Raw genomic sequence first — 70,581 nt, forward strand, 5'->3', positions numbered from 1 at the left:
GTTGGAATCAATTGTTAGAAACAACAAGTAATTGATTTTCCTATGTTTGCATTTGATCAGACAAGACTCATTCAAATAGTCATATATCTTATGCCTTGTTTACTTTGATGTATAAACCTATAAAAAAAATTAATATAAGTTAAAACAGTTTTACTTTATTGTATGGTGATCCGGTCTAAAACCAAAGCCACGTATTAATTACTGTTACACTTGAATAACTAATATCACCACCTTGGGAGGTGGTATAAAATTAGTCCCAAGGTTGCACAAAATGTGAATGACCATTGTATCCTTGAAATTTGATTTATTACTATTATTCTATTGTCTATTAAAATTTTTAAACAAGGCTCAAAGGTAACTTTTCTACCAAAAGCATGTAGGTACATCAAAGTAAATATTTGATAAAATTTATCCTATTTCGATAATATATTTAAGTAAACACCTGACTCATCAAACAGAATTTTTTTTGTCATTCATTTAGTAAAAGCTAATCTTATCATTTTTTAACACTTCATTTACTCAAGTTTTCCTACTTTATTTCTTTTAAATCTTTTACTAATTTAAGTATCAGAGTGTTAACTCTAAAAATCTCGGACCCTTATGGTGCTACTGGACCCCAGTACACATCAGTATCAATAATTTAGATTAACAAATATATTTGAACTACACAAAGAAACAACAAATTACTATAGACTTTGACGTACACCCACATCAGTGTAACTCGAACTTACAACCTTACACATGGCTTTATTACGTTAAGTGAATGTTTATTTAAAAAGTTATTCTAAAAATACAAATTTAATACATAATCTAAATGTAGACAGAAGTTATAAATTTATTCAAGTAGGAATATAATCTATTCTCACTTATTATTAATTTTTGATGGTATGTTACTCGGACTATAAAACAAGTCGATTTGTATGCATCCCTATCTGAGCTTGAAAAATTATGTTTGAGTTTAAGTTTGATTAATAATTAAATTAAACTTGAATGAGTTTTAATTAAATTAGATGTAAGTTGAGCTTGAATAGTTTTGGTGGTTTTAATTTTTTTATATATATTTTAATAATTGAACCAAACTCGAGCTAAGTTTAAAAACTTATCAAATAAAAAATTAAATTCAAGTTTTGTTTGTTATATTAACGAATCAAACTCAAATAAGTTTTACCCATCAACCTTAAATTGATCCACCAATCAAATATTAGTAAATTAAATATTTTTACTATAATGACATTCCAAAAAGAGGCTGTATTTTTAATTCAGAAATCTATATATAATAAAACATAAATATACAAGTTATTCAAGTAAGCGTCATGGTTGTGCAAATTTGGATAGCCTCTTCGAACTTTATTTTGCCATATAAGACACTGTAAGAAAACATGGTATTAGAGATGGATATAGAGACGATTATAACATATTTTAGCGGAATTATTTTCCGTCTCTAAATTTTCATCTCTAATACCCTATTTTCGTGTAGTGAGAAAATGTTTTTTTTAAATCTTTATATAACTTTAGATAATTTAATATTAGATTATTTATCTTTATCCAAAATATTACCAAATCTTTTTGGATAAGTTAGTTAATAATATAATATTTAATTTTGGTATTAGATAATATTTTTATATTTCTTGGTTGTTTTAATTTTTAATTTTTTTAATTATTTATTACTTATTCATTTCATTTTAAAGACTATTCAAGTAAGCGCAATGTACGTGCATAATTAGATAGTCTTTTTGAATTTTATATTTCCATGTAAGAAAATAGTTCTTATTTTTATTTATTTCTAGATAAGTGTAAGATTGCTTATCTTTATCCCAAAAATTCACCAATATTTTTTTAGATAAATTTGTCAGTAATATAATTTAAAATATATTTGATATAAAATACTACTTATATATTTTAATATTAAAATTTGAATTATCCATGACTTACTTTACTTTAAATTTTGAATTATTGATGATATTTATTTATTTATTTTAACACGTAATCCTGCTTATTCTGGTTGCCATATTTCGGCAATCTATTTGAATTTTACTTTGCCACTTAAAAATTATTATTTACGTTATATTTAAATTTAGATAAGTTCGATATTATTACCTTAATTTTTAAATTATTTATTTTTACTTATATTTAGATTTAAAAGTAAAGTTTTGATAACTTTATTTACTAATTTTTTTCTTTAAAAATAAACAAGAAAACAAAACCTGCCCTTTCTTTGACACGAGATACTAACTAGTATGTATAACAATATTCAAAATAAATAAATATATATTAGGTATGGGGAGAGCCACAACGGAAATGAGAGGTCCAGAAGGGTTGGGCGCAGTGGATAACCACCCATGCCTTATATGGCCCTCATTCCAGTCTTGTCCTTTTGTTCCACCCCACGCTTTGGCAATGTGCCCATCTTCTATCCTGATTTATTGATGCTCCATCTTTTCTTAGAGAAATAAAATATAATTAAATTAAATTGTAACTTGGAAAGTGAGGCTGCACACTGTAAAAGCTGGTGTAAGTTCCTGGAGTGCTGACGAGTCGAGCCGGTCTGCAAAGCTTCGATTTTGAGTTTGACTCGAGCTCGAGTTCAATTATCTCTGTTCATTAGTTTGCGAGTTTCTTAAATTTTTTTATATATATTTTTATTTATAAAATTTTTATATAATTAATCGCATATTCAATATTTTATCAATTTTATACTCAAAATTGACCATATATTATAATTATTATCAATACCATACATTTTATTTTGAATAATAATAAATTATGGTACTTTTATTTATACATATAATCTTTATACAAAAATAAATTTAATCAACAACTTAGTAAATTATAATATTTTTTGTAGTTAAAATTATTATTTAATATGGCACATATAAATTTTATGTTATATTTTGATATATATTTGTATTGTGTTATAGTTTTTTTAAATTGGCAAGTAATTCACTTATGAAATCTTTTATGTATTTCTGAATTTTATATTTATATCAAGATACATACTATGCATTATGCAATCTATTTTATTACTTATACATTTATGTCGAAAATTTAGTAATTCCTATGAATTAATCTAAAAATAATGATAATAATAATAATAATAATAATAATAATAATAATAATGACGGTTGAATAATTTTAATTATTTTTATTATTATTTTATTATATATATAATAACATTAAAAACTTTAATAAACAATTATGATATTTTAAAATTCGAACACCTGATTCACCAAATTTAAATATATACAAGACTGTATTCATTAGTTCATATCAAACGGTATGATTTAAAATCACATGGCCCAATTCAACGATACACCATCTTGAATGATTATTCTTATGTTTCAAGTACGATATCTCGACATCCGTATATCCAATAAGTCTAAAACTTTACCAAATGTATTTTTCTGTAAGTTTGATCATATCAAACGGTTTGATCTAAATTTTAATGACCCGACTTACCCATGTTGTTTAACAATGTAAGATGCTAGTTACATCAATGTAATTTTAACATTTATAAATATATAAATTTATTGCAGATTGTAAATATATATTAATCTCAACTATAAAATATATTTATATATTTCAATACGTTTCTACAATTTTAAATTGTTCAGTATGAAATTTTGTTTTTGGTATATTTTACTGATTATATTACTATTAAACTAATTAGTAGTTTATATTTATAACAATAAATTAAAATTTCATACTATATTTTGGTATATTTATAACATAGTATACATTTTGCAATCTATTTTTTTACTTATAAATTTAAAATTTGGTGATTCTCATGATTTAATCTAATAATAATAATAATAATAATAATAATAATAATAATAATAATAATAATAATAATAATAAAATCAGCTCAAGCTTGAGCTTAACAAAGAAGGTCGAGTTCGATTCGTTTACACCCCTAGGTGTAACGTAAATATGATAGAAGATTTTTCACCATAATCTTATTTGCATATTGTACTGAATAAAGAATTAAAAAATGGGATAACAATATTTATAACCTTTGACTTATGGTCTGTTTATACAAATCACTCATGTCTTTTGGATACATCTATCAGAAAGTCGATATTATCCACATACATATGGCTTCTAAAAACGTTAATATCATACAGAAACTATAGGTGTTTTTGGGTTGTCAAGAATGGTGTTTGTAATAATTTAAAAAGTAAGGGTAGCTTATATAAACAGATCATATGTTAGGAAGTGTAAATATAATTATTCCTTAAAAGGTTGATGTTCATTACTAAGATTCTGAATAAAAACAAGCCTTAAAATCATACAAGAACACCGTGTTAAACGCACTGTTTCGCATATTCGACATGTATAATGACGCGACTAGAATTTTTTTTTTCTTTCTTTACAGTTTTAAAAAGTACGGTAGCTAAGGAAAAAAGAAAAAAAAATTCCAATTTGACTTCTCACTCTTGTGAAAACATATTTTTCTTCTTCCTATCACAAGTCAAAAGTCTGTTGATCTATTGTTGTAATGTAACTTCTCATCTCCCACCAAAATTGTCCTAAACCTGTAATCCCAACTGAGCTGTTTCTTGAAACAAAAACTACCCATTTCTGATATACAATCTATATTGTTCATAATATTATACACACAATGCAAATCTAATTGCATATTCACTCAATTATTCACTATTATGGAGTTGTTGAGTATTTTTTTCACTTACTCACTGTACTCACATGATTAAGTATATTGTGCAACTCGTAGACTTTCGAAACGAAACAACGAGAGACAAAACATAGAGACACGAAACGAATACATGAGCTTATCTTAAAATAATTGCCAAGTGCGCAAGCACGAGCTCATCCCATTATACCTTCATAGCCATCTCCTCTTCTGCTCTTAGCATAGAACATAAAGATGGCCAGTACAACGAGACCGACTCCAAACAGAGTAACTGCCCAACCAAAATCGGAGATCATCCTACCCGTATGTGCCTGCATGGGATAAGCAACAGACTGCATGTTAGTCCTAAAGTGATCACTTGATCCTACAAGGTTAGCGGTGTGTTTTTACATAAATAATCACGGACACATTAATAAGAATTGAGAAAGAGGAAAAGTAATTCTTCAAGTGTTATGCTGTGCCTCGTCTCTCTGTCTACGCCTATAGAGAGGTTAGAGTGCTGTTTGTTTGCATGCCTTCTAATTATACTTCTAGTTCAAAGGTCTTGCATGTGTCCATATGATGACTTTGTCATATACACAAGGAAAATGAGATTTAGAAATGATCATGTAGTCTATCTTACTTCAGTGCAGGAATGCATTTGGTTTTGCTGATGAATCTGAAATCAGGAGGTAAAAGAGCCCCATGACTCCTGTATGATTCTGTGTACTGCTGTAGTTAGATACGAGCGTCAGTGTCTCTCCGGCAGCAATCTTGACAGAGCCAGGTGAAGGGTAACAGGTAGACATTCCCACAATGTAGCCGGCCTCATTTCCAGGTTCATCTCCCATACCATAAGTTGGATTCGACGTGCATATTGCTCGCCCTCCCTGAATTAATTGACCAAAAAATTACCATCCAAGAAGAGGTTAGCAGATATTCATATTTTTTTTGTTGTGAAAAGTTCAATAGAGTGCTGAAATGAAGTCCTGAGATAAAAGTGATTAACTAACTTCAGCGGCTGGAAGGCGCCAAACTAAGAGAAATACATCGATTCTCAAAGGATTTGCAGATACTTTTTATTTACTTATACTGAGAGTGTAACTTCATCCTGGATGAAGCGAATACGAATCATATTCAGATAAGAAACCAGCCACAAAACATATCAAGTAGTGCACAAAAACTAATTGTGATTATGGAGTTTGTTCCATCCTGAAACTTACTGTGAAGAAACGAATTTAACCAATCCCAGCAAAAAAAATTAAACATTGCTCGAATGTGTTTAGTATGTGTTTGGAACAAACAAGAAGAAGAATGGGAAGATTTATGACTAGGTGACTGGAGAAAAATGTACAAAATGTTAAATACCTACCCTAGGTGATGGCAGAAAAATGTGCAAAATGTTAAATACCTCCCCGTAAAGAGTTGAACCAACGCCTCCTGCATGCTGATGTCCGACCCCATATATTACGTCGCCACCCGTTGGCAAACTAACAGTTAAGGTTTTGGTATGAATGCATCCATCATTGGCCACGCCAACTGGACAAGATTCAACATCATACTCGACCTATATAAGAACACTCCAGAAGAGTTAGGGGCACACACATGAAGGAACATAAAGAGGAATGAATGATACCGCAAAAAGATACAGTAACTTGGCACTAAATCAGTGGTATTCTCCTTAATGTTTACTACACTTTCCTTCCAATTAATGTGATCACATTCTGTCCTGAATCATTAGAGCAACCATAAATGTCTTGTCATCTAAAGGACTAAAGTAACTAAAACAGGAAATTTGACTTGCAGTAAAAGCATGCTTGTGAAAGTTTTCCAAATAGATGAATAATAGCAAATAAGACTTTCTATACTCACACGCTTCTTCAAACTCGTTGTCTGGGGTAACATAGTTTAGATAATAATTATACAACAGAATAAGGAATATGCTTTTACCATGCAAATATGTCTAGCTTTGAGCCCCCTGGACTCATCTGCCTTTGTCCATATGTCAGTGACGTCAAGTATATAGATTTTAACAGGCACAATTGAGGCATCCCAATCGACATACGTCACTGTGTACCTCAAGACAAGGCTTCTCTGAACACCATCAAACCCTTCCTTCACCCTGCATCTTGCACCATCATGACAACATCTCAGGCCACCATTATAGTTTGGAGGCAAGGGGCGGCCATGTCCATCCACCGTAAGATTGTATAAGTCACACCTGCACTCAGTGCAACCCAAATTGTCTTCAGCACCCCTAGTATCAATTGCATGCACATTAAGCATCCATCGCTCCTCGTATCCATCAGGGATATCTGCAGGATTACCGACTTCAATTCCATAAGGATCCGGCACATAAGTTGCTGTTCTTCGAGTCTCTGATCCCAGGCCAAAGTACTGTGAAAGGCCACTATCACAAACCCCATTGTTCCTTATGATAATGTGATCGGAGTGGAGGAATCCTAGATCGTCATGGTGCTTAGGAATATCTATACCTTTTCGCTGATAGTATCTTACAACAATCCAATGGTGCAGATAAGTTTCATGAAGGGGAACTGGATTCCCTTCCTCATCAACTACTTCGGCATTAAAACTCTTGATAGCAATATGACCTCTAGGAAAGTCGATGTTGTAGTAAACCTTGTTAGAAACCAATCCTGGTTCCAACACAATTTTAGGTGATACAAACATATCAGTTTTCAACCCATTTTCACTTCTTAGCTGCGCTTGTGAACTTTGAACCACAAATAACAAGAACACGATTGACAAGAAAAGCAAACGGAACTCTGAACCACAAGCCATTTTTCACCCCAACAGGCGTTGCTTACACCTGTTCAAATCCATATTAGCAACACAAAAAGAAGTCATACGAACTCTACGAAGTTCATCACACATATCTACACCGAAGGTGCTTTTATCCACATAAGCTCGTCATCAATCCAATCACCTCTTTCAACCAAATTAACAGAAAAGTAATACTAACAAATTGGATAACATACTCATAGATATTCCGAAAGGCAGGCACATACATATCATATATCCGAATACACCTTTTAACTAAATTCAATTCATAAACTTTATTTTTCCCTTTCTTTGAATACTTTGTCTTCAGATACTTCTTAGCATAAAAAATACTGAATTCAGACAGCAATTGAGAGAAACAAACTGAGATTACATCTATCAGCCCAAAACACAAACAGTTTATCTACCAATCAAACAACACCACCTTGCAGGCTTCATCACTAAACAGCACAAAACCAAAACCTGAGGAGGTTGCTAAAAATCTTGAAAAAAAGAAAAAAGATTCACAAGCATATACCCATTACAAATAGAAACTCTCCTTACACACCGAGTTACACAGAATCCAGAAAGACCCAGGAATCAAATGATTGAAAATCTAAGCAACAGAAAAGAAAAGCTTACCAGACACAGTAGTGTGGTGTCTGGTTCAAGAATTACAACATTGTTGAAGGGCCTATAGCAGACACATGCAGATGCAGGAGCAGACTATATTGTGATTCACACCCAATCACTGAAGTTCTTGTTTGATTTCGCATTCCAAAAGTGGGTGGACCCCTCTTTTTCGAGTACCAAAGAGAATCAAGGAAATCAAACGATATCGTTGACAAGTCAAAGAGTTTACAAAAGGTAAAATTTATTTTAATTTAACTTCAAAATAGTCCTCATGGTTTTAACTCACTTCAAATTAGTCCCTCCAGTGGCTAATTCTTCCATATTACCTTTATAACAGTTCTTTTTCCTTAACAAATAAATCATTTTAATGCTTCCCTTTCTATTTTCAAATTGCAATTTGGTCCCTCCCCCATAAATTTGAAAAAATATAATTGTCTTAATTGGAAAAATTTACCTTTGGGCAATTATTTTAGACTACAAACATAATTATTGTGAATTTAATAAATTTCTTGAAGTTTTTAAATAAAAGATCACTTGAATAGATAAGTTGGAAAATATTAAATAAAAAATATTTGAACGAAAAATCTTCTCAAATTAGAACATAAATAAATAAGTGAATATGTCAGCCAAAATAAGTAAGTGAACATAAAACCCCTTATTTTTATTTCAAACAATATTATAGCTTCTGAATTTTTTGGATTGCCAAAATTATCCTCTCACTCTTTTATATATATATACTTATATAATTTCAACAGCATTTTTATTTAAGAAAATTGCACCAAGTATTTATTTATTTTCTTCTCCAATTTATTTCGAGTATTTTTTTTTTTTAATTTGAAAGTGCAAGAAATTCATTACATTCATTTAGAGATAACTGCACTTCTCTCTCCTAAAATTTAATATAGAACTACACATGGATCCCCATTTGAAAAATTATATTTAACACCCATGAGGTTTACTTTTGTCTAACACATAAGTCATTCTGTCAGTTAAAATTCACCAAATTTGTTGATATTAATAAAAAATTAAAAAAAATCTATATTTACTTACAATTAACTTATTACTTTTTTATTGCAAATTAAATAAATTTAGATAATTAAATATTAGATTATTTATCTTTATCCAAAAGATTTACCAGATCTTTTTGGATAAGTTAGTTAATAATATAATATTTTATTTAGGTATTAGATAATTTTTATATTTCTTGGTTGTTTTTAATTTTTAATTATTTATTACTTATTCATTTCATTTTAAAGACTATTCAAGTAAGCGCAACGTATGTGCATAATTAGATAGTCTTTTTGAATTTTATATTTTCATGTAAGAAAATAGTTCTTATTTTTATTTATTTCTAGATGAGTATAAGATTGCTTATCTTTATCCAAAAAATTCACTAATATTTTTTTAGATAAATTTGTCAGGAATATAATTTAAAATTTATTTGATATAAAATACTACTTATATATTTTAATATTTATTAATTATTTTAATTTTAAAATTTGAATTATCTATGACTTACTTTATTTTAAAGTTTGAAATACTGATGATATTTATTTATTTATTTTAACACATAAATCCTGCTTATTCTGGTTGCCATATTTCGATAGTCTATTTGAATTTTTATTTTGCCACTTAAAAATTATTATTTACATTATATTTAAATTTAGATAAGTTCAATATATTACCCTAATTTTTAAATTATTTATTTTTACTTATATTTATATTTAAAAGTAAAGTTTTAATAACTTTATTTACTTGTTTTTTCTTTTAAAAAATAAACAAGAAACTATAACATCCCCTTTCTTCAAACAAGAAAACAATATTCAAAATAATATATATATATATATATATATATATATTATACTGCATAAAGAATTAAAAAATGAGATAACAATATTTATCTCTCTGACCTATGGCCTGTTTACACAAATCACTCATGTCTTTTTGATACGTCTATCAGAAAAGTGGATATTATCCACACACATACGGCTTCTAAGTCATACATAAACTATCAGTGTTCTTTAGTTGTCAAGTATGGCATCTGTAATTATTCAAAAAGTAAGGAGGACTTATATAAACAGATCATATGTTAGGAAGTGTAAATATTATTATTCCTTAAAAAGTTGATGTTCATTACTAAGATTTGATTAAAAACAAGCCTTGGAATCATACAAAAACACAGTGTTGAACGCACTGTTTAGCATATACGATATGTAAAATGACACGACTAGGGCTTTTTTTTTTTCTTTTCTTTCTTTCTTTACAATTTTAAAAAGTATGGTAGCTAAGAAAAAAAGAGAAAAAAAAATCCAATTTGATTCTTCATCAAGAGAACTCACTAAAATAGAAGTCAGGATGTATATTTCAGGAGGCAGTCACCTCTCAGATTGGACCAACCTTGATTTAGACACCAGCAAAATGTCAACAAAAGTAGCATAGGAAGAAAGTACTAAATTGTCACAAGTCAAAAGTGTGTTGATCTATTGTTGTAATGTAACTTCTCATCTCCCACCAAAATTGTTCTAAACCTGTAATCCCAACTGAGCTGTTTCTTGAATCAAAAACTAGCCATTTATGATATACAAACTGTATTGTTCATGATATTATACACACATTGAAAATCTAATTGCATATTCACTCAATTATTCACCATTATGGAGTTTTTGAGTATTTTTTCACTTGCACATTGTACTCATCATGATTAAGTATATTGTACAACTCGTAGACTTTCGACACAAAATAACGAGAGACGAAACATAGAAACACAAACCGAATACATGAGCTTATCTTAAAATAACTGCCAAGTATGAAAGCACGGGGCTCATCCTATTATAACTTCATAGCCATCTCCTCTTCTGCTCTTAGTGTAGAACATAAAGATGGCTAGTACAATGAGCCCGACTCCAAACAGAGTAACTACCAAACCAAAATCAGAGATCATCCTACTCTTATGTGCCTGCATGGGATAAGCAACAGGTTGCATGTTAGTCCTAATGTGATCACTTGATCCTACAAGGCTAGCAGTGTGTTATAAATAATCACGGACACATTAATAAGAATTGAGAAAGAGGAAAAGTAATTCTTCAAGTGTTATGCTGTGCCTCGTCTCTCTGTCTACGCCTATAGAGAGGTTAGAGTGCTGTTTGTTTGCATGCCTTCTAATTATACTTCTAGTTCAAAGGTCTTGCATGTGTCCATATGATGACTTTGTCATATACACAAGGAAAATGAGATTTAGAAATGATCATGTAGTCTATCTTACTTCAGGCGTGCAGGACTGCGTCTGGTTTAGCTGATGAATCTGAAATCAGGAGGTAAAAGAGCCCCATGACTCCTGTATGATTCTGTGTACTGCTGTAGTTAGATACGAGCGTCAGTGTCTCTCCGGCAGCAATCTTGACAGAGCCAGGTGAAGGGTAACAAGTAGACATTCCCACAATGTAGCCGGCCTCATTTCCAGGTTCATCTCCCATACCATAAGTTGGATTCGACGTGCATATTGCTCGCCCTCCCTGAATAAATTGACCAGAGAATTACCATTCAAGAAGAGGTTAGCAGATATTCATATTTTTTTTGTTGTGAAAAGTTCATTAGAGTGCTGAAAAGAAGTCCTGAGATAAAAGTGATTAGCTAATTTCAAACGGCTGGAAGGCGCCAAAATAAGAGAAATACATCAATTCTCTAAGGATTTGCAGATACTTTTTGTTTACTGAGAGTGTAACTTCATCCTGGATGAAACAAATACGAATCATATTCATATAAGAAATCAACCACAAAACCTTATCAAGTAGTGCACAAAAACTAATTGTGACTATGGAGTTTGTTCCTTCCTGAAACTTACTGTGAAAAAAATGAATTTAACCAATCCCAACAAAAAAAATTAACATTGCTCGAATGTGTTTAGTATGTTTTTGGAACAAACAAGAAGAGGAATGGGATGATTTATGACTAGGTGATGGGAGAAAAATGTACAAAATGTTAAATACCTCGCCTAGGTGATGGGAGAAAAATGTGAAGAATGTTAAATACCTCCCCATAAAGAGTTGAACCAATGCCTCCTGCATGCTGATGTCCAACCCCATATATTACGTCGCCACCCGTTGGCAAACTAACAGTTAAGGTTTTGGTATGAATGCATCCATCATTGGCCATGCCAACTGGACAAGATTCAACGTCATACTCGACCTATATAAGAATATTTCAGAAAGTTATGGGCACACACATGAAGGAACAGAAAGAGGAATGAATGATACCGCAAACAGACACAGCAACTTGGCACTAAATCAGTGGTATTCTCCTTAATGTTTACTACACTTTCCTTCCAATTAATGTTATTACATTCTGTGCTGAATCATTAGAGCAACCATAAATATCTTTGTCATCTAAAGGACTAAAGTTAAACTAAAACAGGAATTTGACTTGCAGTAAAAGCATGCTTGTGAAAGTTTTCCAAATAGATGAATAATAGCAAATAAGACTTTCTATACTCAGACGCTTCTTCAAACTCACTTGTCCGGGGTAACATACTTTAGATAAATAATTATATAAAAGAATAAGGAATACACTTTCTTACCACGCAAATATGTCTGGCTTTGAGCCCCCTGGACTCATCCGCCTTTGTCCATATGTCAGTGACGTCAAGTATATAGATTTTAACAGGCACGATTGAAGCATCCCAATCGACATACGTTACTTTGTACCTCAAGACAAGGCTTCTCTTAACACCATCAATGCCTTCCTTCACCCTGCATCTTGCACCATCATGACAACATCTCAAGCCACCATTATAGTTTTGAGGCAAGGGACGGCCATGTCCATCCATAGTAAGATTGTATAAGTCACATCTGCACTCAGTGCAACCCAACTTGTCTTCAGCACCCCTAGTATCAATTGCATGCACATTAAGCATCCATCGCTCCTCGTATCCATCAGGGATATCTGCAGGATTACCGACTTCAATTCCATAAGGATTCGGCACATAAGTGGCTGTTTTTCGAGTCTCTGATCCCAGCCCAAAGTACTGTGAAAGTCCACTATCACAAACCCCACTGTTCCTTATGATAATGTGATCGGAGTGGAGGAATCCTAGATTATCATGGTGCTTAGGAATATCTGTACCTTTTTGTTGATAGTATCTTATAACAACCCAATGGTGCAGATAAGTTTCATGAAGGGGGACTGGATTCCCTTCCTCATCAATTACTTCGCCATTAAAACTCTTGATCGCAATATGACCTCTAGGAAAGTCGATGTTATAGTAATACTTGTCAGAAACCAATCCTGGTTTCAACACAATTTTAGGTGATACAAACACATCAGTTTTCAACCCATTTTCACTTCTTAGCTGTGTTTGTGAACTTTGAACCACAAATAACAAGAACACGATTGACAAAAAAAGCAACGGGAACTCTGAACCACCAGCCATTTTTTACCCCAACGGCGTTGCTTACACCTGATCAAATCCATATTAGCAACACAAAAACAAGTCATATGAGCTCTACAAAGTTCATCACACATATCTACACCGAAAGGGCTTTTATCCACATAAAGCTCGTCATCCATCCAATCACCTCTTTCAACCCAATTAACAGAAAAGCATTACTAATAAATTGCATATCATTCTCATAGATGTTCCAAAAGCCAGGCACATCCATATCATATATCCGAATACACCTTTTCAACTAAATTCAATTCATAAACTTTATTTTTCCCTTTGTTTGAATACTTTGTCTTCAAATACTTCTTAGCATAAAAAATACTGAATTCAGACAGCAACCGAAAGAAAGAAACTGAGATTACATCTATCAACAAGTAAGAGGCCAAAACATAAACAGTTTATCTACTAATCAAACACCACCACCATGCAAGCTTCATCACTAAGCAGCACAAAACCAAAACCTGAGGAGATTGCCAAAAATCTTGAAAAAAAGAAAAAGGATTCACAAGCATATACCTATTACAAATAGAAACTCTCCTTACACACCGAGATACACAGAATACAGAAAGACCTAGGAATCAAATGATTGAAAATCTAAGCAACAGAAAAGAAAAGCTTACCAAAAACGGTAGTGTGTGTCTGGTTCAAGAATTACACATAGAAAGAATATTGTTGAAGGGCCTAAAGCAGACACATGCAGATGCAGGAGCAGACTATATTGTGATCACATTGCAAAAATGGGTGGACCCCTCTTTTTTAGCTTGAACGAAACAACGCACATAATTTTTAATAATATTTTTATTTTATTAAAGCTCATAATTATTTTTTTATATTAAACTTTTGATATTGTCCTGCAATTTCACGTACAAAAATTATCTGTTAATTTTTTTAATGCATTAATTATCAATCTATATTTTATTAACATTAAATTAAAAATTGACACTTTGTACGATATATGTTATATAAAACGTGCAAAAACAAATACTAATTTGTTATTTCTATTAACAATAAAATGGGAGTAAATTTAGTTTTTGAGTCCATATAATTGCATGTTCTTCTGAAGGAGCTTGATTAAGTAGTTAGTTTAAGAAGAGTTTGGGAAGTTGAAGGGTATTTTTGACATTATAATAATTTTCATACATTGGTATCAAAACTACCACTTTAACGCGTCGTGCTATGCACGGACTTAATTTAATCATGATTAAAATTTCAAATATGTCAAAGTCAAAACAATTTTAGCACTCATGATGTTTGTTTTTGTCTAATAAATAAGTCCTTCTGTTAGTCAAGATTCATTAAATTTGCTGATATTAACAAAAAATATAAAATAAAATCTATATATACCCCAAATTAACTTATTACTATTTTATTGCGAGTTAAATAAATTTTTAATGATTAAATTACACTGATACTTATCTATGCGTTAATGCATTTGAGGAGGTACTTTATTGTTATAAGAATGATTTAGTTCAAAAAAATTATTTGACCTGCAACAAATCAATAATAAGTCAATCGAGGGTAAATATCAATTTTCGTTCAATTTTTTTATTAATATCAGCAAATTTCTTGAACTTTAACTAACAGATGTATTTATTTGCCAGAAAGAAGGAAACCTCAAGAATGCTAAATGTAATTTCTCAAATTATAAGAGATCTACATGCGATTATACCAAACCTCAGAAGAGGGGAGCGTAATTATCCGGTTGTACTTATATTCATTGATCCAATTATATATAAAGAGAGGGGAAGTAGTGATGGAAAGTGAAAGGATTTGTAGTTTCCCAATTATGACAACACTTGAGCCTCTTACCCAATTCTAAGTGTCTATTGCTTCATGTCCCTTTTATTTCTTGGTTTCACACTTTGGTCCTGACCATGTTGTTTTGTCTTGGTGCATGATGGACATTTTCAATAAAGGCTAGATGGACATTTCTTTTTAACTACGTACTCTCACAACTCAGATTTTCTTCATCATGTGATGTTGCTTGGATTGAAATGCTAACTATGTATAGTATTTGATTCAGGTCGAGATTTTTTGCTCTGATAGATTAATTTTTAAGACCACGTTCATTTTAATTTGATAGTAAGAACTCCTGAAAAAAAAATTATCGTCGAGTTTGCTAGGCGATCCTCAATAATAATCTTTCGGATAGTAAGAATCTGATTCGAAAATCTCAAGTATAATAAATACAATGTGATGTATCCTTTTGATGTTGATTATTGTCGTTATTTATAAAAATCCTGATATTTTATGTTGCTTGTCCCAAAAGAATACTGTAGGGTTCAATGAATTAGTTTAGTAGGTTAAGTTGACGAATTCAAAGATAGTGATATATGATGTTGGCAATGAAGAAAATGTTCGGAGAATTCTTCCAAACAATATTATAAATTATTAGATAATAATGCATAAGCAATGACAAAATCATTACCCCGGCCCTAAACACCGTTTAGCTGAATTTATTTAAATATATCTATAAATTCAATTATTTTCTAATTTTTTTTTGAAAATTTTATAAGAACAGGATCATGATTTTATAAAATAATAATAATAATTTGATAATTAAGTTGATCGATCAAAATTAAAAGAATTTATTAAAAGCTTAAAGTTTAGTACTATGTGCATTAATTTGATGTATTTACGTCCAAGGAAGGATCATCAAGTTTTGTAATTTTTTTTTAAAATTATACATAAATTTTATTTTATTTGTTATTGTCCCATCAAAATTTTGTAACTTTGTTTAAAATCATACGTAACTTTTCTTTTTTTATTTTATATGTTGTCCTATTCAAACTCCTGATATAGGATGCATCGAGAGTGCATTTTCAAAAGGATCTGTCATGCTCTTGAAAATTTCATTATATAAGGTCCGACTAGGTCATGTACTCTGCCTAAACTAAGAGTCGGAATTATACAGAATATGAATCGAAATTTTAATATATTTTTTTTAAAATTTTGATATTTCAATTTTTATTATAGGTATTGATTACCCAAATTGAGCCAAATACCATTTTTTTGAGTATTTTCTATGAGTTTATGAATAGTAATAAGGATTCGTTATACTTAAATTCCTCTGAAAATATAAAATCATATTTTTTTCTATAGAAGTTTCAAAATTATATTTATATTCCTCTTGAGAATTTGTTATTTACACACGATCCGTTTTGATTAGGATTTGTATAAAAACTGCTGACATTAGCAAGAAACTTAAATAAAATTTTAATTTACCCCTCATTTAACATTCTCATGTAATTAGTTTATACTTATAAGAAAAAAATATAAAGATTTAAATCTCACTCCATATATATATATATATTATATTTATCCCTTTATAAGTACAAAAATATACTTGGGAATGTTAAATGAGCGGTAAAATTACAAACTGACATAATTTGTTTTGCTAACGTCAATATTTTTCATCCAAATAATAACAGGAGATGGTTAAGTGTAAAATAGAGATTTTTTTGAGGTGGTGTAGACACAATTTCAATTTTTTGGGGGGAAGATATAACTTTGCATTTTTGGAGCATGAATGGGTTATTTAGTTTACTTGCCTTTTTTATTGTAATAGTTTTCATGGCATGTTGTTCTTGCGTTACATATAATAAATAATTTTTTATATTTAAAAATTTACTATAAATAAAAATAAAATATATAATTCAATAAATTATATTAAAAAAAAAAAGAAAAGAAACTCAAAAAAAAGTAACCATCGTGTCATATTTGGCTTAATTTCTTTCCTCCATCAGATCTATAAGGGTAAATTACAAAAATTTTCCCTGAGCTTTGGCATGATTACATTTTTCGTTGTTTGAAAAATTATAAATGCCGCTAAAAATACTATATGGATACATAGTATGTACATAGTTTTTACATTACTTATGTATTTTAAAACTATTTTATACATATATTGTTCCTGTGCGTAAAAAATACAATTGTAGTAACAATAAAAAATTCTGATTGGCAGTTTCCATTTTAAAATAAGATAATCTTATTTAAATAAAAGAATGTTATCTTGCACACAAACAAATTATTGAGGGGCTAAGTATATTCCCAACGCAGCCAATTTAGGGTTGAAAGCTATAAGGTACGGACATTTAAAAAAACCCAAAAAAAAAAAAAAAATCATCACATGCAGCTTTGGATATATATTAAACACTGACTCATGTCCGACATGATATTTGCGTGTCTGATATTTATAAGAAAAATAAAAACACCATGTCGAACACATTGTTTAGCATGTCCGACATGTATAAGAACACGACTATGTGTTTCTTTAAAATTTTAAGAAGTATGGTAACTAAGAAAAAAGAAGAAAAAAAAAAAATCCTATTTGACTTCTCTCGCTCCTGAAAATTGTGAAAATATATTTTTCCTCCTATCAGTTTTATTGCTCGTTTTTTTTGAAAAATTCTTGTCCAATCAGGTTTGGCCGGATTAAATCAATCACAGAGTAAGTGTATCCTAGATATTATGTGATTGTTTACTTTCCTCGAACTGTACACGAATTACACGACATGTATATTGCATTTACCATATAACTGATTTAAATTTGATCGAGTCAGATTTGAACTCGAACCTCAATCATTCTTGGTCAAGAGAACTCACTAGAATAGAAATTGGGATCTATAGTACAGGAGTTAGTCACATCTCAAATTGGACCAGCCTTGATTTAGACACCAAAAAAATGTGAACAAGAGTGCCGTAGGAAGAAAGTACCAAATTGTCACAAGTCAAAAGTGTTTATCAATTGTTGTAACGTAACTTCTCATCTTCCCACCAAAATTGTCCTAAACCTGTAATCCTAACTGAGTTGTTTCTTGAAACAAAAACTACCCATTTCTGACTCACAAATTATATTGTTCATTACATTATACACACAATGCAAATCTAATTGCATATTCACTCAATTATTCACTATTATGTATTTAAATTTGTTAGTATTTTCACTTACACATTTTATTCATCATGATTAAGTACATTGTAAAACTCGTAGACCGTCAACACCAAATAACAGGACTAGAAACATAGAAACACAAATTGAATACCCCAACTTTATCTTAAAATAACCGTTCACATATTTTGAGATCAGCCAAATGCCAAAGCATGAGTTCATCCCTTTATAGCTTCATAGCCATCTCCCCTCCTGTTCTTACCGTAGAACATAAAGATGGCCACTACAACGAGTCCGACACCAAACAAAGCAACGGCCCAACCAAAATCGAACGTGACCCTACTCTTATTTGCCTGCACGAGATAAGCAACAGATCACATGTTAGTTCTAATATGATCACTTGATCCTACAAGGCTAGGGGATTTTTTACATAAACGATCATTTAACTTCAAATAAAAAATGGTTTGTTCAGTCCATATGACTAATTCTCAGGAATTCATTAATAAGAATTGAGATAGAGAAGAAGTGACTCTTCGAGTTTTGCGTTATGTTATCGTCTATCTGGCTATGCCAACACAGAGATTAGAATGTTGTTTGTATGCAAGACTTCTAATGATATGTCTAGTTCCAAGTTTGCATTTTGCCAATTGATTAATTTGTCACAGGCAAGAGAAAAATTAGGATTCAGAAACAATGATGGGCTGTATCTTACTTCAATTGCTTCGGGTTTTGCTGATGAATCGGAAATCAGGAGGTAAAAGAGTCCCATAACTCCTGTGTGTCTCGGTGTACTGCTGTAATTAGATACGAGAGTCAATGTCTCCCCAGCAGCAATCTTGACGGAGCCAGGTGAAGGGTAACAGGTAGACATTCCCACAATGTAACCGGCCTCATTTCCAGCTTCATCTCCTGTACCATAAGTTGGGTTCGACGAGCATATTACTCGCCCTCCCTGAATTGATTCATCAAACAATTACCATCCAAGAAGATGCTAGAAAATATTAATATTTTTATTAGAGATGCTACAATGAAATTTTACGATAAAAGCAAATTAGCTAATTTTAGAGATTGGGAGGCTTTAAAATAAGAGCGGTACATATGTTTTCACAAGAATTACCAATACTATTTGTTTACTTGTAACTGATAGTGTAGCTTCATCCAGAGTGAAGCTATAAGAATCATTTTCAGATAAGACATCAGACACGAAACGTTTTCAAGAACTCGTGCATGAAACATCATTGTGATTGCAGAGTTTGTTCCTTCCTCAAACTTTTACTGTGAATGAATGAATTTATCCCATAACATAAATTTATGTTGCTTGAATGTGTTTAGTATGTGTTTGGAACAAACAAAAAAAAAAAGAACGGAGGAGTTTTATGACCAGTCGAGGGGAGAAAATGTACAAATGTTAAAATACCTCCGCATAAAGAGTCAAGCCAATGCCTCCGGTGTGCTGGTGCGCGACCCCATATATAACATCGCCACTCGTTGGCCAAGTTAAAGCTAAGGTTTTGGCCTGAATGCAGCCATCACTGGGCATGCCAAGTTGACAAGATTCAACCTCATACTCAACCTGTACAAGAAAGCTTGAAAAGTGTTAGGGGTGCACACATATGAAGGAACAAAAAGAGGAATGAATGATGCAACAAAAAGATACGACAACTTGTCACTAAATCAGTGGTATTCTCCTTAATGTTTACTAGACTTCCTCTCCAGTTAATCATTATCACGTTCTGTCCTTAATCTTTACAGCAACCATTAATGACTTTACCATAAAACAAGAATTTGACTCGCAGTAAAAGCTTGCTTGTGAAAGTTTTGCAAGAGATGAAAAATAGCAAATGAGATATGCGGCTTTCTATACTCAGAAGCTTCTTGAAACTCACTTGTCTGAGACAACGTACTTTTGGATAAATAATTATTCAACAGAATTAAGAATACACTTAATTACCATGCAATAATGTCTAGCTTTGAGCCCTCTGGACTCATCCGCCTTTGTCCATACGTCAGTGACATCAAGTATAAAGATTTTAACCGGCACGATTGAGGCATGCCAATCAACATACTTCACCGTGTACCTCAAGAAGAGGCTTCTCTTCACATTTTAAAACCCTTCCTTCACCCTGCATCTTGTACTATCGTAACAACATTTCAAGCCACTGGTGTAGTTTGGAGGCAAGGCAAGGCCATATTCATCCGTAGTAACATTGTATAAATCACACCTGCACTCAGTGCAACCCAACTTGTCTTCAGCACCCCTAGTGTCAATTGCATGCACATTAAGCAACCATCGCTCCTCATATCCGTTAGGGATATCCACAGGATTACCGACTTTAATTCCATAAGGATCTGGCACATAAGTGGCTGTTCTTCGAGTCTCTGATCCCAGCCCAAAGTATTGTGAAAGGCCACTGTCACAAACTCCACTGTTCTTTATGATAATGTGATCGGAACGGAGGAATCCTAGATCACCATGGTGCTTAGGAATATCTATACTTTTTCGCTGATAGTATCTTAAGACAACCCAATGGTGCAGATAAGCTTCATGAAGGGGGACTGGATTCCCTTTCTCATCAATTACTTCACCATTAAAGCTCTTGATAGCAATATGACCTCTAGGAAAGTCGATGTTATAGTAAAACTTATTAGAAACCAATCCTGGTTCCAACACAAATTCAGGTGATAGAAACACATCAGTTTTCACCCCATTTTCACTTCTTAGCTGTGCTCGTGAACTTTGAACCACAAGTAACAAGAACACAATTGACATGTTGAGCAACAGGCACTCTGAACCGCAAGTCATTTTTTAACCCCCACAGGCGTTGCTTACACCTACTCAAAACCATATCAGGAACATAAAAACAAGTCATACGAGCTCTACAAAGTTCATCACACAAATCTTAACCGAAGGAGCTTTTATCCTCATAAAGCTCATCATCCATCCATCACCCTTTTCAACTAAATTAGCAGGAAAGCAATACTAATGAATTGTATAACATAATCTTAGATGTTCCGAAAGGCCGGCAGATATATATCAAAATACCCTTTTCAACTAAATTCAATTCATAAACTTCCTTTCAACCTTTCTCTAATTAATATGTCTTCTTATGGGGCTAAGCTGGAAATCAATTAACTCTTATCAAAATTCCATAACTCTATGAAACAACAATTGCACGACTCTTCAAATTCCAAAACCACACTTGCAAAAACAGCTTACAAAGTACTGAATTCAGACAGCAATTAAGAAAAGGAAACAGAGGCCAAGACACCATTTTTTTTTCCTTCATCACCATGCAGGCTTCATCATTGAACAGAACAAAACAAAAACTTGAGGAGATTGCAAAAACACATGAAAACCTAAAATCAGTCTATCCATTATTCAAAATCCACCAAATTCACTCATATTAACAAAAAAATTGAATGAAAATTGATATTTACCCTCGATTGATTAATTACTGACTTACTGCAAGTCAAACAATCTTTTCCCGACTAAACTACTTTTATAACGGTGAAGATATACTTCCTTACATGCATTAACGGGTGAAGTCATATGACAATAATTTGGTTATTAAAATATTTACTTGACCTGTAATAAATCAGTAATAAGTCAATCGGGATAAATATAGATTTTTTTTTCCAATTTTTTTGTTAATATCAGCAAATTCGGTGAATATTGACCAACGAAAAGACTTATTTGTTAGACGAAAGCAAACCTTAGAGTGCTAGATATAATTTCTCACCTCACATAAAATCTATGGGTAATTATATATATCAAGCTTCAAGGAGGAAAGTGTAATTATCCCTATTATTTATTAAAACTCAACCTGGTTTTAACCTTCTGAAAAAACTATGTTTTGGTAAGTACAATGTAAGCAAACTAAAATGCCTTTACCTTACTCATTTCACTTGCAGAAATAGCCATATCTTTGACCATTTAGTTATACTAACAATTTTCAATTCATATGCATTTAAAGTTAATTTATTTTATTGATTTTAAATTATGAAAATGCATCAAGTGTGCTCTAATTATCAATACTAATTACCCTATTATTTATTAAGTATGAAGGGTTATTATTTTATATGTATATTTTTTTGTAGTGATAACATATCAAGTAGTGCAGCAAACTGAAATTGGAACTTCAGAATTCCTTTCTTGATTTGTATTATTTTATGAAATCAGTTCTTGAATTTGAAAATTTAAAAATAAATTAATGATTTCAGATGTGGGTCTCATCAATAAGTTGGAATGTCTTGAAGAACAAACTACCATATTTTTCTCTTGAAATAAAAAAAAAATTGTATAGAATTAATTTGATTGCATATACTTTAATTTAAGGTTGATCCTAAAATTTGTCTTAATTACAAATACTTTTTCATTATTTGAAAGATTATAAATACCCCCTTGGAATTACAAATATCCTAACAAATAACCCCCTCCAGTGAGTTGTCACAAGGGAGTATTTGTCAGGGTATTTGTAATTTCAAGGGGGCATTTGTATCTACCATGTGGATTCTTGTAATTAGGTCCCGTGGTGTTTGAGTAATTAGTTTATGGGATCTTATCATCTAATAGTGGGACAATCTTATACGCTACTGATATAGCATGTAATTAAACATTATAATCAAATAGTTCTTTTTCGTTATTTACATTAATATATCAATTAAATGAGCAGTACATCGGCTCAATAAAATACATCAGTATTCAATAACACATTAGTATATTAAAAACAATAAAATAAACATACACGTCTGGTGAGATTCAAATTTGCATCAACTTTAACTACTACAATTGAACAGTTCTATTTTCCGCGTTATAGTTGGACAGTCCTACACGCTACTGAAATCGCCTGTAGCTGAACTTACAAGTGAACAACTCTATTTTACTCATTATAGTTGGACAGTTATATATGCTGATAAAATCCACAGAATTGTAATAAATTGAAAGGAACAAGAAAAAAATTGTCTCCTCTATTCTTTTTAGATATATATTAACTTAATTAGTTCACACAAGTTTTCAGTAATCTCATGTATATGCAAATGAACTGCAAGAAGACTATGACCATAACACAAATCTGGTAGTTGGACAATTGTTTGAAATTGGCTCTTGTCGTAGGCTATTTTTTGAGATCTCGAGCTAGTAAATCAAGGACTGTAGAATTCTCTGATCATAATAGGAAAAGTAGAGATACCGTTTTAAGTGATTTCAGATTTCTCGTATAATGTGGTGTGTGTGTGTGTGTTTAATCTATACCTTATTATTAAGTGAGAACATCTTTTTGATGTCTCGCTTTTTTGTGGCGTATCAATTTGTTTTAATTATTTTATTAATGTTCATTTTTCTATCTCTTCTTGAGTTGTTATTCTCTCTCTTTTCAACTTCCACATCTTTAGTTCTCTAATTTTTCCTAATAATTTCTCTATTTTTATATATATTTTTATTTATCTAATTCATATATTTTTTAAATAATAATTAGTTTATTACATTTAAGATTAATTATGCACACATATTTAAATGTGTCACATATACTAGTTATTATTAATACTTACACCCAACACACTCATGCACTCACCTAGGTTCGAACTTAAAACCTCCCGAAAAAAACCTTGAATTCAAAAGGTGGGTAATCATGCGACATACTATAGTATGTGGTTGTTGCTCATTTGTCCGAGGGCAATTCTCATAGTTGGCAAAATCATATTTTGGGTAAATTACATTATGTCATTCGAACTATAACTATTTTTATGATCAATTTTTTTTTTGTATCAACTTATCATCTCAACTTGTGAAATTTGTACTTGCATATATGACCATTTTTTTGTTAATTTTTTGTACAATTTGATCCTAATTCTCATACATTTGATTAGGACATCAAACATTTCGTCTTAGGTTGGCAAATTTGATCATGGATTGTCATATTGGATCATCCAGCCAACATGTAGTCGGGAAAAAAGACATGTGCTTTGACATATTATTATCACGTCTTTTTTCGGACAACATAGTTTTGTTCATGCCAAATTTCTTAACTCAAGTCCAAATGTGCAAGGCCTTGGATCAAATGCGTTACAAGTAAAATCAAATGTGTGACGGGGGTATAAATTACTGGACTATAACTACGAAAGACGCAGAATTAAATATGTCATAATAATTACATGACTAAATTATAATTTTTCGTTTTCATAATTCTACACCTTTCTTCAATTGAACAGTTCTATTTTATCTTGTTTTAAACGAATGCCTTTATTTTTCCTCAACCCTAATACCTATTGCCTCCTAGGCAGAAAAAAAGGTAAATTACTAACACGAAAAAGTATAGTAATGACTTGAATAAATTGCCATCAATCGTTTAGTTGAAATGACATTAACTCTCCTTAATAAAAGAGAGGTTCTGAATTCAAATCGAGTTTCCCCACTTCATCCTTGTTGTAAATAAGAAAAATAACTTGGATAAAAGGGAAAAATAAACAAGGAAAATCAAAACTGGAAAGAGTTACTTTGGCAAAAGAGAAAGGGTACATTACTGCTAGTTTTTTGAGATTTTGGTATCTTTACTATATATTAAGAGAGAGTATCTCTTTAGTGTCTCTACTTTTTTTCTGTATGTTTCTTTTTATATTTATTTATTTTTTAAATTTTCATCTAATTTTCCACCCCTATTATCTTTTGATATTTTTTTTTTAATTTTCCTTCATCTTTTTTTTTTGTCGCCATTTTTTGTACAAATTTAATATTAACTTATTATTTTGTATATACTTTATTAAATAATAAAATTTATAGATATTTTATTTTAAATGATATTTATAAAATTTGCACACACATAGAATGTGCCACAAATGACTGGTACAATTGAAGAGCACCCTATTTGTGTCTCAGTTTATTGGTATGTTATTTTTTTAAATTGAATAATTATTTTTAACTTCTCCGCTCATCATAATTTTTTGTACAAGCTTTTGGTAATTTTTCTTTCCTCATTCATTTTTATCTTATATATATATATATATATATATATTAGATAATTTTTAACTCTATAAAAAGTAAATAATATAATTTAAAAAAATATTTTATTTGAATATTTTATAATAACTATGCTCACACATAGAATGTGCCACACTTACTAGTAATTGTGAATATCCCTTTGTTGTTCTAAAAATTATCAATACTCTCTTGATATTTGATGAAAATTATGTAATTTTTGGATGAAACTTGAAATTGCCAACTTTATACTCGTAGTTTTTTCTTCTTTAAAAAAAATTGGACAAGGTGGATGAAAATTTTTAAAATATTATAAAGCAAAAATTGTCCACTTAATCAATAATTTCTTTTAACAAAATTTTAAAAAATAAGTAAAATTAGAATTCATAGTCCACAAGGACAGTTAGGTCAGTCCACTGCAAAACATTGATGAAAAAATTAACAGAGATTTATGGATCGAGCTAGTAATTGTTAGACAATTATTAAAATCAAAAGTATTGATAATTTTTTTAATAATAAAAAAATATTCATAAATACACCAAATACGAGTGAAGTTGAATTTAATTTGCCAAATAGAAATTGAGAGGGGGAAAGTGAAAGGATTTGTACTTGCTACTATTGGTTCATGTCTCTTTCTTTCTTTCTTGGCTTCACACTTTCGTCTTGACCATGATTTTGTCTTAATGCATCTTCTTTTTTAATAAGGACTTAGACATTTCGTTTTAACTACGTAGATTTCCTTGATCATGTGGTGTTGCTTGTTAGAACATAAAAAATGGAATTAATGATGTATCCTTTCATGTTGATTGGTGTTGGTGTAATAGGATTAGACGTGATAAGATTAGATACGATGAAAAATTGAATGGTTATTATATTATATGATGTTTGGTTTGAGATATTGCATGTGTGATATTTCAATTGATAATATAATATGTTGTTTGGTTGAAAGGATTATAACATATGATTAGATGTAAAAAGACTGTAAAGAAGAGTATTCATTTTTAAGGTATTTATATTTTTATATTGTAGTTTGTGAATGATTTTAGAAAAAAAAAATTCTAAATTATTTATTGAAATACAATTTCTTAAAATAAAATTAATTTGTGAAATATTTTCTTTTTTTTTTTTGTCTGTAGTTATATAAAGTCGAAGTTGAAAATACGTACTCAATTAAATAATTAATGATAAAAACTCAAATATTTTTTAAATATCCAAAAAAGAAAGAAGTAATAAGCGTATATTAAGTCGTTGGGAGAAAAAAGAGAAATAGGAGAAAGAGGGGAGAGAGAGTGGAGACGAGGAGAGAGAGGAGAGAGTCCAAGGATAAATTAGAAAAAAAAATAACATTTGTTGGACATTGATTTGATGATAAAATATACATTAGATTATCAATTACATTAATTATTTGTAATTGGAATTAATTTTAAAAAAATCAAATTATAAATAAAAATAGGAATATAACTGATAATTAATATATTATTTTACACTAATATGAAGAAATATTGAAAGTTGTCCCCATTGGTAAGGAATCTATGGCGACTGGGGGTGAAATTTTACCCAACACAAAATTGCTCTCAAAACGCGTGAACACAGCAGACGAAATATTTCATCATTATTTTCTAAAAAATGTAAAGTGCAATAAAATTAAAAGGTTGGGTGGGACAGTATATTAAAAAAAAAAAAAAAGATTGAAGGACAAAGTACAAATAACCCCATACGATGAAGGGGTGTTTGCATTTAACCCCCTCCCCTTTTTTTCCTTACAATTTTAAGAAATAAGGAAATCACATCACTATTTCATGAGATTTGATAATTAAACATAGATCCCCAATGGTTTAAAATATTACATCTGGCATCACTAATGTTTGTTTATGTTTAACAATAGATCCATCATTTAGTAAAAATTCATAAAATTAGCCGATTTTAGCAGGCAGGTCAATCAAATATTTTTTGACCAAACTATCCTTACATATCTTCACGCTCTAATCCATGTAGGAGGTACATTTTCACCTCTTATAAGGATAGTTTAGTTAAAACTATTTATTTAACCATCAATAACTTGGAAATAAGTCAATTACAAGTAAATATGAATTTTCATTCAATTTTTTGCTAATATAAAATTTTGTGAATTTTGACTAATGGATGGATCTATTTATTGAACGAAAATAAATGTAAGATGTGCTAGATGTAATTTTATAAATTATAGAAAAATTATATGTAATTATACTAAATCTTAAAGGACATAATTATCCCTAAGAATTATGGTGGCTAAGGGAAAAAAAATACGCAATTGGACTTGGCACTATTTAAAATTTTGAAAACAAATATATATATATATATATATATATATATATATTGTCCTATTAGTTTCATTGCTTTCTTTTTTTCAATTTTTCTCCTCCACTATCTACTTCATGAAGAGAACTCAATAGAAATAGAAATCCAAACTTATACTGTCTGATATACAAACTATTGTTCATAATATTATACATACAATGCAAATATAATTGCATATTACTTCAATTATTCATTAATATGGATTTGTTGAGTACTTACACCATCTCTCACATTATATTAGACATGATTATGTATATGGTACAACTCATAGACTTCCAACATCAAATAATAGAAACGAAAAAACATGGAGACACTAAACTGAATACACGAGCTTATCTTAAAATAACTGTAGACATACTCTGAGATCAGCCAAATGCCAAAGCATGAGTTCATCCCTTTATAGCTTCATAGCCATCTCCTCTTTCGCTCTTACCGTAGAACATAAAAATGACCAGTACAACGAGCCCGACTCCAAATAGAGCAACAAGCCAACCAAAATTGGACATCAATCGGCTCTTATGTGCCTGTACAGGATAAGCAACAGACCACATGTCAGTCCTAACATGATCATTTGATCCTACAAGGCTAAGGGATTTTTAGCGTAAACGATCATTTAACTTAGTTCGTATGACTATTTCTCAGGGATGCATTAATAAGAATTGAGAAAGAGAAGAAGTGACTCTTCGAGTTTTACGTTATGCCTTCTCTATCTGGTTGTGCCAGTACAGAGGTTAGAATATTGTTTGTTTGCAAGACTTCTAATGATACGTCTAGTTCAAAGATTTGAATGTAGCCAAATGATTAATTTATCATAGGCAGGTGACGAACTCTATCTTACTTCAGTTGCATCTAGTTTTGTTGATGAATCGGAAATCAGGAGGTAAAAGAGTCCCATAACTCCCGTATGTCTCCGCGCACTGTTGTAGTTAGATACGAGAGTCAATGTCTCCCCAGCAGCAATCTTGATGGAGCCAGGTGAAGGGTAACAGGTAGACATTCCCACAACGTAACCGGCCTCGTTTCCAGGTTCGTCCCCCGTCCCATAAGTTGGATTCGACGAGCATATTACTCGCCCTCCCTGAATTGATTCACCAGACAATTACCATCGAAGAGAGGATAGCAAATATTAATATTTTTGTTAGGGATTGTTAAAATCAAATTCTGTGATAAAATCAAATTAGCTAATATCAAAGACTGGAATTCTTCAAAGTAAGAGAAGTGCATCAATCCTCAAAGGAATTGCCAATACTTTTTATTTACTTTAACTGATAGTGTAACTTCATTCAGAGTGAAGCTATAAGAATCATTTTCATATAAGACATCAGAACAAAATATTTTCAAGAATTCGTGCCTGAAACATAATTGTGGTTGCAGAGTTTGTTCCTTCCTCAAACTTTTATTGTGAATGACTGAATTTATCCCATAACATAAATTCTACGTTGCTCTATGTGTTTGAAACAAGCAAGAAAAAGAATGGGGGAGTTTAAGTGTTAGAATACCTCTCCGTAAAGAGTCGAACCAATGCCTCCCGTATGCTGGTGTGCAACCCCATATATAACATCACCACCCGTTTTTGGCCAAGTAAAAGTTGAGGTTTTGGTATGAATGCAGTGGTCGTCGGCCATACCAACTGGACAAGATTCAACATCATACTCAACCTATATAAGAAAGCTTCAAAAGAGTTAGGGGCACACACATGAAGGAACAGGAAGCGGAATGAATTTACTAGACTTCTCCTCCAATTAATCATTTATCGCATTATGTCCTTAATATTTACAGCAATCATAAATGTCTTTATCATCTAAAACAAGAATTTTACTGGCAGTAAAAGCATGCTTGTGAAAGCTTTGCAAGAGATGAGTAACAACAAATGAGATATGCGGCTTTCTATACTCAGAAGTTTCTTGGGACTCACTTGTCTGAGATAACATACTTTAGATAAATAATTATTCAACAGATAAGGAATGCACTTATTTACCAGACAATGATGTCTAGCTTTGAGCCCTCTGGACTCGTCCGCCTTCGTCCATATATCAGTGACGTCAAGTATATAGATTTTAACAGGCACAACTGAGGCATCCCAATCGACATACTTCACCGTGTACCTCAAGAAGAGACTTCTCTTCACACCCTCAAACCCTTCCTTCACTCTGCATCTTGCACTATCGTAACAACATTTCAAGCCACCAATATAGTTTGGAAGCAAGGCACAGCCATATTCATCCGCAGTAACATTGTATAAATCACACCTGCACTCAATGCAACCCAACTTGTCTTCAGCACCCCTAGTATCAATTGCATGCACATTAAGCATCCATCGCTCCTCGTATCCATCAGGGATATCTGCAGGATTACCGACTTCAATTCCATAAGGATCTGGCACATCAGTGGCTGTTTTTCGAGTCTCCGATCCCAACCCAAAGTACTGTGGAAAGACACCATCACAAACCCCACTGTTCATTATGATAGTGTGATCGGAATGGAGGAATCGCAGATCGCCATGGTGCTTTGGAATATCTATACCTTTTTGTTGATAGTATCTTCCGACAGCCCAATGGTGCAGATAAGTCTCATGAAGGGGGATTGGATTCCCTTTCTCGTCAATTACTTCACCATTAAAACTCTTGATAGCAATATGACCTCTAGGAAAATCAATATTGTAGTAAAATTTGTTGGAAACCGATCCAGGTTCCAACACAAATTCAGGTGATAGAAACACATCAGTTTTTACCCCATTTTCACTTCTTAGCTGTGCTTGTGAACTTTGAACCATAAATAACAAGAACACGATTGACATGTAAAGCAACAAGCACTGCAAACCACAAGCCATTTTTGTATCCAAGCCGACGTTGCTTACACCTAATCAACATTAGCAACACAACAACAAATCATCCGAGTTCTACAAAATTTATCAAACTAAACATTTGTATCTACGAAAACAACATCGTCCATCCAATTTATCACCCCTTTCCAACTAAATTCAATCTATAAACTTTCCTTTTCCCTTTCTTTGATTAGTTTGTCTTTTTGTGGGGCTAAGTTGGCAATCAACTGACTCATATCAAAACTCCATAACTCAATGAAACAACAACTGCATGGCCCTTCAAAAGTTCCACAACCAGAGCCCACACTTGCAAGAACAGCGTACAAAGTACTAAATTCAGACAACTGAGAAAAAGAAACTGAGATTACATCTATCAACAACTAAGACGCCAAGACACCATTTCTTTTTCTTACTCAAAACAAAATACAAACGTACATTTTATCTACCACTCAAACAGTATCACCATGCAAGCGTCATCACTAAACGGAACAAAACAAAAACCTGAGGAGATTGCTAAAATCTTGAAACAACAAAGAAAAAAGATTCACAAACATGCCCCTTACAAACTGAAACCTCCTTACAAACTGAGATACATAGAATTCAGAAAGACCCAGGAATCAAATGATTGAAAATCTAAGCAAGAGAAAAGAAAAGCTTACCAAACACAGTAGTGTGGGTCTGGTTCAAGAATTACACATAGAAAAGATATTGCTGAAGAGCTTAAAGCAGACACATGCAGATGCAACAGCAGAGAGAACCTTATCCTTGATATCCTTGTTTCACGTTGGTATTGTAAACTTAAAAAAACAGTATTGGGACTCACACCCAATCAAAAGGGTTCTTTTTTAATTTCGCGTTGTAGAGATGGCTAGAGCCGCCTCATATTTATACTAACCCGTATATGAGTTTGGAAAAGCCGTACTTTGTTTTATAGTATTCATACCTTATTTAAATTGGTATATATTTTTAGTGAAGGATGAAACGTCAATTTTGGGGTAAACACCATAGTGGATCATTGAAATATATGTTTAAATTACTTTCGTATTTCATCTTCATTTCTCTATATTTTTTTTTAGAATTTAATGCAATTCATGTCTTTGTGATATTCCTAATGAATAAATTACCTCCTTAAAAAAATTTAATAATTTATCTTCATTTCTTTTTTAAAATAGAGAATACGCCTGTAGCTGAACCTTACAAGTGAACAACTCTATTTTACTCATTATAGTTGGACAATTATATATGCCGATAAAATCCACAGAATTGTAATAAATTGAAAGGAACAAGAAAAATTGTCTGCTCTATTCTTTTTAGATATATATTGACTTAATTAGTTCACATAAGTTTTCAGTAATCTCATGTATATGCAAATGAACTGCAAGAAGACTATGACCACAACACAAATCCGGTAGTTGGACAATTGTTTGAAATTGGCTCTTGTTCGTAGGCTATTTTTTGAGATCTCGAGCTAGCAAATCGAGGACCGTAGAATTCTCTGATCATAATAGGGAAGGTAGAGATACCGTTTTAAGTGACTTCAGATTTCTCGTATAACCATTTTTATGATTAAATTTTTTTTTTTTTTTGTATCAACTTACGATCTCAACTTGTGAAATTTATATTTGCATATATGACTGTTTTTTTTTTTTTTTCATACAATTTGATCCTAATTTTCTTACATTTGATTAGGACATTACACATTTGATCTTAGGTTGGCAAATTTGATCATGGATTGTCATATTTGATCATCCAGCCAACATGTAGTTGGGAAAAGACATGTGCTTTGACATATTATTATCACGTCTTTTTTCGGACAACATAGTTTTGTTCATGCCAAATTTCTTAACTCAAGTCCAAATGTGCAAGGCCTTGGATCGAATGCGTTACAAGTAAAATCAAATGTGTGACGGGGTATAAATTACTGGACTATTACTATGAAAGATGCAGAATTAAATGTGTCATAATAATTACATGACTAAATTATAATTTTTTGTCTCCATAATTCTACACCTTTCTTCAATTGAACAGTTCTCTTTTATCTCGTTTTAAACCAACTCCTTTATTTTTCCTCAACCCTAATTCCTATTACCTCCTAGGGAGAAAAAAAGGTAACTTACTAACACGAAAAAGTATAGTACTGACTTGAATAAATTGCCATCAATCGTTTAGTTGAAATGACATTAACTTTCCTTAATAAAAGAGAGGTTCTGAGTTCAAATCGAGTTTCCCCACTTCATCCTCGTTGTAAATAAGAAAAATAACTTGGATAAAAGGAAAAAATAAACAAGGAAAATCAAAACTGGAAGAGTTACGTCGGCAAAAGAGAAAGGGTAAATTACTGCTAGCTTTATGAAATTTTGGTATCTTTACTATATATTAAGGGAGAGCATCTCTTTGGTGTCTCTAGTTTTTTTTTTTTTGTATGTTTCTTTTTATATTTATTTATTTTTTAAATTTTCATCTAACTTTCCACCCCCATTATCTTTTGATTTTTTTTTTAATTTTCCTTCATCTTTTTTTTTTGTCACCATTTTTTTTACAAATTTAATATTAACTTATTATTTTGTATATATTTTATTAAATAATAAAATTTATAGATACTTTATTTTAAATGATATTTATAAAATTTGCACACACGTAGGATGTGCCACAAATGACTAGTACAATTGAAGAGCACCCTATTTGTGTCTCAGTTTATTGGTATGTTATTTTTTAAAATTGAATAATTATTTTTAACTTCTCCGCTCATCATAATTTTTTGTACAAGCTTTTGGTAATTTTTCTTTCCTCATTCATTTTTATTTTATATATATATATATATTAGATAATTTTTAACTCTATAAAAAAGTAAATAATACAATTTAAAAAAAATATTTTATTTGAATATTTTATAGTAACTATTCTCACACATAGAATGTGCCACACTTACTAGTAATTATGAATATCCCTTTGTTGTTCTAAAAATTATCAATACCCTCTTGATATTTGATGAAAATTATGTAATTTTTAGATGAAACTTGAAATTGCCAACTTTATACTCGTATTTTTTTCTTCTTTAAAAAAAATTGGACAAGGTGGATGAAAATTTTTAAAATATTATAAAGCAAAAATTGTCCACTTAATCAATAATTTCTTTTAAGAAAATTTTAAAAAATAAGTAAAATTATAATTCATAGTCTACAAGGACAGTTAGGTCAGTCCACTACAAAACATTGATGAAAAAATTAACAGAGATTTATGGATCGAGCTAGTAATTATTGGACAACTATTAAAATCAAAAGTATTGATAATTTTTTTAATAATAAAAAAATATTCATAAATATACCAAATACGAGTGAAGTTGAATTTAATTTGCCAAGTAGAAATTGAGAGAGGGAAAGTGAAAGGATTTGTACTTGCTACTTTTGACAACACCTCAAAGGATTAATGAATGCAACCTAGAGATTTCTCCCATTTTGAGCCTCTTACCCAATTCCAGGCCTTTTTTTATCTTTCTTTCTTTCTTGGCTTCACACTTTCGTCTTGACCATGATTTTGTCTTAATGCATCTTCCTTTTTAATAAGGACTTAGACATTTCGTTTTAACTACGTAGATTTCCTTGATCATGTGGTGTTGCTTGTTAGAACATAAAAAATGGAATTAATGATGTATCCTTTCATGTTGATTGGTGTTGGTGTAATAGGATTAGACGTGATAAGATTAGATACGATGAAAAATTGAATGGTTATTATATTATATGATGTTTGGTTTGAGATATTGCATGTGTGATATTTCAATTGATAATATAATATGTTGTTTGGTTGAAAGGATTATAACATCTGATTAAATGTAAAAAGACTGTAAAGAGTATTCATTTCTAAGGTATTTATATTTTTATATTGTAGCTTGTGAATGATTTTAGAAAAATAAAAAAAAATTCTAAATTATTTATTGAAATACAATTTCTTAAAATAAAATTAATTTGTGCATTTTTTTTTGTCTATATTTATATAAAGTCGAAGTTGAAAATACGTATTCAATTAAATAATTAATGATAAAAACTCAAATATTTTTTAAATGTCCAAAAAAGAAAGAAGTAATATGCGTATATTAAGTCGCGGGGAGAAAAAAGGGAAATGGGAAAAAAAGGGGAGAGAGAGTGGAGACGAGGAGAGAGTCCAAGGATAAATTTAAAAAAAAAAAAAATAACATTTGTTGGCCATTGATTTGATGATAAAATATACATTAGATATCAATTACATTAACTCTTTATAATTGGAATTAATTTCAAAAAAATCAAATTATAAATAAAAATAGGAATATAATTGATAATTAATATATTGTTTTACACTAATATGAAGAAATATTGAAAGTTGTCCCCATTGGTAAGGAATCTATGGCGACTCGGGGTGAAATTTTACCCAATATAAAATTTTCCTCAAAACGCATGAACACAGCAGACGAAATATTTCGTCATTATTTTTTAAAAAATACAAAGTGCAACAAAATTAAGAGATTGGGTGGGACAGTATATTAAAAAAAAACAAAAAAGATTGAGGGACAAAGTGCAAATAACCCCATACAATGAAGGGGTGTTTGCATTTAACCCCCTCCCCTTTTTTTCCTGACAATTTTAAGAAATAAGGAAATCACATCACTATTTCATGAGATTTGATAATTACACATAGATCCCCAATGGTTTAAAATATTACATCTGACATCACTAATGTTTGTTTATGTTTAACAATAGATCCATCATTTAGTAAAAATTCATAAAATTAGCCGATTTTAGCAGGCAGGTCAATCAGATATTTTTTGACCAAATTATCCTTGCATATCTTCACGCTCTAATCTATGTAGGAGGTACATTTTCACCTCTTATAAGGATAGTTTAGTTAAAACTATTTATTTAACCATCAATAACTTGAAAATAAGTCAATTATAGGTAAATATGAATTTTCATTCAATTTTTTGCTAATATAAAATTTTGTGAATTTTGACTAATGGATGGATCTATTTATTGAACGAAAACAAATGTAAGATGTGCTAGATGTAATTTTATAAATTACAGAAAAATTACATGTAATTACACTAAACCTTAAAGAACATAATTATCCCTAAGAATTATAGTGGCTAAGGGAAAAAAAATACGCAATTGGACTTGGCACTATTTAAAATTGTGAAAACATATATATATATATATATATATATATTGTCCTATTAGTTTCATTGCTTTCTCTTTTTCAATTTTTCTCCTCCACTATCTACTTCATGAAGAGAACTCACTAGAAATAGAAATCCAAATCTACATTTCAGGAGCCAGACACCTCTCATATTGGACCAGCCTTGAATTAGACACCAGCAAAATGTCAACAAGAGCCAACATTAAAACTTGTTCATAGAAAGAAAGTACTAAAATTATCACAACTCATAAGTGTTGATCCATCATTGTAATGTACCTTCCCATCTCCCACCAAATTTGTCCTAAGTCAATAATCTCAGGAGCTGTTTCATGAAACAAAACTTATACTGTCTGATATATATACAAACTATTGTTCATAATATTATACATACAATGCAAATATAATTGCATATTACTTCAATTATTCATTAATATGGATTTGTTGAGTACTTACACCATCTCTCACATTATCATATTATGTATATTGTACAACTCATAGACTTCCAACACCAAATAATAGACACGAAAAAACATGGAGACACTAAACTGAATACACGAGTTTATCTTAAAATAACTGTAGACATACTCTGAGATCAGCCAAATGCCAAAGCATGAGTTCATCCCTTTATAGCTTCATAGCCATCTCCTCTTCCGCTCTTACCGTAGAACATAAAGATGACCAGTACAACGAGCCCAACTCCAAAAAGAGCAACAAGCCAACCAAAATCGGACATCAATCTGCTCTTATGTGCCTGTACAGGATTAGCAACAGACCACATGTCAGTCCTAACATGATCACTTGATCCTACAAGGCTAAGGGATTTTTAGCGTAAACGATCATTTAACTTAGTTCGTATGACTAATTCTCAGGGATGCATTAATAAGAATTGAGAAAGAGAAGAAGTGACTCTTCGAGTTTTACGTTATGCCTTCTCTATCTGTTTGTGCCAGTACAGAGGTTAGAATATTGTTTGTTTGCAAGACTTCCAATGATACGTCTAGTTCAAAGATTTGAATGTAGCCAAATGATTAATTTATCATAGGCAGGTGACGAACTCTATCTTACTTCAGTTGTATCTAATTTTGTTGATGAATCGGAAATCAGGAGGTAAAAGAGTCCCATAACTCCCGTATGTCTCCGCGCACTGTTGTAGTTAGATACGAGAGTCAATGTCTCCCCAGTAGAAATCTTGACGGAGCCAGGTGAAGGGTAACAGGTAGACATTCCCACAACATAACCGGCCTCGTTTCCAGGTTCGTCTCCCGTCCCATAAGTTGGATTCGACGAGCATATTACTCGCCCTCCCTGAATTGATTCACCAACAATTACCATCAAAGAGAAGATAGCAAATATTAATATTTTTGTTAGAGATTGTTAAAATCAAATTCTGAGATAAAAGCAAATTAGCTAATATCAGAGACTGGAAGGCTTCAAAGTAAGAGAAGTGCATCAGTCCTCAAAGGAATTGCCAATACTTTTTATTTACTTTTAACTGATAGTGTAACTTCATTCAAAGTGAAGCTATAAGAATCATTTTCATATAAGACATCATAACAAAATATTTTCAAGAATTCGTGGATGAAACATCATTGTGGTTGCAGAGTTTGTTCCTTCCTCAGACTTTTACTGCGAATGACTGAATTTTTCCCATAACATAAATTCTACGTTGCTCTATGTGTTTGAAACAAGCAAGAAAAAGAATGGGGGAGTTTTATGAAATGTACAAAGTGTTAAAATACCTCCCCGTAAAGAGTCAAACCAATGCCTCCTGTATGCTGGTGTGCAACACCATATATAACATCACCACCCGTTGGCCAAGTAAAAGTTGAGGTTTTGGTATGAATGCAGTCGTCGTCGGCCATACCAACTGGACAAGATTCAACATCATACTCAACCTATATAAGAAAAGCTTCAAAAGAGTTAGGGGCACACACATGAAGGAACAGGAAGCGGAATGAATTTACTAGACTTCTCCTCCAATTAATCATTTATCGCATTATGTCCTTAATCTTTACAGCAATCATAAATGTCTTTATCATCTAAAACAATAATTTTACTGGCAGTAAAAGCATGCTTGTGAAAGCTTTGCAAGAGATGAGTAATAGCAAATGAGATATGCTGCTTTCTATACTCAGAAGCTTCTTGGGACTCACTTGTCTGAGATAACATACTTTAGATAAATAATTATTATAGATAAGGAATGCACTTATTTACCAGACAATGATGTCTAGCTTTGAGCCCTCTGGACTCGTCCGCCTTCGTCCATATATCAGTGACATCAAGTGTATAGATTTTAACAGGCACAACTGAGGCATCCCAATCGACATACTTCACCGTGTACCTCAAGAAGAGACTTCTCTTCACACCCTCAAACCCTTCCTTCACTCTGCATCTTGTACTATCGTAACAACATTTCGCGCCACCAATATAGTTTGGAAGCAAGGCACAACCATATTCATCCGCGGTAACATTGTATAAATCACACCTGCACTCAATGCAACCCAACTTGTCTTCAGCACCCCTAGTATCAATTGCATGCACATTAAGCATCCATCGCTCCTCGTATCCATCAGGGATATCTGCAGGATTACCGACTTCAATTCCATAAGGATCTGGCACATCAGTGGCTGTTTTTCGAGTCTCTGATCCCAACCCAAAGTACTGTGGAAAGACACTATCACAAACCCCACTGTTCATTATCAGAATGTGATCGGAATGGAGGAATCGCAGATCGCCATGGTGCTTAGGAATATCTATACTTTTTTGTTGATAGTATCTTTCGACAAACCAATTGTGCAGATAAGTCTCATGAAGGGGGATTGGATTCCCTTTCTCGTCAATTACTTCGCCATTAAAACTCTTGATAGCAATATGACCTCTAGGAAAATCAATGTTGTAGTAAAATTTGTTGGAAACCGATCCAGGTTCCAACACAAATTCAGGTGATAGAAACACATCAGTTTTTACCCCATTTTCATTTCTTAGCTGTGCTTGTGAACTTTGAACCATAAATAACAAGAACACGATTGACATGTAAAGCAACAAGCACTGCAAACCACAAGCCATTTTTGTATCCAAGCCGACGTTGCTTACACCTAATCAACATTAGCAACACAACAACAAATCATCCGAGTTCTACAAAATTTATCAAACTAAACATTTGTATCTACGAAAACAACATCGTCCATCCAATTTATCACCCCTTTCCAACTAAATTCAATCTATAAACTTTCCTTTTCCCTTTCTTTGATTAGTTTGTCTTTTTGTGGGGCTAAGTTGGCAATCAACTGACTCATATCAAAACTGAGCCCTCACTTGCAAGAACAGCGTACAAATTACTAAATTCAGATCACAGCAACTGAGAGAAAGAAACTGAGATTACATCTATCAACAACTAAGACGCCAAGACACCATTTCTTTTTCTTACTCAAAACAAAATACAAACGTACATTTTATCTACCACTCAAACAGTATCACCATGCAAGCGTCGTCACTAAACGGAACAAAACAAGAACCTGAGGAGATTGCTAAAATCTTGAAACAAACAAAGAAAAAAGATTCACAAGCATGCCCCTTACAAACTGAAACCTCCTTACAAACTGAGATACATAGAATTCAGAAAGACCCAGGAATCAAATGATTGAAAATCTAAGCAAGAGAAAAGAAAAGCTTACCAAACACAGTAGTGTGGGTCTGGTTCAAAAATTACACATAGAAAAGATATTGCTGAAGGGCTTAAAGCAGACACATGCAGATGCAAGAGCAGACAGAACCGTAGCCTTGATATCCTTTTTTCACATTGGTATTGTAAACTTAAAAAGACAGTATTGTGACTCACACCCAATCAAAAAGCTTCTTTTTTAATTTCGCGTTGTAGAGATGGCTAGAGCCGCCTATAATTTATACTAACCGATCCTTGTAACACGTCATTTATTTATATATATATATATATATATATATATAATACATAAATTTTTATATTTTAAAATATAGTATATAAAAAATATATAAATGAATATATTACAATTAAAGAAAAGAAAAAAAAATTAATTTATCAATTAATGCAAAATTTAGAAAATTGAATATGTAAGTTACCTTATCAATTTAAGTACATTTTTTACATTACAAAAAATTGGTGAGCAATGATTTAGAAAGTTGAATACATTAATTATCTTATCAATTTAAGTGTATTTTTTACTTTACAAAAAATTGGTGAGCAATATTACACCACCGTATATGAGTTTGGAAAAGCCTTACATTGTTTTATAGTGTTCATAACTTATTTAAATTGGTATATAGTTTTAGTGAAGGATGAAACGTCAATTTTGGGTAAACAGCACAGTGGATCATTGAAATGTATGTTTAAACTACTTTCGTATTTCATCTTCATTTCTCTATATTTTTTTTTAGGGTTTAATGCAATTTATCTCTTTATGATATTTTTAATAAATAAATTACCTCCTTAAAAAAATTAATAATTTATCTTCATATCTTTTTTAAAGTAAAGAATTCACACCTTCACACGATTCCGTGGAGTTCACATGCTCTTTCTTTATTTTTTAAAACTTTTTAATTATAAATTTATATCTATAATCTTATTTGAATCTAAGGTCTTTAATTAGTAGATAATAGTCTAGATTCTACTTAATTCAAATCAACGGTATGGCTTTAGATTGTATATTTATATAATATATATTTTATATCAATTTTTAATAAAAATAAGGTATTAATATATTTACATATAATTAAATGATATATTAATGTCCATAAAAATAGACTGACTCATAGAGGTCCAAACAGTTTAAAAGAAAGAAAAATATCGCAAAAGCCCAAAAAAATGCAAGGCCTAAAGTGCACCCCATAAGGCCCAGCTAGTGTAAGTGCTCATGGTGCTTCCAAAAAGCCTAATCCATATAGAACCCCTAGGGCCTCCAATAGGAGGCGTCCCAGGAAATGAAATTGTTAAAAGAAGCCCAATCGACCCAGATTCAAGAAGGCTTCACAGACCCACAAGGAACTTTATGGAGTTGAAATTCCCTAGCTAATGTGAAAGCTCATCTCACATAGCGTTCACGTGTAGTGTAGGTAGTATCTACATAGGACCTTTGAAGGCACACCTATTAAAATTAGATCAGGACCAATCGCCTCCTTAAGAACACATGGCGATCCCAGGCGAAAGTAACCCATGAACTATAAAAGTTTGGACTCCGTTTGGGGGAAGCCTATGTGTATAGGCTACTAGCCAATTTGAGTATAATTGGACAGTTCCACACACTATTAAAATCGCATGTAGTTGGATATTACAATTGAATAGTTCTATTTTACTCATTATAGTTGGACAGTTATATATGTTGATAAAATCGCACCCAAAATTGTAATAAATTGAAAGGACCAACAAAGGTTGTCTCCTCTATTCTTTTTAGATATATATTGACTTAATTAGTTCACATAAGTTTTTAGTGATATCACGTATATGCAAATGAACTGCAAGAAGACTATGACCTCAATACAAGTCTGGTAGTTGGACAATTTTCTGAAATTTGCCCTTGCCCGGGGCTATTACTAGCAAATCAAGTACCCTAAAATTCTCCCATCATGAAAAGGAAAGGTTGATTTACCGATCTAAATATTAATTTTAGATTTTCAGTATGTGGGGTTTTTATTAAAAAACAAATGCACACGCCCAACACATTCATCCATCCACCTAAGTTCAAATTCAAAATTTTCAATAAAAAATTTTGAGTCCAAACCGTTGGTTTCTCCAAAGGCAAATTACTGGTATTTGGTTGTTGCTCACTTGTCCAACGGCAATTCTCATAATTGGGAAAATTATATTTCTAGTCATGTAATTGTGACGGTATGATAAGTTTAGTTCCACATTTTTTTGTGATTATAAATTTAATCCTATAATTTATAATCCATCACATGTGATCTTAATTTTGCCACATTGGATCTAGGACATCACATATTTGGTTTTGGATTGACAAATTGGGTCCTCCGGCCAACAAGTAGCTAGGTAAAGACATGTGTCATTGTCATGTGTGTTGACACATCATTGTCGTGTCTTTTTCCATAATACATTTTGGGCAAAAACATTTATGTAGAATCAAATTTGGCAACCCAAGCCAAATTTCTTAACTCAGGGCTGTGTCCAAATTAAGATCGAATATGTGGGGGAGGTATAAATTATTGGACTATAATTATTAAAAATATAGTATTAAATGTGTCATACTCTCATAATTACAAGACTTAAGATATAATTCTCCCCTTTATAATTCTATATATTCCTGCAATTAAACAGTTCTCTTTTGTCTCATTTAAATTGGACTCTATTATTTGCTGTCAACCTTAATTCCTATTATCTTCCCAGGGGGAAAAAGGGGTAAAATACTAACACAAAAAACTATAATAATGCCTTTGGATAAATGGTCATTAACCATTTGATTGAGATGAACGTTTGCTCTCCTCAACGAAGGAGAGGTTGTAGGTTCAGACTCAAGTTCCTCAAGCCCGGCCTTCGTTAAAAAAAAAAAAAAAAAAAAAAAAAAAATGGGGAGGGGGGGGGGGGGAGAATTAAGGAAACCAAAATCAAAAGATTTTAAATTATGATTTTATATATATATTATAATTTTTTAAAATATTTTTATGAACTAATATTGACTCTAGATTGTTTATTTTATCCACCCTCAAATTTTTTTACATTTTTTCAAATACCTATTTTTTATTTTTTTTAAAAAAATTCAATAAGGGTAAAATAGTAACGTCCACTTCACCATTTATGGGCTACATAATTATTTTTCATTTGAGGAGAATATTTATAATTTTTCAAACAATAAGGGAGTATTTGTAATTATGTCAAACCTCAAGGGAGGCAATTGTGATTTACTCACAGAAAAATGATAAATTATAACGAGCTCCTATGAGATTTTGACATAACTATCATTACCCTTTCGTCGTTCGAAAAGATATTCATACCACCTGATATTTGATAAATTATGTAATCCTGATATGAGGCCTGAAATTATCAACTCTGTACTTGCTGTTTATTTTTCTTCTTTTAGAAAAATTATAAAAAAATAAAAAGAAAACTGAAGAAGGAAAATTTTGAAATTGTAAAAAAATTGTCACTTGCTCCATAAAAAAAATAGAAAATTTAGAAATTAAGTAAAATTACAATTCATAGTTTACAAAAGCATTTTTGTCAGTTCACAATAAAAAATGAATGAAAACCTAATAGAAACTTATGAATTGTGCTACTTATTGCACAAACATTAAAATTAAAAATACTAATAATTTTTTAAATAATTAAAAAAATATCTTAATTATGCCAAATTTCACGATCGGTTATAATATCCCAAAGAGAAAATGAGGGGGGTGATGGAATGTGCAAGGATTTGTACTTGCTACTTTTGACAACACCACAAAGTATTGATGAATGCAACACTGGGATTCTCCCATTTTGAGCTTCTTACACAATTCCAGGCGTTTTTCTCTCTGTCTATTGCTTCATGTCCCTTTCTTTCTTGGCTTCACACATTCGTCTTGACCATGTTTTTTTGGTCTTGGTGCATGCAAAGATTAGAGTGCAACTTCATTTTCAATAAAGACTAGTTGGACATTTCTTTTTAACTACCTACTCTCACAACTTAGATTTTCTTCATCATGTGATGCTGCTTGGATTGAAATGCAGCGTATTTGATCAGGGTCTCGATTTTGTTTCAATTGGCTGGTGTTTAGGATAACATGGTCCAAAATTTGAAAGTAAGGCCCCTGATTTAAAAAAATACAAAAGTCATTGTTAGGCTCATTAGTTAGATGGTCCTAAATAATAATTCTTTGATGCTTAACTCGTTCCGAGCAATAGAAATGAGATTCGAAGGGCCAGAACACAATAAATACAATGAATAATATATCCTTTTAATATTGATTGTTATTGGTGTAAACATAAATTATATTGTCTCTGAAAATCAAAACACAATGAAAATATATATGCGATAGGTAAAATTGAGTATAATCTTTATCTAATTCTCTAATTCTTCTCTTCAAATATGAAAATTTTGGTGTGTGGCAATTTAAAGGTGAAATCTCTACTCAGATCTCCTTCAAATTTGAATTTGACTTTTTATGGTGTTAACTCGAGGGCTCGCGCCTGTAATCCCATATTAATCGGTATAATTAATTTATTGCGAATCTTTGATGAACGACTCGATCTCCGCTTTGAGCATTTTGAATATTCTTCAACTCGAAGAACCTCGTAAAAAGAATTCTCTTAATCTTATTCGCTAGCTTCACCTTCCATTCTCTTTGTGTTTTAAATAAGTTTCAAGAACCCCTGTATATAAGGGTTCGTTTGGTTCAACTAAAAGGAAAAGAGAAGTGAAAGGGTAAATGAAAGTAAAAGGGAGAGGGGGAGGGGAAGAATAATAGTTTTCTTTTCAACTTGTTTGGTATGATTGAAATGGAGTAAATTTCAAATACTTTCTCTCGTTTGGTATGAGAAAAACAAATTGAGAAGAAAAAATTAATTTTTATAATTTGAATTTGCAGATAGTTTATGTTTATATCAAGGTTAAAAATCCATTGTATTCCTCATTTTGAAAGAATCTCATACCACAAATAATATTTTGTGGAATGAATAGAAATGCAACAAGTATAAAATGACAAATAATATTATAAATGCAATGCAAATCTAATTGCATGCATATTCACTCAATTATACACTAATATGGATTTGTTGAGTATTTTCACTTACACTTCTTCAACATGATATACAACTCATTACACTTTCAAAATCAAATAACGATAGACAAAACATAAAACCACGAACCAAACACACGAACTTATCTTAAAATAATTGCAGACACACTTTGAGATCAACGAAGTGCAAAAGCACGAGCTCATCTTGTTATAGCGCCATAGCCATCTCCTCTTTTGCTGTTACCGTAGAACACAAAAATGGCCAGTACAACGAGCCCGACTCCAAATAGAGCAACTGCCCAATCGGAATCGGAGATCATCCTGCTCTTATGTGCCTGCCCAACAGACCGCATGTGAGTCCTAATACGATCACTTGCTCCTACAAGGCTAGAAAGTGTTTTTGCATAAAAGTAATTTTTCAAGTGTTATGTTATGCCTTGTCTCTCTGACGACGCCTATAGAGAGGTTAGAAGTTGTTTGACAGCATGCATTCTAATTATACATTTAGTTCAAAGGTCTTGCATGTGCCATTTGATGGCTTTGTCATACACACGAGGAAAATAAGATTCAGAAAGATGTAGTATTCTATCTTACTTCAGCTGGAGCGTGCAGGACTGCGTCTGGTTTAGCTGATGAATCGGAAATCAGGAGGTAAAAGAGCCCCATGACTCCTGTATGTCTTTGTGAACTACTGTAATTAGATACGAGCGTCAGTGTCTCTCCAGCAGCAATCTTGACAGAGCCAGGTGAAGGGTAACAGGTAGACATTCCTACAATGTAACCGGCCTCATCTCCAGGTTCTTCTCCTGTCCCATAAGTTGGATTCGATGAGCATATTACTCGCCCTCCCTGAATTGATTCACCAGACAATTACCATCTAAGAAAATAGCATGTGCTAATATTTGTGTTAGAGACTACTAGAATGAAATTCTGAGATAAAAGCAAATTAGCTAATGAGGCCATAAGGCTACAAAAATTCAACATTGCTCGAATGCGTTTGGAACAAACAAGAAAAAGATTAGGAGATTGATGACTGGTTGACTGGAGAAAATGTACAAAATGTTAAACTACCTCGCCATAAAGAGTTGAACCAATGCCTCCCGCATGTTGATGTGCAACCCCATATACAACATCGTCACCCGTTGGGAAAGTAACATTTAAGGTTTTGGTATGAATGCAGCCATCATCGGTTGTGCCAATTGGACAAGATTCAACATCATACTCATCCTATATAAGAACACTTCAAAAGAGTTTGGGCCACATACATGAAGGAACAGAAAGAGGAATATATGATACTGCAAAAAGATACAACATCATACTCAACAGAATTAGGAATATACTTAATTACCAGGCAATGATGTCTAGCTTTGAGCCCTCTGGACTCATCCCCCTCCGTCCATATGTCAGTGACGTCAAGTATAAAGATTTTAACTGGCACGATTGAGGCGTCCCAATCGACATACTTCACTGTGTACCTCAAGAAAAGGCTTCTCTTCACACCTTTAAACCCTTCCTTCACCCTGCATCTTCTATTATCATAACAACATTTCCAGCCACCGGTATAGTTCACAGGCAAGGCACGACCATGTGCATCCACAGTAATGTTGTATAAGTCACACCTGCACTCAGTGCAACTCACCTTGTCTTCGGCACCCCGGGTGTCAATTGCATGCACATTAAGCAACCATCGCTCCTCGTACCCATCAGGGATATCCGCAGGATTACCGACTTCAATTCCATAAGGATCCGGCACGTAAGTGGCTGTTCTTCGAGTCTCCGATCCCAGCCCAAAGTACTGTGAGAGGCTATCACAAAGCCCACTATTCTTTATGGCAATATGATCTTCATGGTGCTTAGGAGTGTCTATACCTTTTCTCTGGTAGTATCTTAGGACAGCCCAATGGTGAAGATAAGTTTCATGAAGGGGAACTGGATTCCCTTTCTCATCAATTACTTCGCCGTTAAAACTCTTGAGAGCAATATGACCTCTAGGAAAGTTAATATTGTAGTAAAACTTGTCAGAAACCAGTCCAGGTTCCGACACAAATTTAGGTGATAGAAACACATTAGTTTTCACCACATTTTCACTTCTTTGTTGCGCTTGTGAACTTTGAACGGTAAATAACAGGAACATGATTGACAGGTAAAGCAACAGGCACTCTGAAACACGAGTCATTTTGACCCCAAAAGCCGTTGCTTACACCCTCTCAAATCACAAACAGTTTATCCTTCAACAGTTTAGCAATGAGTCATTCTACAGCGTTGTAATGGTGTTTAGCAAGCAGCTTATCTACCATGCAAACAACATCACCAGGCAAGCTTCATCACTGAATAGAACAAAACCAAAACCTGAGGAGATTGCTAAAAACAACCCAAGAAAAAAGATTCACATACATATACCCATTGCAAACTGAAAACATTTTTACACACTGAGATGCATAGAACCCAGGAAGACACAAGAATCAAATGATTGAAAATCTAAGAGAAAAGTTTGCCAAACACAGTAGTGTGTTTCTTGTTTCAAGAACTACACATAGATGTTCTGGGCGCTATTTAGATTCATAATGGATAGAATAAAACTTATATATTATTTACTATATATAGGGGCGTTCGGAATTCGGTTTACGGGTACAAGTCCTCTTAAAATTTCATTATTCGATTCGATTTTGGTACATTGGGTACTGGTTAATCATATCAAACCAAAATATCATATTTTTCCGTATATAATAGGATAAATTACGATGACCTCCTCTGAGATTTGTCATAATTACACGAATAACTCCTCGTTATTTGAAAAATTACAAGTATCTCCCTTGATGTTTGATAAAATAATGTAATCATTGAATGAGGGATTTTGTCTTACTGTATTTTTTTTATTTTTTAAAAAATAAAAAAATCGAACGGGATGGATGAAAAAATTTTAAAAATTATCTATTTAGTCCATAAAAAATAAAAAAAATAAAAAATTAATAAAATTAAGATTTTTAACCCACAAGGGCATTTTGGTCAGTTTACTATAAAAAAATTGGTGAACACCAACGAATTGGGCTAATTATTAGACGGTCGTTAAAATCAGGAGGTATTGGTATTTTTCAAACAACGAGTAGTATTCATAATTATGCCAAACTTCAAATGAGCTTATTTTAATTTACCCTATATAATATTTTAGAAAAATAGTTGGATTTTATTCAAATACTTAGATGTTCAATTTATCAAACTATATATACTAAATTTTATTTGGATATTTCGATATAAATTGTATTAATGTAAAAGATTTATTAATTAGTAGATGATTTATATGTTGGGCAACTTGGATTTGTATTTTCAATATTTTGGATTTGATTTCATATGTTGTAATCACGTAATTTGTTCAGTTGTCTTTATAAGTTTTTATCTTTACATGTTTTTTGACAGGTGAATTTAGAATTTTGATTTTTCTATTTTCTTTAAAAAGAATCATTGTTTTCTAGTAACTTACCGAATCAATAGAGAATTTCAATTCAGTAGTCAGTACATCAAAATGGCTAATAGCAGTTGGATTCAATTCAGTAATCCCAAATGCATTGCAACATTCATAAATTTTTATACGTAATTAAGAAATTAATCTATAAATACTAAAAAAAATTAAATTTATTGATAAATAAATTATATGCTAAAATTTTAAAATATTAGGGGACTAAATTAGAATTTCATAAATACTTTAGAATTAAATTGTATAACTTTAGAAATTAAGAAAATAAATTATAAATTTTATACAATTTTTTTTAAAAAAAAGATGGAAATTGGGAACGCGACATATCTAAAAGTGTGAGAAATAATATATAGACATATGTCTATATATAGTAACATATGAATCTGGAATTATTGCATTGGAGCAGCAATGTGTCAGCTATTATTATTCAGAAGTGTCCAGACCTTATCCTTATCTATCTATCTATATAAATAGGAATTGTTACACATAACGACAAATGAAAATTTCTAGTCCGCACTCAATTCGATTAAATTTAAGTTAATTATATAATAAATACGATAAGTTTATCGTGTGATTGGTGTAGAATTCAAAAAAAAAATTAATTATATAATAAATATAATACAGTGATTTTTTAATCAATTTAAAATATTCGTGATAAAATAAAGCTAACTGATAATTTAATATTGTCTGTAATTATATATATCTGGAATACAAAAAAGATTCACAAGCATATATCCATTACAAAGATGAAAAAAAGTTATGTTAAAAAAAAAAAAAGATAAAAAAAAAATATTTTTAACTTTTTAGGAAAAAAGAAAATAAAAATAATTTTAATTTTCGAAAATATAAAAATAAAAAAAATTTTGTTTTTATTTTCACAGAATAGTAATTTTAGTAAATAATATAACTTAATGATGATATTAGAATAATAAATTAATTTTAAATTAAATATCAAATTTTGGGAAGTAAAATTATATATAATTAATTAATTTCAATTAATCAATATAAACTTACTAAATAATCAAATAATTATTGATTGAAATGATCAATTAATTAAAATGATTCATTGGGGAATAACCGATTTGATTAAAGATTATCTAATTAAATAAATAATTAATTTAATAATAAATTTTTTTATCATTTATTATTATCATTATATTACAAAATTAGTCATGAAATTACAAGTCAATTAATTGAATAAAGTTAATTAAATTAATTAATTAATTATATTTAGCTAATATATTATTTTCAACTTATATTTTAATATTTCACTTATATTAAAGTCCAAACCCTGGCTAATATAATGTTTTCAACTTATATTTTAATATTTCACTTATATTAAAGTCCAAACCCTGTTCATTTTCTTTTAATAACTATACTTTTTAATCTTTTCAAATATATATTTATTTTATCCACTAACTCGTAAGAATTCATTTAATCAAACCCCTTATGTATTTATAACTATCATTTCAATATCATCCCTAATTTTCTTAATCCCTCATTTTCATTTATAACTATAATTAAATCCCTCATTTTCCCACTTTAACATAATTTTCTTACATATAATTTCAGAATATTTTAAATGTTTCTATCAATTTACCATTGCTTTATAATTTAATTAAACAACAATACGTTGAATTACGTATTTGGTTAATCATTCCGATGGAATTATGTAAATTAATTATATTAATATTTAAATCTAACAAATCTAATAATTTAATTAACCAATTTATATCATTTTATACCAAATGTGATATTTAATTCAACACTAATTAAATAGCCAAACTAATAAAATATTCTGGCTAAATAATACATCGCTCAATATAAACAATATTTAATAAATAAATTAATTAAAAATAATATAATTATATAAATTATTAAAAATTAAAATTCAAAATTCCGTACCTCTGTTCTGCGCAATGTATGTGTTCAACTTTATCATTTGTGTGAAGTGTGTGTGTCAATTTGGAGAAGCAAGCAAACATATATATACTCATAAGAGATGTAGGTAGGGGTAATAAGAAGAGGTGAGGCGGTGGGGGTTGGTGGCCCCACCCGCCCACTCTCAACTCTCTTTTTCTTTATATATATATATAATTATATTTTTTCAAAATATCAACCGTGTCCCTCTTAATTTCTTAATTAATATAATTTACTTTTAAATATTATAACAAACTTCAATTTATTCCGTTTAAATTTTTTATTATGTTTCAATTATGATATATAATTTATTTACTAATTAACTAAGTTTCATAATGATTTATCAATTAATTCTAAAATTATGTATTATAATCGTTGGGCCGTCACAGCTAATTAAAATTAAATCAGATATTTTAATTAATTAAAATTGAATAATTAATTAATAAACGAACAAAACAATTCAACCAGCTTAAAGAATGTTGAAAATGATATAATCCATTCATTAGTTATTCACTTTTTGCTTAGTCTTGTAACACTTTATAAGCTCATCCAAACACCTTTTTTAGATAAATTTATAAAACCTATAATTTAGTTTCTTAAATTTTAAACTAATTATATAATTTAACTCTCAAAATTATAAAATCTCAATTTAATCCTTTAAAATTTCAAAATATTAGAAATTATACCCTATAATTTATTATTTTATTATATAGTTGATTTGAAATTTTCTATTTCTTACAAATCAATTTATTGAATCTTATATAATTTCTTTTTTGTCTCATATTAACCCAAATAACATTTTTATGAACCATTCTCAAACAAGAAATATGTAAAGAAGAGTAGATTTTATCCATGATAATAAATTAATTTATTTAAGATAGTGTATAACATTAATTTAGTATAATAGATAAGGAGTATCACAATTCCCAATTCTAAAACCCTATAATTGCCACCTCCATAACTAGCCTATAAGATGTACAAGTTGGTAAAATCTTGTAAAGAGAGTGTTTAGCTAAATTTATAGGCTTTTCAAAACATCTTGTAAGATGTTTAACAGATTATAAGCTCTTGAAAATTAGTAGACAATTTTTTTTTTGAAAATCCTAAAATAAGATGTTTTGGATATTATAAGCTCTTCAAAAAAAGTTAACTTTATCCGACTTTTTTCTAAACATCTTATAAGTTGTTTATTTTTAATCCCGACATCAATAGATAAAAGCACACTCATAATTACGTCTTAAAAATCGTGGTAATGAACTACAGTTAAATAAAACCTTAAATTTTTACCCCGATTGATCAATTCGCCATAGTTTTTAACCATAAGCATAACATTTATCATAGTTTTAGCCACACTTGCAAAAACAACGGGTAATGACCTTTTGCAATATCGTAGTTGATTTGTATCTGTCACGACGTTTTTCTTTTGGCTATAGTAATTAACCATATTAAAAAATCATATTTTTTCTAGTGACTAGTTAAATAGAACTCCCTGTTGCAAGTATATTCGGCTTATATAATTTTTCAATTTTTGGAAAAAAAAAAAAAAAAAGACCCTTCAAGAATTCCAAAACCCTAGAGCAAACTTGCAAGAATCAAATGACTGAAAATCTAAGAAAGAGAAAAGAAAAGCTTTACCAAACACAGTAGTGAGTGTCGTGTTCAAGAATTACACATACATTTGGGTGCTAATTAGATTCATAACGGATAGAATAAAACTTATGTATAGGGGCGTGGGGAATTCGGTTTACGAGCACAACTTCTCTTAAAATTTCATTATTCGATTCGATTTTGGTACATTGGGTACTGGTTAATCTTACCAAATTAAATATCAGATTTTTTCGTATATAATTGGGTAAATTACAATGACTTTTTCTGATATTTATCATAATTATGAATACCCCCTCATTATATGAAAAATTACAAATACCTTCCTGATATTTGATAAAATTATGTAATCATTGGATGAGGGTATGAAATTGTCATTTTTGCTCTTATTGTTGTTTTTAAAAAAAATTAACAACTTATAAGAAAATCGAACGGGATGGATGAAAACATTTCAAAAATTATAAAAAATTATCCACTTAGTACATAAAAAATAAAAAAATTTAAAAACAAACAAAATTATATTTTTTTATCAACAAGAGCATTTTAATCAGTTTACCATAAAAAAATTGGTAAACACCTAACGGATTGGACTAATTGTTAAACGGCCGTTAATGTTAGGGGAGTAGTGGTAATTTTTCAAACAATGAGGGGTATTCATAATTATTCCAAACCTCATAGAAACTCGTTGTAATTTACCCTGTGTAATATATATAAAAATATAGAATTATTTAAGAAAAGTAATTGGATTTTATTCGAATACTTAGATGTTCATTTATCAAACTATATATATCATATGTAATATATTATATTTTTATTTGGATATTTCGGTATAAATTGTATTAATGTAAAAGATTTGTTAATTGGTAGATGTTTCATCTGTTGGGTAACTTGGATTTGTATTTTCAATATTTTGGATTTGATTTCATATGTTGGAATCGTAATTTGTTCAGTTGTCTTTATAAGTTTTTATCTTTACATGTTTTTTGACTGGTGAATTTAGAATTTTGATTTTTATGGTTTTTTTAAAAAAAATATATATTTTCTTTCTACTAACTTATTGAACTGAATAAAATATTTCGATTCAGTATTCAGTACATCAAAATGGCTAATCGCAGTTCGATTCGATTCAGTAATCCCAAATGCATTGTAACATCTATAAATTTTTATACGTAATTAAGAAATTAATCTGTAAATACTAAAAAAACCTAAATTTGTTGATAAATAAATTATATGCTAAAATTTGAATTTATTAAAATTTTAGGGGACAAAATTAGAATTTCATTGTTAATTTCGAATTTTGTATAACTTTCGAAATTAAGAAAAAAAATTATAAATTTTATAAAATTTTTAAAAAAAGATGGAAATTGTGTTCTAGAAGTGTGTAAATAATATATATATATATATACAAATGTCTATGTATAGTAACATATGAATTTGGAATTATTGCATTGGAGCAGCAATGTGTCAGCTATTATTATTCAGAAGTCTCCAGACCTTATCCTTATCTATCTATCTATATAAATAGGAATCGTTACACATAAAGACAAATGAAAATTTCTAGTCCGCAGTCAATTCGATTAAATTTAAATTAATTATATAAAAATATAATATATTTATCGTGTTATTGGACTGGAGAAACTCCTCCGATCGAGGAGGCAAGAGCTGATTCGCAGAAGAAGCTTGAAGCTGACATCTATCGGAGTCAAGGAGCTCTGGCGCCGTCTTATTCCGATCAAAGAGAGGAATAGAGTAAGGCGCTACCGATCAATGAGCTAGCGGCTGAAGACCCGGCTGCAAGCCTGTCTGTAAGCCAAGACCAAGCCCAAGTGAGCATTCCGAAGTCCGACAAGGAATGCAGTAAGGCTCGTACTGATCTATCCTCCTTGAACTATGAGTTATGAGCTATGAGTTATGAGCTCAATGTTTGAGTTAGCTGCTCTGAGTTCTTGAGTTATTGAGCTATAAAGCTATGGAGTTATTGCTTGATCTTCTTTATCTCTTCTATAATTGAGCTTGAAGCCGGTTCATAGAGTTGGAAAGAGACTGAAGCTTGTTTAGGAGTCTAAGAGCCGTTACCCCCTGATGGACCACAAACACAATCGGAAAGGAGCGAGGGTTAGAATCTGCTTTGATTCACCTCGGGAATGCTTGTTTGAAGTGAAAAATTTAAATTAATTATATAAAAATATAATATATTTATCGTGTGATTGATATAAAATTTTAAAAAAATAACCAATCATATAATAAATTAATATACTAAAATTTTTAATTAATTTAAATCAATTAAATCTAATTCGAGAAAGAATTTTCTGAAACAAAGAGCAACCTTATCTTTTAGTAAAGGTATGCTTTTGTCCCTTCTAAATTTCATACCCTTTAGATATTTGGATGTTAATGAGCGAATAAATTCATCAAATTTAATTTCTACCCTCTATAAAAAAAAATTAAAAAGATAAGTGATAAAGTTAATTGATAATTTAATATTGTTACAAATTATATATTTAGTGACAATAATATTTATTTTATCATAATAATAAATTATTCTCGGTAGAATTAGCGACAAAAAAATATGTAGAAAATTGTTACTACATGTAGACAATTTAATGATAACAAGTAATAGTCGTTACTGTATTGTGTTGTCATTATGGATGTGCCACTAAAATTATATTTAGTGATAATTTTATACATAATTTTTATCATTAATAATTATATAATGACAAGATAAAAAATGTTGAAACTTAATATATATTTTTAACGACAACTTTAAATCGTCATTTTATATTTTAGCGCTAATATTATATTTTCTTGATCATCGCTTCTAATATTAGCCGAGTAACTTAATAAGTTTAATTTTTTATTATTTAACGATTAATATTATATTTTATCGCTAATATTATATTTTCTTAATAATAATATATTATATTTTCTTGATCATCGCTTCTAATATTAGCCGAGTAACTTAATAAGTTTAATTTTTTATTATTTAACGATTAATATTATATTTTATCGCTAATATTATATTTTCTTAATCATCATATTTGACATACATAAAAATTAATACACAAGAAAATTTGAGGGTTCAATTGAGGAAAATTTAAAAAACAAAAATCAGAGTAATGAATCCACAATTTTTCTTTTAGAAAAAATGTTGTGAATTAAATCGTTAGTCGATAACGATTTTATAAAAATATACATTTTTTTAAAGAAAATATGAAGTCGTTACTCCGAGAACAACTTCACAAATATTTTTGTAACGACTTCGTATAGCTTTTTATTATTTTCAAAATTATTGGGTCTTTATAAATTTAATTAATAATAAATATTTAATTATTTATTAATAATAAATTTAATATTTTTATTATTGTTGTGTATAGAAAATTAACAGCAATTATATGGTGGGACTTTACTCAAAATAACCACACTTATAATCCACCAACATTTTAAAAAATTACTTGGTGTAGTGTCCAACATGTATCGGACATGAAAATGGCTTGAACATGGCATTTGAGAATCCAAAAATTAAGAGGAAAAAAAAAATAATTTCAGCACGCCTATTGGCATTTCAACACGTTTTGGACATATTTTTTTATTATTTTTTTTATAATTTCAAAAAAATTTGGACTATCTTTAGAAAAAATCAGGTTAAAAAAAATAATTCGCATATCTCAAAATAAAAATTTTAGGATGAAATTACTAACTATTCGAAAGATGGTCATAATAATTTAGCTAATTTAGACAAATAAATTTTTTTATTAGGAACTTTTTAAAAATAAAATGATTATATATATTTTTTAAACCAAATCTGATTCAAAATTTAGATGTAATTTATTTTATGTTTTATCTTGATATTTTTCAGATTATATATTTTAATTTTATGAGAATTAAGAATATATATATAATAAAAATATATACTATATATACTCATGTTATGTCCTAAATTTTTTAATTGTTTCATATCATCATGTTTGTGTTGTATCGTGTATGTGTTCATGCATTATAATACCATACAAATTATTTTTTTTTTTAAGAAATAATTATGATTAGAATGTATTTTTGATAAAAAAAAATATTATTATTAATAATATTATTTATAATAAATTAAATTTTGTGTGTGTGCGCGTTGCAACGCGGCAGGTGATTGTTCAAACAGAGGCCGGAGTGTGAGGGTTCCCTCCATCTTTACCGGGAAAACAAACCGCTCGTTTCTGTTAGTTATCCCATTCTCTCTCTCCCTCAGCACAAAACACCAAGCCCCAAATTCTTGAACAAAAAACAAGAATTCAATCATTATTATCCCTACTGTTATGGATAAAAAAGAGAAGGCGAAAGAGAGAAGAGAGAAGCGGCGCCAAGAGATCTCTCTCCTCCGCACCATTCCCTATTCCGATCACCAAAGGTAATCACCATTCAGCATTAATCAATCTGTTTTCTTTTTTACGGGAATTTATTCAGTTTTTGGTGGAAATTCATGGGATCAATTCGAAATTTTTGTTTTTCTCCTTATGATTATTGTCCTCTTTAAGGTGCCTTGATGGCGGAAATGGGAAATGATGTGTGGAATTTGATTCGTCGAGGGTTTGTTGTTTAGGAAAAGCAAAGAGGGGTTAATTTTGAACGTACTAGCTGAATTTTGTTGAGGGATTGATGGTGTTGGAAACTTCAATGGCCGTGCCTTTTAGAGCAGTATGCCCGGGATCGGAATAAGATTGTCAGAATTTAGTGGTAGATAAACCAATGTCGGAATCCTAAGTTGCCTTTGGCCCATGACACTGGTTGTTAGGATCCTTTAGAGAAAGTTCCTTGTTATACAATTCAATCTTGTTTGACCTGCCCTTTTTCTTCCACAATTTTCTGAAGTTTAAGAAAATGTAGGGAAGTGTATTCCTATACTTCCAAGAATGAAATTTTGAGCAAGACTGTTGATTATATATGCTTTATTCAGATGGTGGACCTCCGAGACTATTGCAGTGGTAACTGGTGCAAATCGAGGAATTGGATTTGAGATTGTGCACCAACTTGCATTGCATGGATTGACAGTTGTTCTCACATCACGAGATACTGGCGTTGGTGAAGAAGCAGCCAAGGTCTTACAAGAAGGAGGCTTGAATGTGGTGTTTCATCAACTAGACATTGTGGATCCTTCGTCAATTGAAGCCTTCACAGAATGGATTAAAGAAAACTATGGTGGTATAGATATACTGGTACAATGGCCTTTTCCTTTTAACTTCTAGCAGTAACTGGTTTTCTTGTAATTCCTTCGGCAATGTGTGTTATAGGTACTGCTTGCTTCCATAAACTGAGAAAAATGAAAAAAGATAGATCCACCGTCTTGCATATATCCTCTGCTTTTTTTGGCATTTAATATGCAATACAACAAGTCAAAATGTTTGATCTAATTATTGTAAAACATGACTGCTCTTACGTTCTTGAAGTATTCTTTATATGGCAATATTGGGAAATCAGATGATTCATCTATGAAACTTCAGTTATTAGACACACTTAATTCTCAGCATGTTGGTGTATCAGTATATCTATGTGATCCCTTATATTTTCAAACTGAAATAACTTAAAAGTGGCATCAACTCTACATTGTTGTTTGTCAGATTTGGATTTTTTCATTGACTATACAAATAATTTCTAGATAAACAATGCTGGAGTGAACTATAATGCCGGATCAGAAAATTCTGTGGAAAATGCTGAAAAAGTTATTGCTACCAACTACTATGGGACCAAAAATATGATCAAAGCTATGATTCCTCTTATGAGACCCTCAGATGCAGGTGCTCGAATCGTCAATGTCAGTTCCAAACTGGGAAGATTGAACGGAAGGCGAAATGTAAGTGAGAGCGCTTTAGCTTTAGATTGAACTCACAATGCTATGAGCGAACACAGCTGCTTTCAGTACCCAAAGCAATACATTGCTTCCATTATCATAACAGACAAGTTTTGTTTGATTGTGCAGAGAATTGAAAATGATGAAGTGAGAAAAAAACTGGGAGATGATGAGGCACTATCTGAGGAAGTAATTGACCAAATAATGGATACATTCTTGGAACAAGTAAAAGATGGCAGTTGGACTGATGGTGGATGGCCTCAAGTTTTCACAGATTATTCTTTGTCAAAGCTGGCAGTTAATGCATACACAAGGCTGATGGCGAGGATATTCTCAGAAAGGCCAGAAGGTCAGAAGATATACATCAATTGCTACTGCCCAGGGTGGGTGAAGACTGCTATGACTGGCTGGGCAGGACATGTTAGCCCTGAGGATGGGGCTGATACTGCCGTGTGGCTTTCTTTGCTTCCAGAACAATTTATAACTGGCAAATTTTTCTCTGAAAGGCGCGAGATACATTTCTAAAGCAGAGATTGGTGCTTTGTATAAATTACATTGCAGTTGCATTTTTCCATCAAAAGAATGGACAACAGGTGAAGGGACGCTGCTGCTATAAAGTACTTTTACCTTCTATCTTAGGGGATTGGCTGCTTAAATATGGTCTGTTGGAAGTGGATATAGATAGGAAAAATACTTGTGCTGACTGATTTTTTCTCGAGACGAGTTCACAAAGGATGCTAGAACAGAACAATGCCGTTTCTCTGCATCACATTGCCGGGGCTCACTGTAAGGAATCTAGTTTTGTTTGCTTCAGTAACCACAGAGCAGTGAGATTTAATCAGAATTATTTCATTTGTTGTTTTTGAGACTAAGGTTTGTTGTTGCAAGTTTTAATGAATTTGATGGAATGAAATTCATATGAGTATTCATTATGTAAAATTTGCTTCCATGAATGTTGAGAACACAAGGTTCAGATACATGGTTTAGCAACATATTGATCCATATGAAGAAGATTATAGTTTCATGGATGCTTTATTCTCCTTTATGTTCTCATGGATGAGCTGCTTATCTAAAAGCCTGGATTAAGTAGATTTACTTTTTATATAATGGAATAACATAATGAGAGCAATCAAAATAGTTCATCACATTCATTCCTCCATTAATATACATTTTCATCACATTTCTGTCTGAAATTTAAGGGATTTTCTGATTTAATTTTTTTCATGTAAGATTTTGTGTATTGATGTTCACCTTAATTTTGTTGTTTATAGTATTATACAATTTTGTTATATTAGTCATATGATAGGAAGAGTAGTATTTATATTTCTTATTCATGTATAGTGGATTTGGACATTTATACAAATTCTTATAAAAATATACATAAAAAATTACTTGGTGTAGTGTCGAACATGTATCGGATATGAAACATGGCTTGAACACGGCATTTGAGAGTCTGAAAATTAAGAGGGGAAAAAAAAAACAATTTCGGCACGCCTGTTGGCATTTCAACACGTTTTGGACATATTTTTTTGTTTTTCTTTTAATAATTTCAAAAATATTTGGACTGTCTTTAGAAAAAATTGGGTTAAAAAAAATTAATTCGCATACCTCAAAATAAAAATTTTAGGATGAAATTACTAACTATTCGAGAGATGGTCATAATAATTTAGCTAATTTAGATAAATAAATTTTTTTATTACGAACTTTTTAAAATAAAATAATTATATATATATTTTAAACCACATCTGGTTCAAAATTTAGATGTAATTTATTTTACGTTTTATCTTGATATTTTTCAAGATTATATATTTTAATTTTATGAGATGGGGTCTTGATAGAGGAGGTCAAGGCTGGAGTTCCTCTCTCCGCATCCGAGTGGGTATAGATGTCAACAAACCTCTACGAAGGATTATGAAACTCCTTACAACTTTGGGAGACGAATCTCTTATCTTTTTCACCTATGAACGTCTACCGAATTCCTGCTACTGGTGTGGACGATTGGGACATATTCTAAAAATTCTGTGGCAGTCATAGAACTATCCGTCCAGAAATAGCTGAAGCTTGGGGCACGAGCAGCAATTGATTTGAAACTTAGATTTTATTGGAAAAAATTGTTCTTGAAAGGGACTGTGCTGAGCTTGTCAAGCAACTGGTAGATCGCGAAGACTACTCGTCATCCGCTGAAGTTCTAACCCACCACATCTTCCCACTCTGTCCGCAGTTTCTCTCTTTCTCATTTTCTTTAGTTCGTAGACATGGAAATTATGTTGCACATTCTCTTGCACGCTCTGCTGTTAATTTTGCTGAAGGTCAAACAGATCTTCCTCTTCATTGTATTGACAAATTTGCCTAATTTATAATATCTTTAATTTACCCTAAAAAACATACACACACACACAAATAAGGGTTTTCTTTCCATATCTTACTCCAATATGTAGAAAATAGATTTCCGAATTATGCAATGATCTCGTCATAAATATTTCAAACTCTAATTTATAAAGCGGGCTACTAAAGATTGTTCATTGAATCGAAAAACTTTATCTCGTGCAAATTTATATTTTTTTTAAATGATAATTCTTTTTCTAAAAAATAAAATTAGTAACAAGTGATCAAAATATAAACGTTCAGTGTTTGAAAATAACAATTATGCATACGGAGTTGGTTGGTAAAATAAATTGTGTATTAACAGATTATTTATAAAATTATTAAATTATCCTTACATTATCAAATATGTCGGCCATCATTTAAGAGTATTTTTGAAATATGTCAGGACAAAAAGGTCACAAAAGAAAAAATCAATTTATTCACAAAGTTTCTATAGCAGCAATAAACATTTTCTCACCTAATTTAAGAAAACGTTCAGTAAAAGAAGTAAATTTCAAACAATTTTATTAATTTAATCTAAATTATAATCTCAAAAAAAAATTAATTTAGATGCTTACAAACGTCCTTCAAATTCGATTAAATAAAAATCAATCATAAAATTATGGATCGTAATTTTTCATTCTCGATAAAATAATAATTATACGATAAACGTATTATATTAATATTGTAGTTTGATTGAAGTGGCATCACATTCCATCGGGGCCAGATTTTGCCACCAAACACGCCCTTTCCCCGCGAGAATCCAAGTGGACGCAAAGACCGCCACGACGTTGCCGCTGCTTTAGCCATTAATCACCTCGCCGTCAATTCATTTCCTCCCTAATTCCACACACACACGCGCGAGAGAGAGAGAGAGAGAGAGAGAGGGAGAGAGATGGCAAGTTTGAGAAGAGCCCTTTTCTCCACCGTGACTCGTATTATCAGCTCCAATCGGATATGGCCGACCAGCCCACAATCTCTTCACAGGTATAGTGCACAAAAGTTTATTGTATGTTTTGTGATGCTACCTATATTTGCTTATTTTACTGATTTTTATTGGATTTCTTTAGGCCTATTTTGGGTTCCTTCGCCCGTTCCTACACTGCAAATGAAAGCGCCCAATCTCTTGATATCGATCTCTCCAACGAAGAAAGTAAAAGGCGCTTGTTTAACAGGTTTCTTGATTTCGGTATCTCGGCTGTTTTGTGCATGAATTGTTTGAAAGTTGCTTTCTTTACCTATAATTGTTTGAAGTTTTGCGTGGTTGATATAGAGTAATTATTCTGTGTGGGAATTTGTAGGCTGTTATACAGGAGTAAACAGAGGGGGTACCTGGAGCTGGACTTGATTCTGGGGAAATGGGTGGAGGATCACATTCATTCTATGGATGAAACTGGAATCAAGTCCCTTGTTCATGTCCTTGACCTGGTAAGATTTTGCTTTTCTTTTGGTTCCAGTTCTTGGTACTATTTTGTTGCAATTGTTGTTAAAATGTTTATTTGCTGCTTAAAATACACCAAGAGAGAGCATTTCCAATTTTTTCTTCTTTGATTTGGTTAGATGTAGAGTTTTGGAGTTTTTCTCAGTTAGAATTCTATGCCTAGAATGTGATATTTCGATGCACCCTCTCTTCCCACTCATGAGTTACCATGCTGGGGAATAAGTAATGAAGCATGAAAATGTTGAATTCATAATGTTCATGAACGTGTAGGGTCGGAGATGATGTTGCTGATCTAGTTAGGTGATCAGGCCATGGCCTCCATGTGTAGAAACTGGTGGTTGTCTGATAAAATATTTTGTAACGAATAAACACTGAGCTGCCGGAAAAGGTTAGGTAAGGGTTACTGATTTTTGCCAGAGCTCTTCTGTAGCTTGGATGATCATTCAAATGCTTTAAAAATGTAAAACCCTTTGTTGAAAAGAATAAGTCACAGTTCGTATTGAATAGGTGTTTGATGGACTGTTGATAATTTTTTTTTTTAAAACGGTCAATTCTTTTGAAATTTTACTTGTTGGTACTGTTACTAATGTCATGGAAGTCGACTATATTTGCTTCGAGGAATTTACACTAGTAGATTACTCTTTCACCGATTTTGGGTCATATTCCTACTTCCTAATCTGATGAATGTCCCATTTTGGATTCCCTGAGATGTTTAATAATATATAAAAAAGAGAAAATTTTGTAAGCTTTGTACTTTTACTTATGAAGGTTGATTAGTTAATGGTGTCATGTCTTGTCTTTTCCCCTTTCTGCGAGAGGCTGAGAGTTTATTTTGGCAAGAACATTACTGTCGGGAGCAATTGAACATTATATTTGGACATCCATTCCACAAGAAAGATAGGAGCAATCAAACCATCATAATTGATTGAGTGCACATGAAGAGTTCTGAATCTGGATTCTTGTCCCAGTATTTCGACCCAAATGAATGTAATGATGCTCGATCTTAATCTTTATGACACGCGTGCTCACTATCAGCACTGCCGTAATACACGAAGCACAACCTTTTGTTGCGTTCATATCTTGATTAAACGATGTTATCTCTGATTCTGTAGAGACTCGTCAATGGCTATTGCTACATTAGATTTGGACACTGAAACCTATTCTCGTATCCACTCCGATGCGATAAAGAGACACCTAATAATGAAGATTAGTCTGGTTTTCACTTCTTTTTGTCTTTTACAGAGCATGGTGTGACTTTGAAATTTTTCCTTGTGTTTGTTTACTCTCGTGAAGATTGTTGAAGTAGCTGTTCCTAATTCCTCTCTTTTTTGTGCCGACTCCACTATCACCTGCAGGAAAATCCTGATCTATGGAAATGGCTGACTGGTCAGGAGCAACCTCCGGAGGCAGTGAATGCAAATCCTGTAAGGCGAAATTAGACACTGAGTTTGCTCTCCATTATGTGCTCCTCAAATCCATGCGTGATATCTGAAAGTGTAATCTTTGTTAGGTTTTCGCGTCTGTGAAGGAAAGGGTCACAAACAATCTTGACAACCATGCTGCTCCCGAGACACGAGCAACACCCGGCCAGTCGTGGGTGAGAGGTTGGGACGACTTCAAGAGAGGTCGAGACAGCCCCATTGCTGGGAACCAGTAGTCGTGTTCACGCATCCATGACATCGTGATGGAGTCTTTCATATTGCAAACGAAATATAAATTGTGAGAAATACTGTCTGAGGCGACATATTCTATGGCATATCAGTCTTCTGGAGGTATAAAAATAAGGAACAGATGAGATCATGAATGTGCTCTCTGATGAATCTACTCTCTGATGAATGTACTAAACTGGAAATCAGCTTGATATTTTATTTTATAAGCAACCATAAAATAAAATACGTACTTACTATCATTAATATTTGGTCTAATGATACTGAATAATTTTCACATCAAATATAACTTTAAAAGTTTACTATGTTCTTCTAATTTGATTTCTGCATATAATAATTAGAGAGAAACCATGGCATAATAAACCTGATGGTGGAATTATGTTATATGTTGTCCGAATTAAGTGTAGTTGGTGTTGCATTTGTAATGATTATTCACTCTTTTTGAATTATACGATAATTACGTAATAAATGTAATACATTTTAAACTAAAATTATGAGCTTCATTTTATACCAACAGAATTTAGACTAAAATCATCCCTTGATGGTGGTTGTAAATCCTAAAATTTTATTACTATTCACCAAACTTATTGACAAGTATTTTGTAAATTTTTTATTCAATTATTCTTTCATTATACCAAATGTGGCAACTATAGATTACATCCATTTCGTTCATATTTTTGTCTCATTTTTATATTCATTCCATTGCCATCCAGATTCATTCCTTTAAGAAAAAAGCAACGAGATCTGTCACACGGGAAAAAAGAGCTTGTTTTTAGGATAATTACACTTCTTAATCTTGAGGTTTGGTGTAATTATACGTAAATATCCTATGATTTGAAAAATCACATCTAATACCTCTAACGTTTGCTTCCGTTTAACAAATAGGTCCCTTCATTAGTGAAAATTTATTAGATTTACTGATATTAAAAAAAAACTGAATAAAAAAATTAATATCTATTCTCAATTGACTTATTACGGTAGGTCAAATAATTTTTTTCAACTAAATTGCCCTTATAACGGTGAAGAAATACCTCGTCAAATGTATTAACATATGAAGACGTATCAGGGTAATTTGGTTATAAAAAGATCTATTTAACCTGCAATAAATTAGTAATAAATATAATATTTTTTAAATAAAAAAAATTAAGTGAATTTTGATTAATAAAATAACTTATTTGTCATAAGAAAACAAATTTCATGGATACTAAATGTAATTTTCTAATCTACGTGTAATAACGTTAAACCTCATGTGAGGGTGTAACTGTCCCTATTTTTTATCATCTTTTTTTTTATGTAAAAAAAATATTTTTTATCTATTAGTATTTTTATAAAGGGATAAAATGAAATTAACCCTTTATTTCGAGTTTGGATGAATAGAATTTCAAGAAAAAAAATATACGACTTTAGAAAGATTATTTTAGTCCAATTTATTGAAGATTTATGATATTTGTTGATTGGAGCTTAATATGGGCCGTGCCCCACAATCTAACCCAATCTATACAATCGCCAGCCACAGCTTTGCAAATTTTCTCCCCTCTCTGATTACCGATACAATATATCTAAATCCAAAATTAAATCAAAAGCCCCTTTTCAGCTCTACGGAAGAATTGATGATGCATGGGGCAGTTTCAGTGTGTGTGGATTGAGTAGAGCAACAGCATGTGCACCGGCTCGGTTTCGGGTTCGGACTCGGAGTCGGGCTCGAATGGTTGGAGCAAAGCCCCCGGAGTAGTGGTGAAGGCTCTGGTGTTAATTGGCGGTGCGTTGCTGCTGAAGCGTTTCACCAAGTCCACCACTCGCTGGGACCACACTCGCATCGTTGCGGACTCGCTCGCCGGTGAGAAGGTAAGTTTTATGGTTACTTTTGCTCACTTGTGGTGGTTATTTGTTTGCTGCCTTTTTGAAGAGTTGAAAGCTGTGGGTTTTATTTTTCATCAGTGATTGTTTGGGTTTTTGAATTGGTAGTTTTCGAGGGAGCAAGCTTCGAGGGACCCGGAGAATTATTTCAATTTGAGGTATTGGTGTTTTCTTTTGCCTCCAGGGATTTGTTTGGAAGCTTTGTGATTGATTACGGAATAGTTTTCTGCTGTTTGGGGTTATCTTTTGACTAGAAGATGATATCATTTAATGGGATTATTGATGTTTTGTGTTGTTATTAATGGTGTGGGGCTTGGGGCCTTAAGATTCAGTTCATGAAAAACTACTCAACTCTGGGTGCTTTTTTTGTTTTTTTGTTTTTCTTTTTTTGTGTGTGTGTGTAACTTTGTGTCTGAGGTTCTGTCCTGGTTCCAGGTAAAATCAATTAAAGGTGTTGCTTGTTCGATCTTACTCACTGAATGGTTAATTTGTAATTTCTGCCTATATTCTTAAGAAATTTGTTGGTGATTTCCTAGATGGCTTTCGTGCCCAGCTGCAGAAATGGTGGATGGTTCAAGGGTTTTGTACTTTGAACAGGTAGAATTTGTGAAATCATCTCAAATAAGTTTACCATTTGCATGATTTTTTCTCCTCTGCTGGAAACAGATTTTCAATTCATTCTTTTGGTGGCAGGCATTCTGGAGAACTCCTCACAAACCTTTCCGACAGGTACTTGATTGACCTAGTTCAAGAGTTTGAACCTCAAAGAAAATCAATGCATATGTTCTCTCAGCATTTTCTTTGTCAATGCAGTATTTAATCCCCATTACTATTTCCCTTTGGAATAGATATGCAAAATAATCAAGCTGTTATATTATCACTGTTTGGGATTGCTTTTGTTCGCTTCCTAACATTGTTCTATGTCAACATGTCAATGTTGAGAATGACAATCTTATTACGTGGCTTTCTGCTTATTAATGTATTCTAACAGCATTCTTGATGCAGAGGTTTTTCATGGTAAAACCTTGTTCAAAGGAGATGAAGTGTGATGTTGAGGTTAGTTTAGGCCTATTTTCTTCTGTTCAACTATCTACATATTTAATGGTTACAGATGTTAATTGTTTCCTGCCAAGATTGTTTTAATTTTGCTTCAAGATTAATCTTATTTCTATTATTGTTTGTACAATCCACAATCCTGCTCGCTGGACAGCTGAGTACATATGCAATCCGAGATTCAGAGGAGTACAGGAACTTCTGTGATCGGTCAAAGGACCAAAGGCCACAGCCTGAAGAAGTTATCGGGGTAAACTTTGATTATAATTACTTTTGAATTTTATATGTGTGTAACTGAAGAGTCCTTTGCCTATCTAGATTGATGAAATTTCTTTTTGTTCCCTCTTTTTATTTTTGAAGATCTCATACTTTGCTAACTTGTATCCCATTTAGATTTAGTGGGAAAAGGCGTCCCTGGCTCTTTATTATTTATGATTTATCAATTTCTGTTCCGTCTTTACTAGTTCTGATGATATCACCTTTGATTACTCATTACCCAGTTTAGATTTGGTGCGAAAGCAGCAGTAATCGTCAATCTCATTATTATCATTTTGTTATCAGCTTATTATTTTGAAGATTGCATCTTTGATAACTTGTTTCCCAGATTAGATTTGGTGGGAAAGCAGTCTCTGTCATCGAGCTCATTATTCCTTTCTAATCAATAAATTAAGGATATCTTGATCATTCTTCCCCTATTCTACTTTCTCCTTGTGGTTTCAAGGGTAGGAGTAGTTACAGACTTTTGGATTCTCAGAAAAAATGGTTGGAGTCATGAATTCCTCTGTCCAGGTTAGATATCTGACAGAGAGCTGTAGGAGAGAAAATACAGGAGAAATTGAGGCATTATTGTGTTACTTTCCATTGTAAACGTGCTGTTTTGAGAGCAGAATGAAGCACCTTATTTTCCAACATAAGTGAATGTATGATGCTTAAAGATTCAGTCTGGTCAAGGTTGTCCAATAGCAAAGATTCTTTTACACTGGACGGAGTGCAATCTATGGAAAAATGACCTCCTTTATCTGACGTCCTTGGTTTAAGATACATGCCAAGGATAAGTTTAACTGTCTAAGTCTGAAAAACTGCTAATTTCTGGAGTTAGAGATCAGCTGCTTTAAAGATTTGTGCAGGCCAATTGTTTTCCAGCCTATGTATTTTACTGTAGCCAAGCTGTGGATGAAGTGCAACTATAAAGTGCTGAAACATGAGTGGAAATCTATTAAGAAATCATAATAGAACTTTCAGAATGACATTAATGAGTAGCTCGTCTCCTGCAACACAGTTCTGCTACCTGAAAGTTTAACCATGCCCTAGAGATCTGCCCCCTCCTGAATTGGCATATTATGGGGATCATAAAGAACTTAGTAAGAAGGCTGTTACTCATAAGTCCATTGTTTGTTAGGATTTTCTATGGTAGAGTGGAGAAAACTGGAATGGCATGAGAGGCCGAGTAGGGAAGCTGATGATAATAGACACTGAAGTGCATATTAGCTTGTGCACAAAGAGGTATTTGACTGAGCTATAAGTTGATTTCTCTTCCACTGATGTTTACTTCTTTAATCCGGTTGGCCTTTCCTTTATCTTTTGGGGGACACAGAGCAGAGAGGGAATGCAGGAGGAGGGACAGGATGGTTGGTGAGAGGGGAGGTGATTGGAAAACGAGTGAAGTGCATATTGACAAGGATTTGACCTGAAGTGATATCCAGAACCTTGAACTTTCTAAGCATCCTGCTTGAAGGTTGATTCTCTTAGATATCCAGCAGATTGTTTCCAATCCTTGTTCATTTTCAGTTGAATGTTCTTTGGTATAATTCAGCAGCTGGAGTAAACTAATTACTATAAGTTTCACCATTGGTATATGAGCTCATTGTTTTGATTTCTGGAATGTTGGCTTAAGTTCCTGTGTTAGACATTTTCTCAACTATGCTTCTGATTGGCACTATCTTAAGTACTTAAATCAGCAAATTGTTAATGCAGGACATTGCAGAACATTTGACCACCATTTATCTCAAACGCTGTGATCGAGGCAAGCGTTGTCTGTATGAAGGTTCAACTCCTCCTGATGGATATCCTAATACATGGGTATGCCTATCAATGCCGTTGTTTGCTCTCCCATCAATACTTTGCTCCAAATTTCTGCTTTTCTGGACATAACCCTGAAAGTTGTCATCTTCTCTTTACTCAGTATAAATGTTTTATTTGTTGTAGAATGGTGCATCATATTGTACCTCGGAACTTGCTGTTTTGAAAAACAGCGAAATACACACATGGGACAGAGGCTATGATAATGATGGAAATCAAGTAAGTTTTTAGATCAAGTTATTGCCTGAACTGAAGTCTTCAATAGTGTATTTGACTAACTTCAATATTTGGATTCCTTTGTATCCAGGTTTGGGGTGTAAAGGGTGGTGCATACGAGTTTAAACCTGCTCCAGCATCAAGTTTTAGCGATCCATTTTCGTCTTTAAATTTTCCTCCCCAGTTTATGGAGAAACGTATAGAGGGTTCATTTGTCCTCCAAGAATGATCACTTCTTTGATGGATTATATTATGTACATTTAGTGTAACTTCTTGAAATACCAGAGCATACATCCTTCTTTCTCCTACTTGTATTTGCTCTCAGTATTGTACATAACACGTTTAATTCTTTTGACTGACCCCTAATTAGTAGAAGAAGATGGAGCCCCTGAGAATCCATCTCATCTTCACTAATGACAATGTAATGATTATGATTCAAGTTTTAAAAGCCTTTGCAGTAGGCTATATATGGATACCTCTATTATCATTGAACTGAGATATCTGATATCGATTTTCTATGATGCCTGGACACTGAAAACCATTCATCTTGCTGCCCAGGGTAAGAGGTGATCTTGATGCTGTGAAGTGAAAACCGACGTCGGTACCCGAGATCACTTTGGCTGAATTTATTTTCCCAGTATTTTTCTAAATAATTTTCTGGTGACACTGGTTTCTACATTGGTATGGTGGATATAGCTGCATCCAGGATCAATACCCCTGATGATCCATTCTCCTTATTACGGTTCTCATTATGGCACTTAAATTTTGATTTTGCTCTACAAGGGCTAGAGGATGAACATTGGAAAGACAAAAAAAGGATTTCGATATGAAATATACCAAGAAATGAATTACAAAAGAGAAAATATTTGAAGTACAATGACTTTTCTGGTCCCTAGATCATGATCCAAGCTATATCAACCTTAGGAAGTGCTGTTGAGGTAGAAGTATAAACCAGCTAATGCTGCAGCTCCAAGTGCTATTGCAAAGGGCAATGCCTGCCTGCACAAGCATAAATAACTCATCGATTTAGAATTCGTTCACTTTCATTATTAGGTTGTTTAAGCAATTTAATAGATTTAAGTAAGGTGTTTATTTTGCATTATGAATATTTGTTTTTAATTTAAAAGCCCGATACGAATTACCATTTGAGTTGAATAACTCAATCACCATCTTGAGTTATTCAATGTAAACAGCCTAAATAAAAACATATATATATATATATTAATACTTCCACGTATTTTTATTTTGTCACCCAAATAACACATATTACAAAGTAAACGAGGTCTTAGTATTTTACTTTTATTTCATTCCTAGAAAAGAAAAACCAAAACCAATTATATTAAAGTTTGAAAAGTCAAAGAAAAATTAAAAATAATAGCAGCAGAAGAAAATAGTTAGATTTATACCCAATAGCTTCATTTCTCTTAATCTGTTCTTTCCTGGCTTTCCGAACGTCAATGTTGTTAGCATCTTTAGTCACTGTTGGGGCATATGGCCTAAACCTCCTTTTGGGGGCACCACAAACTGCAACATATCCATCACATGTAAATACATTAAAAATAATGATAAAATATTATCTTTTATCTCAATTTTACATTAGTTTCTACTAAATCCAACAACTTCTGATGTTATAAAGTCACATAACCATGAAATAGAGTTAGCAAAAGTCATAAAATTACATACACGCTTCAGTTTGTACTCGATTTAATTTCACCACTTTTTTTATATTTCATCATTTTTTATAGCCTTTTCATTTATTTCAAATTTAAGAAGTTTCTGTGGACATGATTTTCCTACAACATTTGTATGGAAACAAGATGAGGAAATTAGCAATGTACCAGGACAGAAGTACTTATCAGGCAACTTCTCAAAGGGAGTTCTCTCATTGTAGATATACCTGCATTACCAAGTCACAATTCCTAAGTCCTTACAACAGGCGAAAGATTCAGTACAACATGAATTCATGCTCAACATTCCAAACAGAGTGAATAACATTACCCGCAGTCCCGGCAAATATAGGCCTCCTTGGAAGCCACACGCATAGAGAATTTTGGTGCAGTGGCTGGGGCAGCTGACACCTGAGGGGGCATCAACAGGTGGAGAGACGGAGAAAAGAAAGACGACGACTTGAGGGCGAACGGGCGGGCTGGCAGCCGTAGGCCGGCATTTCCCGGCGGAGATGGTGGTGCTATGGACTTGGCTCCATGAAGACTAGTGGGTGCCAAGGCCATTTCTATGGCTTACAGTCTTTGTTGAATGTGTGTTTTGCTAAAGTTTGGAATGTGATGAAGAGGAGATGGGATAAGAGAATAGTGTGTGTGTGTGCGCATGTGAGGCCTATGTGAGGCAATTTGGTTGTATGGAGACTACAAGTTTGTGTGGGAAGTGTGGCTGTCATACAGTTTATCCCTCCCCCACACACCCACTTTTTCCACCTTTCTTATCTTTCTATTACTTTCTTAAGCTACCTTTATTACATTTTTTTTTGTCCTGTAATCATTTACACACATTCTTTTTTTTCACAAACTTAATTATGAATATTTCACCTTTGGTCTTTTTTTGTTTGCAAATTTATCCATACGTTGATAATTTTGGTTCTAATAATTTACATTACAAAACCAAAATTGAGATACACTACAATTTGAATAGGATCAAAATTGTAAACACGTGACTAAATGTGTCAAAAAAAAAATGAAACGTTCAAAACTATATTA

The 70,581-nt window shown here is 31.8% G+C and overlaps 9 protein-coding genes and 1 pseudogene across 10 annotated transcripts; 3 read left to right on the forward strand and 7 right to left on the reverse strand.

The window, feature by feature from the left end:
• LOC105158512 lies at positions 5,272-8,204 on the reverse strand. Its single transcript, XM_011075295.2, has 4 exons — positions 8,051-8,204; positions 6,578-7,457; positions 6,039-6,194; positions 5,272-5,517 (listed from the first exon to the last, which is right to left on the reverse strand). The coding sequence occupies exons 2-4, from the start codon at positions 7,427-7,429 to the stop codon at positions 5,272-5,274; spliced, it is 1,254 nt and encodes a 417-aa protein (XP_011073597.1). The 5' UTR covers positions 7,430-7,457; positions 8,051-8,204.
• LOC105158513 lies at positions 10,583-14,237 on the reverse strand. Its single transcript, XM_011075296.2, has 4 exons — positions 14,099-14,237; positions 12,615-13,493; positions 12,071-12,226; positions 10,583-11,553 (listed from the first exon to the last, which is right to left on the reverse strand). The coding sequence occupies exons 2-4, from the start codon at positions 13,464-13,466 to the stop codon at positions 11,305-11,307; spliced, it is 1,257 nt and encodes a 418-aa protein (XP_011073598.1). The 5' UTR covers positions 13,467-13,493; positions 14,099-14,237; the 3' UTR covers positions 10,583-11,304.
• LOC105158514 lies at positions 18,588-21,172 on the reverse strand (annotated as a pseudogene).
• Positions 27,847-31,395, reverse strand: LOC105158282. Its single transcript, XM_011074980.2, has 5 exons — positions 31,160-31,395; positions 29,655-30,535; positions 29,176-29,334; positions 28,515-28,754; positions 27,847-28,200 (listed from the first exon to the last, which is right to left on the reverse strand). Exons 2-5 carry the CDS (start codon positions 30,504-30,506, stop codon positions 28,066-28,068), a joined length of 1,386 nt encoding a protein of 461 aa, XP_011073282.1. The 5' UTR covers positions 30,507-30,535; positions 31,160-31,395; the 3' UTR covers positions 27,847-28,065.
• LOC105158280 lies at positions 36,068-39,548 on the reverse strand. The gene is made up of 5 exons (XM_011074979.2): positions 39,338-39,548; positions 37,878-38,758; positions 37,403-37,558; positions 36,729-36,968; positions 36,068-36,414 (listed from the first exon to the last, which is right to left on the reverse strand). The coding sequence occupies exons 2-5, from the start codon at positions 38,727-38,729 to the stop codon at positions 36,280-36,282; spliced, it is 1,383 nt and encodes a 460-aa protein (XP_011073281.1). The 5' UTR covers positions 38,730-38,758; positions 39,338-39,548; the 3' UTR covers positions 36,068-36,279.
• LOC105158279 lies at positions 44,334-49,807 on the reverse strand. Its single transcript, XM_011074978.2, has 5 exons — positions 49,738-49,807; positions 45,709-46,687; positions 45,432-45,587; positions 44,955-45,209; positions 44,334-44,695 (listed from the first exon to the last, which is right to left on the reverse strand). Exons 2-5 carry the CDS (start codon positions 46,534-46,536, stop codon positions 44,561-44,563), a joined length of 1,374 nt encoding a protein of 457 aa, XP_011073280.1. The 5' UTR covers positions 46,537-46,687; positions 49,738-49,807; the 3' UTR covers positions 44,334-44,560.
• LOC105158283 (carbonyl reductase [NADPH] 1) lies at positions 55,493-58,218 on the forward strand. The gene is made up of 4 exons (XM_011074981.2): positions 55,493-55,753; positions 56,300-56,558; positions 56,999-57,193; positions 57,320-58,218. Exons 1-4 carry the CDS (start codon positions 55,662-55,664, stop codon positions 57,713-57,715), a joined length of 942 nt encoding a protein of 313 aa, XP_011073283.1. The 5' UTR covers positions 55,493-55,661; the 3' UTR covers positions 57,716-58,218.
• Positions 60,259-62,908, forward strand: LOC105158284 (succinate dehydrogenase assembly factor 2, mitochondrial). The gene is made up of 5 exons (XM_011074982.2): positions 60,259-60,541; positions 60,625-60,729; positions 60,856-60,982; positions 62,351-62,419; positions 62,506-62,908. Exons 1-5 carry the CDS (start codon positions 60,450-60,452, stop codon positions 62,650-62,652), a joined length of 540 nt encoding a protein of 179 aa, XP_011073284.1. The 5' UTR covers positions 60,259-60,449; the 3' UTR covers positions 62,653-62,908.
• LOC105158285 (chromophore lyase CRL, chloroplastic) lies at positions 64,149-68,363 on the forward strand. Of its 2 annotated transcripts, none has more exons than XM_020692848.1 (9): positions 64,149-64,507; positions 64,628-64,677; positions 65,056-65,116; positions 65,186-65,248; positions 65,525-65,575; positions 65,730-65,822; positions 67,547-67,651; positions 67,778-67,870; positions 67,959-68,363. In XM_020692848.1, the coding sequence occupies exons 1-9, from the start codon at positions 64,322-64,324 to the stop codon at positions 68,094-68,096; spliced, it is 840 nt and encodes a 279-aa protein (XP_020548507.1). In that variant the 5' UTR covers positions 64,149-64,321; the 3' UTR covers positions 68,097-68,363. The 2 variants fall into 2 exon arrangements, with proteins under 2 accessions (XP_020548507.1, XP_011073286.1); XM_011074984.2 differs by having other exon boundaries at positions 64,151-64,507; positions 65,213-65,248.
• LOC105158286 lies at positions 68,667-70,248 on the reverse strand. Its single transcript, XM_011074985.2, has 4 exons — positions 69,866-70,248; positions 69,706-69,764; positions 69,274-69,391; positions 68,667-68,866 (listed from the first exon to the last, which is right to left on the reverse strand). The coding sequence occupies exons 1-4, from the start codon at positions 70,096-70,098 to the stop codon at positions 68,788-68,790; spliced, it is 489 nt and encodes a 162-aa protein (XP_011073287.1). The 5' UTR covers positions 70,099-70,248; the 3' UTR covers positions 68,667-68,787.

Source organism: Sesamum indicum, linkage group LG3 (genome assembly GCF_000512975.1).
Source record: "Sesamum indicum cultivar Zhongzhi No. 13 linkage group LG3, S_indicum_v1.0, whole genome shotgun sequence".
Classification (NCBI taxonomy): Eukaryota; Viridiplantae; Streptophyta; class Magnoliopsida; order Lamiales; family Pedaliaceae; genus Sesamum; species Sesamum indicum.

What these genes read in the sequence shown, in the direction of transcription:
- LOC105158512 (XM_011075295.2), bottom strand. Translation starts at nt 7,429, where the DNA reads ATGGCTTGTGGTTCAGAGTTCCGTTTGCTTTTCTTGTCAATCGTGTTC. An exon ending in AAGCTAGACATATTTGCATG is followed by an intron (nt 6,195 to 6,577) that starts GTAAAAGCATAT and finishes GTTCTTATATAG; the next exon opens with GTCGAGTATGATGTTGAATC. An exon ending in GTTCAACTCTTTACGGGGAG is followed by an intron (nt 5,518 to 6,038) that starts GTATTTAACATT and finishes CAATTAATTCAG; the next exon opens with GGAGGGCGAGCAATATGCAC.
- LOC105158513 (XM_011075296.2), bottom strand. Translation starts at nt 13,466, where the DNA reads ATGGCTGGTGGTTCAGAGTTCCCGTTGCTTTTTTTGTCAATCGTGTTC. An exon ending in AAGCCAGACATATTTGCGTG is followed by an intron (nt 12,227 to 12,614) that starts GTAAGAAAGTGT and finishes ATTCTTATATAG; the next exon opens with GTCGAGTATGACGTTGAATC. An exon ending in GTTCAACTCTTTATGGGGAG is followed by an intron (nt 11,554 to 12,070) that starts GTATTTAACATT and finishes CAATTTATTCAG; the next exon opens with GGAGGGCGAGCAATATGCAC.
- LOC105158282 (XM_011074980.2), bottom strand. Translation starts at nt 30,506, where the DNA reads ATGGCTTGTGGTTTGCAGTGCTTGTTGCTTTACATGTCAATCGTGTTC. An exon ending in GTTCGACTCTTTACGGAGAG is followed by an intron (nt 28,755 to 29,175) that starts GTATTCTAACAC and finishes GAATCAATTCAG; the next exon opens with GGAGGGCGAGTAATATGCTC. An exon ending in CAAAACTAGATGCAACTGAA is followed by an intron (nt 28,201 to 28,514) that starts GTAAGATAGAGT and finishes TATCCTGTACAG; the next exon opens with GCACATAAGAGCCGATTGAT.
- LOC105158280 (XM_011074979.2), bottom strand. Translation starts at nt 38,729, where the DNA reads ATGGCTTGTGGTTTGCAGTGCTTGTTGCTTTACATGTCAATCGTGTTC. An exon ending in GTTTGACTCTTTACGGGGAG is followed by an intron (nt 36,969 to 37,402) that starts GTATTTTAACAC and finishes GAATCAATTCAG; the next exon opens with GGAGGGCGAGTAATATGCTC. An exon ending in CAAAATTAGATACAACTGAA is followed by an intron (nt 36,415 to 36,728) that starts GTAAGATAGAGT and finishes AATCCTGTACAG; the next exon opens with GCACATAAGAGCAGATTGAT.
- LOC105158279 (XM_011074978.2), bottom strand. Translation starts at nt 46,536, where the DNA reads ATGACTCGTGTTTCAGAGTGCCTGTTGCTTTACCTGTCAATCATGTTC. An exon ending in GTTCAACTCTTTATGGCGAG is followed by an intron (nt 45,210 to 45,431) that starts GTAGTTTAACAT and finishes GAATCAATTCAG; the next exon opens with GGAGGGCGAGTAATATGCTC. An exon ending in TCCTGCACGCTCCAGCTGAA is followed by an intron (nt 44,696 to 44,954) that starts GTAAGATAGAAT and finishes TCTGTTGGGCAG; the next exon opens with GCACATAAGAGCAGGATGAT.
- LOC105158283 (XM_011074981.2), top strand. Translation starts at nt 55,662, where the DNA reads ATGGATAAAAAAGAGAAGGCGAAAGAGAGAAGAGAGAAGCGGCGCCAA. An exon ending in ATGGTGGTATAGATATACTG is followed by an intron (nt 56,559 to 56,998) that starts GTACAATGGCCT and finishes AATAATTTCTAG; the next exon opens with ATAAACAATGCTGGAGTGAA. An exon ending in GATTGAACGGAAGGCGAAAT is followed by an intron (nt 57,194 to 57,319) that starts GTAAGTGAGAGC and finishes TTGATTGTGCAG; the next exon opens with AGAATTGAAAATGATGAAGT.
- LOC105158284 (XM_011074982.2), top strand. Translation starts at nt 60,450, where the DNA reads ATGGCAAGTTTGAGAAGAGCCCTTTTCTCCACCGTGACTCGTATTATC. An exon ending in AGCCCACAATCTCTTCACAG is followed by an intron (nt 60,542 to 60,624) that starts GTATAGTGCACA and finishes GGATTTCTTTAG; the next exon opens with GCCTATTTTGGGTTCCTTCG. An exon ending in AAAAGGCGCTTGTTTAACAG is followed by an intron (nt 60,730 to 60,855) that starts GTTTCTTGATTT and finishes GGGAATTTGTAG; the next exon opens with GCTGTTATACAGGAGTAAAC.
- LOC105158285 (XM_020692848.1), top strand. Translation starts at nt 64,322, where the DNA reads ATGTGCACCGGCTCGGTTTCGGGTTCGGACTCGGAGTCGGGCTCGAAT. An exon ending in GGGTTTTGTACTTTGAACAG is followed by an intron (nt 65,117 to 65,185) that starts GTAGAATTTGTG and finishes TGCTGGAAACAG; the next exon opens with ATTTTCAATTCATTCTTTTG. An exon ending in ATGATAATGATGGAAATCAA is followed by an intron (nt 67,871 to 67,958) that starts GTAAGTTTTTAG and finishes CTTTGTATCCAG; the next exon opens with GTTTGGGGTGTAAAGGGTGG.
- LOC105158286 (XM_011074985.2), bottom strand. Translation starts at nt 70,098, where the DNA reads ATGGCCTTGGCACCCACTAGTCTTCATGGAGCCAAGTCCATAGCACCA. An exon ending in TGATAAGTACTTCTGTCCTG is followed by an intron (nt 69,392 to 69,705) that starts GTACATTGCTAA and finishes GATATGTTGCAG; the next exon opens with TTTGTGGTGCCCCCAAAAGG. An exon ending in AAGAGAAATGAAGCTATTGG is followed by an intron (nt 68,867 to 69,273) that starts GTATAAATCTAA and finishes ATGCTTGTGCAG; the next exon opens with GCAGGCATTGCCCTTTGCAA.